The 72,089-nt window shown below is 36.9% G+C and overlaps 2 protein-coding genes and 2 pseudogenes across 2 annotated transcripts; 3 read left to right on the top strand and 1 right to left on the bottom strand.

Annotated features, from left to right (window-relative positions):
* Positions 1 to 50,772: 50,772 nt before the first annotated feature.
* On the bottom strand, positions 50,773 to 51,255 carry LOC149215060 (protein SRC2-like). Its single transcript, XM_089389606.1, has one exon. It carries the CDS (start codon positions 51,253 to 51,255, stop codon positions 50,773 to 50,775), a length of 483 nt encoding a protein of 160 aa, XP_089245732.1.
* Positions 51,256 to 52,819: 1,564 nt separating this feature from the next.
* Positions 52,820 to 56,513, top strand: LOC149215059 (pentatricopeptide repeat-containing protein At1g11290, chloroplastic-like). Its single transcript, XM_089389605.1, has 7 exons — positions 52,820 to 52,947; positions 53,257 to 53,480; positions 53,634 to 54,976; positions 55,130 to 55,194; positions 55,923 to 55,996; positions 56,155 to 56,201; positions 56,454 to 56,513. The coding sequence occupies exons 1-7, from the start codon at positions 52,820 to 52,822 to the stop codon at positions 56,511 to 56,513; spliced, it is 1,941 nt and encodes a 646-aa protein (XP_089245731.1).
* A 179-nt stretch (positions 56,514 to 56,692) lies between these two features.
* LOC149215058 (pentatricopeptide repeat-containing protein At2g13600 pseudogene) lies at positions 56,693 to 58,294 on the top strand (annotated as a pseudogene).
* Positions 58,295 to 61,525: 3,231 nt separating this feature from the next.
* On the top strand, positions 61,526 to 62,104 carry LOC149215057 (pentatricopeptide repeat-containing protein At2g33680 pseudogene; annotated as a pseudogene).
* Positions 62,105 to 72,089: the final 9,985 nt, after the last annotated feature.

Raw genomic sequence — 72,089 nt, 5'->3', positions numbered from 1 at the left:
TTCTTATCACACGGCCAAAAACAAAGCCATGTTTTCTTCTTTAAATGATTGTAACACCAAAAATATATATGTTGGTGATGATAAATCTCTTAGTGTTGTAGGGACTGGAACTATTCATCTAGACAATGGTTAGTTTAATGATGTATTATGTGTTCCAACCTTATCCTACAACCTTCTATGTGTATATCAGATAACTCATTCAGGTGAAGGTAAAATCGTTGAATTTTCACCTCATGATGTTGTAATCAAGGACCTAAGAGATCCTCAAAAGATTTTAGCTACTGGCATTGCTGATGATTCTACAAGGTTGTATAAGTTTCACAACTTTGGGTCATCAAATCTTCCCTCAGTATTTGTTGCTCATAATGATGAAGTGAGCAAACTTTGGCATGAGCGATTTGGTCACTTAAACTATCGCTCCCTTCAGCATCTATGTAAAGAAAATATGGTGACAGGTCTTCCTATGGTATCTTGCAGAGATGGTGTTTGTTCCAGATGTGTACTCGGAAAACATCATCGGGGCAGTTTTGGAAAACGTGCCTCTTGGCACGCCTCAGCCCCTTTACAGCTTGTGCATAGTGATTTATGTGGTCCACTTCCTATTGTTTCATTCTCTGGATGTAAGTATTTCTTAAATTTCATTGATGATTTCTCTAGATGCACTTGGGTATACTTCTTAAAACTCAAGAGTGAAGTATTTAACACATTTTTGGCCTTCAAAGCCTTTGTTGAAAAACAATCTGGACATCAAATTCTTAAGCTAAGATCTGATAATAGCGGAGAATATGTTAAAAACACATTCATCAACTTTTGCACTGAGAATGGAATTCAAATGCAACATATTGTTCCATATACTCCACAAAATAATGGTGTAGCTGAAAGGAAGAATCGCACCTTAAAGGAAATGGCTAATTGTATGCTACAATCTAAAGGACTTGGTCTTAGTTTTTGGGCAGAAGAAATTAACTGTGTAAATTACATAATAAATCGCACTCCTACTAAGGCTTTAAAGAATATCACTCCAGAAGAAGCATGGAGCTCAATCAAACCCGATGTTAGTCACTTTCGTGTTTTTGGAAGTGAAGCGTGGGCCCATATTCCAGATGAAAAGCATAAAGCTTTAGAACCTAAGAGTGAAAAATGTACTTTTGTTGGATATTCTGAAGATGTCAAAGGCTATAGACTTATTCCATTTAAGTCCAAAAATGTTATCATTAGAAGAGATGTAAAATTTGATGAAAATATATTGGCCTGCGAGCCTAGTCCGGCAGATGTGCCACCTCTCCCTACCTCTTCTACTTTTGAAAACATTTCTTCTTCAGATGATGAAAGTGAGGATGACAATCCTCCCCCACCATCTCAGGATCCTCCTTCAACTCCTCAGCTTCCAAAATGGGTTCGCGCTACTCGAGATGCAGCAGGTGATCTTGCTGGTGATCCTACAGATCAGCGACGCACACGTTCTCAGTTTGAGAGAGCCTCTTCTTTACTGGCTCAAGCTCCAGCAAATTGTGATCCTGACACCTTTGCATAAGCTTCAGGTCATCCAGATTGGGAAGTAGCTATGAATGAAGAATATCATTCATTATTAGCAAATGATACATGGGATCTTGTTCCTCTACCAAAGGGACGAAAACTTGTTAGAGGCAAATGGGTTTACAGAACCAAGTATGGACCAGATGGGAAAGTTGATAAACATAAAGCTTGTCTTGTTGCTAAAGGTTTTTCACAGGTTGAAGGCATTGACTACACTGAAACCTTCTACCCTGTTGCCAAAATGAACTCTATCCGCCTTGTTCTTTCCCTTGCTGCCTTGTTCAAATGGGAAGTCCATCAGATGGATGTTAAATCTGCCTTCTTGCATGGGGACTTGCATGAAGAAATCTACATGGAACAACCCATTGGCTTCATAAAAACAGACTCTAGCCTTGTATGTCGGCTTAAGAAATCCATTTATGGTCTCAAAAAAGCTCCTCGAGCTTGGTATGCCAAAATGGATATCTTTCTTTTAGAATCTGGCTTTTCTAGGTGTCATTCTAACAATACTGTCTACACCAAGAAAGTGGGCAAGTCTCTTATCATTCTTGTTCTTTATGTTGATGATCTTATCCTTACCGGTAGTGATCCCAACCTTATAAACCATGTGAAGTATAGCCTTAAAAAGAAATTTGAAATGATAGACTTAGGACACTTACATTATTTTCTTGGTCTTCAAGTCTTGCAATCCAAGGAGGGTATTTCTCTTTCCCAGTCCAAGTATGCTTGTGATATTCTACGTCATTTTCACATGGAAGACTGTAAGCCAGCCCCTTCTCCCTTTCAGTCTGGAGTCAAACTTTCAGTCACTTGTACTTCTCCTGAAGTTGATGCTACCTTATACCGTCAACTTGTAGGAAAACGTTTATATCTAACTCATACTCGTCCTGAACTTTCCTTTGTTGTTGGCCTTGTTGCTTGGTTTATGCAAAACCCACGTGAAAGTCATTTGAAAGCAACTAAAATAATACTTCGTTATGTTCGAGGTACAGTTCAGTTTGGGATTCATTACAGTGCCGAAGCAGCTCCTCTATTGGTTGGTTTCACTGATTCTGATTGGGCTGGTGACCCTGATGATCGGAAGTCTACTGCCGGTTATGTGTTGACTCTTGGTTCAGGACCTATTACATGGGCTTGCAAGAAACAGGGTGCCATTTCTCTTTCGTCAGTAGAAGAAGAGTATCGTGGTGTCGTAGAAGCTAGTAAGGAAGCCTTGTGGCTTCGTGACATCCTATCAGAGTTTGGCTTTGAGCAGCAGCATCCGACTACACTTTGGTGTGATAATCAAAGTGCCATTCAACTATACAAAGATCCAGTCCAACATCAGCGCAGCAAACACATTGAATGCACATGCACTTCATCAAAAATCTCATTCACGACCATGTTCTTGAAGTGCAATATTGTTCAACAGATGATCAAGTTGCAGACATCTTCACAAAGGCTCTCTTAGAGGCGAAGTTCACTAAACTTCGATTTATGGTTGGAGTTCAGGAAGTTGTCACTAAGGGGGGATAGGCTCTAGTGCCTCCTTCCTTCTCCTATTGTGTCATATTTGTAAATCCTCCAATCCTATCCCAAGTTGTTCTTAAGGGGGGATGTTAGGATATTTCGACACATAGGAAATAGTTAAGTACAACTTCGTCTAGTATAGAGATAGGTAAAGTGTGTTTCTTTACCGTTGTACATTTTGTAACTTACAATCTGACGGTCACGATATGTAGTGATCCAAGGGTTCATTCTCTCCTCGGTATTACTGACACTTGATCTGTGGCTTGACACCCGATTGGTCCATGATTTCTATTTAAAGCGCATGGAGGGTCATTTGTAGGGTAATCTGTGCATGAGAGAAGCATATGTAAAATTTTCATTCTTTTATTAATAAATTGCCTGAAGTGGCCGTATTGGCTGAGGTCGTGGACTGTTTCCCTCTTTGATGGTTTTAACCACGTCAAAAATACTGGTGTATTGATCTGCGATCTGGTTGTGAGCGGTGTCCTTTGGTGTTCTGTCTGGGGAACTTACCTTGTAAATTCCTACACATAAATATAACAAAAAAATTACACATTTTGATCACCTTTTGCTAGAAATGACATGTCAAAATCACAATTTTTATAGGGAAAATATAACAAAAAATGGTTAAATAATAGTTTTTTAATGAATTTAATGTCAAATAATAATAATAATCATAGGTTTTTTCAAAAAATAATGATTCACATAAGAATTAAAGTGAAAATCACATAATACAAGTATTGAACATATAACAACATTAACTGAATACTTATTCTTCTCACAAAATGTCAACATCAAAGCATTACAAGTATAACCAATTAATAGTTACAAAAAATGAGCTTGATTTCCAAGAATAACTTAAATTTAATCAATAATATCACATAATCCAAACTCTTCATCTTCTAGAGTTTCATCATTGCCTTTTTTCCACAATATTTTCTACTTCGGTTTCCTCCTTTTCCTCTTCTGATGAATCTTTAATGTCTGCGAATCTCCCAATGTATGCCTTTCCAATAATTCCATATAATGGTGGTTGAGGTTCCTTTTCCTTTTTTGCCACACGTGATTCATTAAAATCCCCTTTCCTCAACCTAATTTCTTGCATTACATCTAGAATAAATTGAAGAGCATTAATTCTTTTATGAATAAATTTGCATTGTACACGGTCTTTTTCAATGGCAATGCAATTTCTTCCCTTTTGTAGGGAACATGCTTGTGTTGTACTTAATTATCAAGCACAAAAGAAATAATGAAGTAAATTAGTATAATCACATATAAATTAAGAAGAAAGATATTGAAATTCAATTTTATATAATAAAACTTACATGAGCCTTAGAATAAATCCAAAACCCAATTTCCTTCATTTGAACATAAGTCTATAAGATAGTTAATCAATGACTGTGGTTTTTTATAAGTGTTAACTATCTCTCCTTTTTATTCTTTATCTTCATATATTAGTTTTTTTACATCAACATCATAATCTAGTACTTGGCAATGATTCTTGGCAATGATTGATATTCATGGTTAATAAGATTTGACTTTTTCCTGTAACACAAAATAGTAAAGTTAAATTAACTTGTACATAAATGAATTTTTTAACATTAATCAAACATGAAATTTCAACGTCTTACAATGTAAGCTGCATCCTCGAGTTTTCTTTCCCCTTGAAGCTTGTCAATAACATTGTCAATTCTATGTCTGAATGAATTGTCACAAATCTCCATAATGGTGATGATGTGATTTCTACAAATCCCACAACCACTTTACTAAGGGTCACTGTCATAGTCAATGTTTGGGATACTGAAACCATGGCGAATATCTGCAATAACTAGGGAATAATTCCTTTTAGGTATGAGTTTAGCAATGTCTTCACAATCACCTTGTATTATTTGATATTGGATAGTTTCAAGCCCGTTCCAAATGAAATGAGTAATATTTGGATGAGGTTCAACATTACTAAGGCACTGTTTTCCCAATATTTCAATCTTAATTTTTTTAAGAAAGATTTTGAAACTATCTCGTGCTCCATTTGCATCCTTCTTCGTCTTTAATAAAAAAACAAATATATGCATAAGTTATAAAATAAAAATAGTATATAGATGAATAAAAATGAATGTATAAATAAACATACCTTTTTAAATGCAAGATAAAAATATTTTGGTGTTGATGTAGAACTTGAATCTAGGTAGTTACGTACAACATCGTCTATACTATCTTCATTCAAAAATTTAACATTTGTTCTTGTATTTCCATGTAAATCTTGTGGCTGAATAGATAAAGTAAAAAAAGTTAATTTAATGATATCTATAACAAATACTACCAACAACAATATGTTATATTTAAAATAAAATTATAATCTACAAGTAAGTAAAAATAATTAAACAAACTTACTTTTGAAATTCCTCACACATTTCGTGTAATGATAATTCCCCACTTCACATGAAATAATTAGGTTTTGAAATGTTTTTCATCATTCACTCCTTGCAATGCTCTCCAAGGTGTGATAGTCATATCTTCTGGAAGCAGCTTCATTTCAGGACTTGATTTACTCATGCTACATATCAATGGTTTAGACCGTTTTACCTTCTGTTTTTTAATGCCAATGTTCTCCAACGTGCTAAAAATATCATTAATAAATTCCCATATCTCTTCAGTTATAAATTCCGACTAGAAAATGTTATCAATGCCTTTAAATGTATCGTAATGTACTTTGTCACCTTTTGAATTGTTTTTTTCCTCAATTTGATAGCCTATTTGGATGCAACATTCCTTCCTAAATTTTAGGCTAAACATATTGACGTACGAAATTCTTCTTTCTTGGGAACTTAAACATGATCAATAAGAAGCACATAATCAACCATATGAGCATATGGATTGTACTTCATCAATGTCTTCAAGTTGTGAACTTGCAGGTGGTGTGGCTTTCTAATTTGATATTTAAATTGTCCTTCACTTGGCTTATAGATTTATCTAACATAAAGTTGAAATGTATGACCACCCTCAATTAAGTTTGTCTTTGTCAAGTTATGTTGAATGACATTTTGTTTTGTTTTAATAATGCCATCTTCTAATCATCTCCTGGTGTAATGAATTCCCTTCTTTCTTTTGAATTTTCACTAGGATCTTCAATGCTAGCCTTCACTTTTTGAGAATTATCAAATTTTATTTTATTCCTTCTCTTTTTTTGTAGATAAGTAACATCCTCATCATCAACTAGAAAATATACATTCTTGGGCATTTTTACTTTTGTTATTTTATGGCTCTTCTCCTTTCTAACATCAGTTCTAATCTCATCTTCAATAATGGAAACATATTCTTCAGCTTCAATTTCAACTTCCTCCTCTTCAAAAGAAACATTTCTAGATTTGCTAGATTTATCCAATATAGGCATTTTTTGTTGATCCCTTGGATGTAGTTTTGTAGCATCATGAAACACCTTTTTTTTCTTGTTTTCCATATCTTTTTCTGACCATGAGTAGAAACTTTTTACAACATTCATAATATATTTCTCTATAAAATAAATGCCTCCCAACATAATTGAAATATTTTCAATAAAAAAATTTCAAACAAAATATCATATGTCAATAAAAACTTTGTAAAAGATATAATGATATAGTACAATAATGCAAAACATATAAATATAAATAACAATACTTATGATATCTTGTGCAATCTCATTTATGATTTGTTTACACATATTTGTAAATTCATCTCTTGTATCATACATTGACAATGCAAACTGATATCTAATATTGTCATGTGACTTGGGTGGTTTTGTAAGTACATAAACAACTTTAGTATCCAGTATCAAACACATGTCTAGAATTTTTCCCGGCACCTCATAACTTCCACTCTCATTAGGGATATCTACATATAAATATATCTGCAGGTGTTTTTCACCTTCTCTGTTTTTCACAAACCATATATGTTATGTATGCTTCACTTCTTGTGATTTATTCCAATAAGAAATAGACTTCTTATCCTTTGAGGGACTTGATATATTTGTAGTTATTGACTGAGGTTTGGTTCATTTAGCAATATCTTTTGATTGTCCACCTCTAGTTTTAGTAGTATTTGGTCCAAAACGATTCACATAAATCTTCCTTGATGCCATTTTCCTGAAAAAAATATACACATATATATAAATCAGTAAATTACAAGAAAACCAATAACTTAAGTAAACAAACAAAACAAAACAAGCTCTAAAGATGAAAAAGGACCAGAAACATGCACATTGACCCCCATGATAAGTTGGATGTTAGATTCATACATGGAACATAAAAAAACATCCGTTCCTAAGAAAAATATTATTTATTTTTTCATTTGTAGCTGGTCCTTTAGTAGGCCCCCTACTAGGGGGTCGTTGTGCCATCGTGTTGTGTCGTGCCTCGCCCTGGGCCTATACACCTTGGGAAAAATGTAAATGGCCCCATGGCTTGCCCGAGGGCTGATTCCCAGAATCGGCCCCTGGGTAGACTGGAGGAGTGATCCAAAAAATCGTCCATGGTAAGTCAGGGGGGCGATTCTTAGAATTCCCCCCTAGGATGATTCCCAAAATAACCCCCCACAGACCAAGGGGCAATTCTAGGAATTGCCCCCTGGCTTGCTAAGGGTCATTCTCAAAGTCGCCCCTTGGGCCGATTCCTAGAATCACCCCTAGTAGGCGAGGGGGTGACTCCAAGAATCGATTCCTAAAATCACCCCCTTAGCCTGCGGGGGCAATTCTGCGAACCGCCCCACTCACCTGCCAAGGATGATTCTAGGATTCAGCCCCGTGGCCTTCCGAGGGCGATTCTAGGATTCGACCCAGTGGGTCGATTTGAAAACAAAAAAGACCAAAAATATGCACACCGACCCCCATGACAAGCTAGATGATAGATTCATACACGGAACAAAAAAATCCATTCCTTACAAAAAAAAAAAATCATTTATCCTCGATCACTTCGTAGGTCCCCTAGTAGGGGCTCGTTGTGCCTTAGTGTCGTGTCGCACCTGGTCATGGGCTTGCCCTCCCTAAAAAAAACACAAAATGGCCCCGTGGCCTACTTGAGGGCCAACTCCCAGAATCCACCCTTGGTAGGTTAGGGGGTTGATTCCAAGAATCTCCCCTCGCATGCTAGGGGGATGATTCTCATAATCACCGCCGAGGACCAATTCTCACAATCGCCCCCTAAGGCTGATTCCTAGAATAACCCCATAGGGTCGATCCCAGAATCAACCCCAGGGCCAATTTCCTGAATCGTCCCCGAGGGCCAATTCCCAAAATCAACCCCGAGGGCTAATTTCTTGAATCGTCCCTGAGGGTCAATTCCCAGAATCACCCCCATAATCCATTCTTGAATCGCTCCCACGGTCGATTCCTAGAATCGCCCCCCTGGGCCAATTCCAAGAATTCACCCCCTAGGTTGATTCCCATAATCGCCCCCAACGCACAAGGGGAGCAATTCCAAAAATCACCCCCGCAGGCTAGGGAGGAAATTCAGAGAATCGCCCCCCGGCCTGCTGGGGGTAATTCTAGGAATTGGCCCACTAGAAGGCCAAGGGTTTGATTCTGGGAATCAGCCCAAGGGGCCAATTCTGAGAAACACCACCGGCAAGCCAGGGGGGCGATTCTAGGAATCATCCCAAGGGGGTGAGTCTGAGAATCGCCCCTAGTAGGCAAGAGGGGTTATTCTCAGAATCTCCCTCCTAGCCTATAGTGATCAATTCTATGAATCGCCCCCTTGGCAGGCAAGGTAGTCAATTCCCAGAATCGGCCCCTTGGCAAGCGAGGGTGCCGATTTTGAGAATCACCCCCTAGCACGTTTTGCCCTAGACGGGTAGGCTCACGGTCACGCGTGCCTACCTATGTGTAGTTTCTGTAGGCGGGCTCACCCTACTAGGGGCTTGCCCACACATGTCATGGCAATGTGACTCACGTTGTTGTGTCGTAGGCAGGCATGTCCACAGTCATGCCGAGCCATGGAGGTGCCCGCCCATGGTATGACATAGTGCTACACACCGTCATGTCATGGGTGGGAACACCCACCCACTTGTAGTCCTATGGGAAGGCATGCCCCTTGGTGGGCATGCCCGCCTGGAGCATGGTGGACTCTAGCATGTCACCATTTTGTGGGCATACCCGCTTGCAGCATGGCAGCGTGCATCATGCCGTCATGATGTAGGCATGCCCACCCATAGCTGAACGCGCTCTCCCATAAGCACAGGTGTTTGGCCGAGCATGCCTGACTGAGCGCTTTCTCGCGATGAGTAAAATGCAAAACGACCTGCTCACTTGCATAGGGGCTGATTCCTAAAATCGTACCTCCACTGACGAGGGGGTTGATTCTTAGAATCAATCCACTGGCCTACGAGGGGTTCGATTCAGAATCACCTCCCTTGCCTCCCAAGGGCGATTCTCAAAGTCACCCCCTATGCTAAATCTCATAATCACCCCCCTAGGCTGATTCTCAGAATCGCCCCCGACATGCCAGGGGATCGATTCTAAGAATCGTCCAAGTGCGACAATTCTCAGAGTTGTCACCAGCAAGCTAAGGGGGTGATTTCCAAAATGTCCCCCGGGGCTTACCGTGGGCTATTGTGAGAATCAACCCCTTAGCTTTCCACGAGGTCGATTATGAGAATTGGCCCCCTAACTAGCCAGGTAATCGCCCCCATCGGCTAATTCTGGGAATCACCCCCTAGGAAAATTCTCACAATCAGTCCCTTGGCTTACCAGGGGGCCAATTCCTAGAATCGCCCCCATCTGTTGATTCTCAAAATTGGCCCCATTTCCTGGCATGGGATCGATTCCAAGAATCGTCCCTGACAGGCCACAAGGGGCGATTCCCAAAATCGCCCTCGGTATGCCAAGGGGGCGATTCTGAGAATCACCCCTCGGCCTGTCGTGGGTGATTCAAGGAATCATCTCCTTGGCAGGTAGGGAGTTTGATTCTGAGAACCACCCCCGGCAAGCCAAGGGGGCGATTCTAAAAATCGCTCTCGGGGGATTCTCAGAGTTAGCCCCCTATCCTACCTGGTGCGATTCCAGGAATCAGCCCCCTAGTAGGTTAGCTGGTATATTCTGAGAGTTGGCTAGGGGAGCGATTCCCTCACCCCCACGGCCTGTTGGGAATGATTATGGGAAAATATCCCCAGGGTACTCTAGCGGGTCGTTTTGCGTTTTGCCCAAGGTAGGCAGGCACATAGCCACGAGGAGGCACACGAACGGCTAAGTCTGTCCGACCACAGACATATGCCTATGGGCAGGCATGCCCAGTGATGGGCCCGCCCACCCTAGACAAAACGAAAAACATACCCCTAGCCTACCTCGGGGCCGATTCGCAAAATTGGCCCCATGGCTTGCGAGGGGGACGATTCTCATAATCGGTCAGGTGGCTTGTGACGAGGGCGATTCTAGGAATCGGCCCCCTCACATGCTAAGATGTTGATTTTGAGAATCGACCCCCTAGCATACTAGGGATCGATTCTATGCATCAACCCCCAAGCAGGCTAGGGATACGTTTTTCCGAGGACAGGTAGGCCCTTGTTTAAGCCTGCCTGCCTATAAGCATGTGCCTATGGATGGGTAGACCCATGGCTAGGAATGCCTGCCAGAGGTGATTCTCATAGTTGCCCCCCTCAGCTTATTCTTGGAATCACCCCCATGGCCTATCGAGGATGATTCTGAGAATCAGTCCCCTATGAGGCCAAGGTATCAATTATGAGAATCATCCAAGGGGAGATTCCCAGAATCGCCCCCATGGCCTCCCGATGGTAATCCTCCGAATCGACCCCTTAGTAGACCTGGGGTGATTCTAAGAATTGGCCCAGGGGGCAATTCTGAGAATTGCCCCCCATCTTGTTGGGGATGATTCTGGTAATCGGGCCCATGGTCTGCGAGGGGTCGACTTGGGAAATCAGTCCCCAGATACTCTAGGGGACGTTTTTGCATTTTTCCCAAGGCAGGAAGGCCCACAGTTGGGAGCACCGGCCCATAGGTAGTTCCTATGGGCAGAAACGCAATCGGTGAGCCTGCTTAGGGGCCCGAGGGCCCTCGGCTATAGGTTGGTGGAGTTACGTGTAGCTTCACCCGCCTAGGACCAAGGGCCCAAGGGGTCATGGCCCTAGGTGGGTAGCGCTGCGTGAACCTAGGTGGGCGGAGCTTCACATAGCTCCTCCCACCTAGGGTCACGACCCCTCGCCCCCTCGTCGGGATCAATCTGATTCCAAGAATCAGATTGAGCCCGCTAAAGGCCTCGCAGAGCACAATTTCTTTTATTTATTTTTTTAATTTGTTTCTAAAATAGTTATCATTTTTTTTGTTTTATTGGTTTTATTTAAAATTTTAATTTAGTTTTTTGTTGTTTTAATTTTGTTTGTATATTAAAATTTTATTTTATTTTTGTAATGTTTTTTCATATTTTCTTTTAATGATTTTTTTTTAAGTTGTTTATTTGTTTTTTGAATTTTTATTTTAATTCTTTTATTAAGTTTATTTTTTCTCTAATTGTCCAATGATGTATTTTTTACTTTGTTTCTTTCAGTTTTTTTCTTTCATCATGTTTTTCAAAATTATGTTTTTGTTTTATATATATATATATATATATAATCACTTACAAGTTAATTTTGTTTTACTTTTTAACATTTTTATGATTGATTTTTTTTTTTTTTTTCCGTTAATTTGTTTTTTTTGTTTGAATACATTTTTATTTTTAATTTATTTTTTTGTCTTTTTAATATGTTTGATTTCTTTTTGTCATTTTTTTAAATTTAGGTTTTTTTAATATATATTTTTATTTACCCTTTATTATTTTGTTTTTTAATGCTTTTTTGTTCTTTTTCATTTTGTTTTTATTTTTAAATTTATGTTTTCATTATTCTTTTGAAATTTTAATGTTTTTCGGAGTCATGATAAAATGTTTTACGCCATTATTTCGAAATGTTGAAAATTTATACTCCAAGAAAAAAAACAAAAACAAAAACAAAAAATGTTTTTTCAACATCAACACTTTTCATTTTCATGGTGTTTTTTACACAAAAGAATATTTCTTTTCACTGCTATTTTTAAAACATGTTGAAAATTTACCTTAGAAAAAAAAAGGATTATTCGAGCATCGACACTTTTCATTTTTGAATTGATTTTTTATGTTTTTTTTTGGTTTTTTTGCTAGAGTTTTCGTTTTGAGTTCAACCCTAAACTCCTTGAACTTATCAAATACTTCATCTTTTGTATTGAGTTAAAGCCATGTCATACTAGAATGGTCATCATTGAATGTCATGTAGTAGAGATGAATTCCAAGTGATTTGTTAGACATAGGCCCACACACATCAGAATGGATGAGGTCTAATGTCTCTTTACCCAGTTTCATGAACTCCAATAACCCTAGCATTATCTAAACTAAAGTAAATAATAAAAAGCAAATTATTTTTTAAATCTCTAACATATAGAATGCAACTTTGATCCATTATCGAGTTTCAATGATGTTGATCTCATGCCTCTTAAGAGAAGCCAATAATCCTTGAGTCTTGACCATCTTGAACAAGTAGTAGATGACCTTCTTGATCCAACTTCGACCAGTGTTGAAACCCATTCTTATGTAGTTCATCATAGAGGGAAAATCCATGCCAACAAGGTGATATTTGACTTTTCGTGACCTTACCTTTGATACCATGTTGGAAAGTCAAAGAAATTATATTAGGGTTTGATTTTTCTTTCTTGATAATTACTTGCGAGTGTGTTGACTTCTTTTACTTCTTTATTATATTATTTTTCATGAAGAAATTACCATATAATGTGTATGAAGTTCACAAAATAAGAGACACATGGAAAAACTCCCCTTAGGGGAAAAACGAGTCAAGATAATTCTTCATTTCAATGGTTCTTTGAGACTCCTTACCCTAAAATAAGACCATACTTTCCCTCCACACCAATCAACCTCCTTCGAGCAACTTCCACTCGGCAGCATCTTTCGACAATAGGCAGCTTCAACAACTAAACCTTAGGATATTTTGATCTCTCAATCCATACCATGAAAGAGAGAGACACCAAAATCCCAAATTTTTGTATCTCCTTAGACTTCCCCTAACTCGCACTCACTTGGTTCCCTCCAAGAGACTTCACACTCTTTCCCAGCTACAAGGGAACTTCACACTTTTTCCGAGCTACAAGAGATTTCAAACTTGTGTGAGAGAATGATGCTCCAAATGAATTAGATGGGATTCCTTTTATAGGCTTCATGTGGGTTCAAATAAGGTCCTTAGGGTGACTTGATCTTCATCTAAGCTGACATGGTGTGGAGGTTACATAATTCATATTTGACTCAATACTTAAATCACTCATAGAAAACCGAATTTCCAAACCAATGTAGGAACACAATGCTAGAATCAATGTAAGTGAATGCACATAAAGACCTCAAGACATTTAATGCTTATCTTTCATATTTGGGCTATTGCACATCGAGTGCTGTAGGAGAAGCATGTCCAACTCCGTGTGGAGGACTCATCACGGTATTTAGAATGGAATCCAACAAAGATTCCATATCCATGTGAGATAGCATACTTGAACGGGTTTCCCAGCATTAGTTTGAGTAATAAGCTGCCCAATACCAAATCTTATGCCCAAATTTCAGACTAGACTTCCAGATGTGATGGTACATCCAACCAACCGTCAACAAAGGATGCAATCAACTATTATAAACACAATAAATGATTCGTATCTCCTTCCAATTCACCAGTATTGGCCCAGAACTCTACTTAGTTAGCACAAGATCAAAAATCGAGCCTCTATATGGTGATATACAGCCTTCAGAAAATTATCAAACTCATTCCAACTTGACTATAACTCGGCCCAAAAAAAAAGACCAGCACTAGCCCAGACTTGGCAATGAGGGGATTCGACCTCTTTCCTCCTTGGAATCACACCAGAACGGTGATAATCAACCAGCTTTAATTGAGGAAAATTATATGATGTCTAATCTTCACGGAATCTTTCTTCTATCTACACGAATGCTCAACCTCCATGGAAGACTCTATTCTTCAACGCATTTCATGTCTTCCTCCAAGCTGATTAAAATTGCATTGTCTATTAACGAACATATAAAGATCACAAACTAGGAGATTATTCAACGCACATACCAGGACTTGACTTCAAGGATTCATTCCAATGCACCGCCTTCAAATACTCAATGTACATAATGATGCTGGAGATTGTTCAACGTAGAAATTACACTTCACTATTCAACTGCTCTTAATTCATGCAGAGATTCAACGGCTCCAATGCAGAGGCATTCAATATAGTGTGCAGAACTCTACACAAAATTTAATTGCGATTTAAAGTGGATATGCAAGTCGTGATAACCATATTTTCAAATAGATATGGGTACCCATAACCCAACCATTGGCATATATTTTCCTTGGCAGATTTAGTATCTCCTCGCAGGGATAACCCTTCCCTTGGCAGACAAGAACTAATGCACAATGATAACGATGCGCACTAATTTACCCATCAAACGAAAAAACAGATAACCCTTACCTTCGCACACAAGAAATACCAATTAAAACAGAAAACTCACACAAATTTCATTAATTTCTTTACTCAATTACATCATGCTTATATAGGAATTCCTAACCACTCATAACTAACTCTGTTCAACTGCTCATAACTAATTCTGTTCAACTACTCCATAACTAAATCTATTTCTGCATTATTCTCACATCCTCCCTTAATGGAGAAATGGATTTTCTACCATACCTAACTGACTTCTAGAACTTGTACTTTGAACATCTGCTGTATTCTCTAGATCGCTCTAACTACTACATTAACAGAGGGTAGTTGGAATTAATACCTTTCTACCACTCCCCCTTAATTCCAACTATATAACAAATATATACTATAGCACGATATACAAGAAACTATATTCTTAATCATGACGACTGAAACTGTAACTTGCCTGCTGGTCTAAGTCTCAGCTAGGCTTACAACAAAACATTTCATTTTTGCCTTCTTATTAAAAGGTCCATGCTTGTTCCTTTTCCATTGCTGGTGCAGTTTCATCTTCACCTTTTTGGGTTTCCTTATGAAATTCCTTTGCTCCTTGCGTACATACTTAACGTCAACAACCTCTTTTGGATTGAGAGGCAATGCAAGATCTCGAACGAGGTAATTTAATTCATGTTCTCCCCACTTTCCATGAGGAACCAACGAAGGAGTCACCAAAATGCAGTCATCTTTGAACATGAGCGGCCTTCGAAGAACATCCATGGTAGTATCCTCCAAAGTAGCAGTCATCTTGAAAGTAGATCCAATAAAACTTCTAACAACCGGGCAAGTTTTAATCTCAGTGATTTCTTCAACAGCGTGATTCTCAACAACATGAGTGATTTCTTCATGAAACTCTTTGTCAATGGACTCAAAAACACTGCTAATCCCAAATGGGTTCATGAGAAAATGATCATTAAAAGGATCATTGTCAAAAAAATCTAAAATAATAGACATATCAGTTAGCTTTATCACACTTCAATCAGCTTTATCACACTTCAAACAAAACGCCTTTTCTACTGCCTCTCTCTGCTCTCCTTGGCCCTCCGGGCTCCTCCAATCAGATCCGCTGTCACAAACGGTGCTCACTAACAGCACTCTCTTGAACAAGACCCACTTACACGATTTTTGCAACAAAACAAAGAAAACCGGGCCGACTGAAAAAGAATATGACCACGGTAGTAGAAACGGTGGAAGCTTGCAAAACACACCAGCAAAGTTCTGGCAGCAAGGTTTCAAGAAAATCAAAGAAACACACGCAGGGAGTCTCCGTCTTCTTCTGGACACACCGGTTCTCACAACAGCAACTGCTACACTACCCGAGTCCTTGACAGGGGTCTTGGCAGCACATACGCACAACTTGACAGGGGTCTTGGCAGCACACCAGCAAGTGGATTCTGGACAGGGCGTTCTTGACAGCGTTCTAGACAACGACGGACAGAGTTCACTGCTTCACGCCTTTGACTCCAAACCGGACGCCTCTCTGAACAACAAAAATATCTCAGACAAAAAAAAAACTCAGTTAACTGTCTCGCGCTCTTCACCGTTTGGCTCTTCACCGACCGTTCCAGACTTGGCTCTTCACCGTTCGGCTCTTCACGGTTTGGCTCTTCAAGTTCACGGCCCACTCTTCAAGTTCACGGCAGACCACTCTTCAAGTTCATGGCCTCAAAGTACCTTTACCCTCTCGGATTCGAAGCAGTTCACGGCCTCATTACCCTCTCGAAATTCTTTCTAGGACCGCGTCAAAGACAGGAAGTTCGAATCAGCCGCACACACTCCACAGCTTCGCAGGTGGCACAAACAAGAAACACCACTCGGCCTTCCTCACCTGCGCTCTCACCCCAGCTCAAACCCTGAGCTCTGATACCAAATTAAAACAGAAAACTCACACAAATTTCATTAATTTCTTTACTCAATTACATCATGCTTATATAGGAATTCCTAACCACTCATAACTAACTCTGTTCAACTGCTCATAACTAATTCTGTTCAACTGCTCCATAACTAAATCTATTTCTGCATTATTCTCACAATACCATGCAATGTTAACGACTTGCGCGAATTTACCCATCAAACGAAAAATGGATTCATTGTTACCACAACGAAGACATTCCTACAAAGGCAAGGAACGATGAAAATTGACAGATCATCGAAGTGACGGGTTTAGCAAAGAGGAGATGGAAAATTCGTTACTGATCAGGTCTGACACGCTAACCAACAAGGTCGACGGAGGATAAATTTCGTAATAAAGTTGGGATTTCATGTGAAACAGACGTGAATTTGGCAAAGGAAAATGATAGAACATAAATTTAACAAATAAGGAGACAAATCTGCTACTATTGAAACACCCAAAATTGTTGGACCACAAAATTAGTGTTCAGTGAAGGCCACACTAACCAATAGGGCTATTGAGGATAAATTTCATAATAAAGTTGGGATTTCATGTGAAACAGACTTGAATTTGGTTGAATTGAAGCTTTTGTGATCCATATCAAGTTTACTAGAGATTTTTCCAAATATATATATATATATATTATTACATACATAGTAAAATAGTAAAAGAATTTTAAATATATTTTATATATATATATATATATATATATATATATATATATATATATATATATATATATATATATATGTATGTATGTATGTATTAATTTATTTAAATAATACATAATTGTTATTGAAATATTTTATTTATGAATTAGTGTTCATATTAAAATGATATTTTTTTTATTAATACATATTTTTAAACACATCACTATTATTTAATTTTGCATTGCATTGAAATATTTTATTTATTAATTACATAAAATTTTATTATTGTTATTAATATTTTTTAAATAAAACATATTAAGTTTATATTAAAAGTTAAGTAAAATAGACATATTTTTGTTGAATTGACCTAAATCACATGATATTTCATTTGTCGAAGTGTTTCGAACCAAGTAATGTGGTTCATCATCAAAACAAGTAGAACAATCAGATCTAGCTATCCATGTTAAATAGTCAGAGAAGAGTATCCAACAACTAAATTCTAGACGAGGTAACGGCTATATTGACTTACAGCGAAATGAAATATCATGTGATTACGCCAAAAAATCTCTCACACATTTTTATTAACTTTCTATTATTCTTTTTTTTTAACATTGAAATATTTTATTATGGCTAAGTTTGCTTATTTATTTTTACATATTCCATACATTCAAAAATGAAAAATAATAATCTTTTTCCATTTAATTATTTAATATAAAGTTACATGAAATTAAGTTATTTTACATTAATATTGAAAATTGTTATTTATAGCTAAGAGTCACATATTCTTGCTCATTATAATATGAACAATGATTATAGATCTCACAATGCTTATGACATTATTGAAATTTTACAATATGCTTAACAAAATTGAAGAAATGTTTATATTTATTTTTATTTTTGTATTATAGTTAACATTATGTTTTATGTATATATATATATATATTTCCCAAAAAAAATTACTCTTAAATTATTCAATTATTACTCACCACCATTATAAATTTTAATATATTTAATCATTATAAATTTGAAAATATTTGTAACGGTACTAATCTCTAAATATGAGAATCCAGCAATACTTATACCTTGACTGATTAAGCCCACGTAACTATGATAATCCCGAAATGCTTCTGTAATTTTCCTAAAACATAAAAATAAATATTAAAATATGTCAATTAATCGCCTTATCTTATTGGTTTGAATGGACACCCTCCATCCTATTCCAATTATTGAGTACATACTCAGCATGGAAACTGTTTAGGACACTGGGCACCATTTGATCGACTAAATCCTTCAACCTCCTACGACCATTGAAGAGGTAACGATTGGGCAAATCGCTCATGCAGAAATCCAACACAACTTTCACGTCTTCGGGACCTGCAACAGTGTCCCTGCCTGGACACTCGTAAATGTATTTAGCCATCACCAACGCATACAGCAGGTGCTTGGCATTGAACGATCGGGCACCCTGTCGCCCATGCAAGAGGGCATGCTTTAAAATCTTTGTGATTTGCGCCATCACCCCACATTCGTTGCTACAAAGTTCCAAAACTGCCGGGAATCCATATCTCACGCAGAACCGACACAGAAGTTTCATAACTTTCTCCAGGACCGCGCACTCTTGGACAAATTCTTCATTCTCAAATCCCTCATATCGACATGCCTCATAAATCCGAGATACAATTGTACGAAGCGCATGAGACAAAGGGTATGAAGTACTTGTGCGATCGTAGTAATTTCGCGAAAGAAGAAAACCCGTAACATCTGCACACAGGGAGAGCTCACTAGTCCGCGATAATGAATCATCCAAGTGGTGTTTGATGAAATCGTAGTAGGCATGGAACAAAGGCATCCGCAAAGGTATCTGCACATCGAAAGAGGCATGGACCAAAAGCATTGAGTGCAAGATGCGCACGATTCTATGCTTGTCACTCCGGCGACTGCCCTCAAAGTAAACCATACGCATGATGCCACACAATGTCGGCGAAAGAAAGTACGGTTCGCGTGGGACAAACGCTAATTATCTCTGGGCACAAATTTTGGGTTTCCCGCCTATCATCTATACCGTGCCAGTTTCTAATCCCATTACCATCAAAATCCCTGCCCAGCACTCCCAGAAGCCTGTCGAATCCTTCCACAGAATGCAACAGGGATATGTTGTCGCTACTATACTCGCAATTGCGGCGAAGAACAATGACACGTTCCCGAAGGGCGCTGGAATCTTGAGGGATACGGATGATATCGTTTGCGATCTAGCGAACCAGTGAATCGACGTAGTCTACGATGTTTATGTTGTCTGCCATTATAATGATACGGGATCTGAGAAAATACGTGTACAGCGGGACGAATTGCTGGCAGGCCAAAAGTGATTGGAATCTCGGTAAAAAAAAATTCTTGAATAGATAAATAAAACATTTAAAATTTTTGAAATTCCAAAATTCCAAAACTTTTCGGAACTTTTCGGAAGAATCTATATGGGAAGTCGGGACGCTTTTCCATTGGAGTTGTCAACCGACTGCACTTATTGTTTCGGTAGTAATTATATTTTTTGCTCGAGAGGAAGAGAAAAATAAATGTTTAAAGACGTCTTCATATGTGAAAGAAGAAATAAATATATTTAAATGCTAAAAAATGTCTTGATAGGTGAAAGAAGGAATAAATATATTTAAACGCTAAAAAAAATTGAAATAAATATATTTAAATGCTAAAAAAATTGTGTTTGGATTATAAAGTTATGATCAGTATTTTGATTGTCAATGGTGATGGGTGTATTGTTAAATGATAAAAAAATTATGTTTGGATTAAAAAGTTATGATTAGTGTTTTGATTGTTGATAGTGATGAGTGTGTTGTTAAGTGATATAAAGTTATTGTTAAATTGTGATGTGTTAGACCAGAGCAACACAATAGATTTATACTTAGAAACATATAAATGGAGAAACAACAAGATTACTTAATCAGAAATAGCGGAATACATAAAACAATCCCCTCGACAACAGAAATCATTTTGCAATACATTACACGCTTGGGCCTTGGCTTGCTTTCCTTGACTAGAGAAATTACAAATTTATAGAGGCAAAAGAAGGATCTGAAATCGTGTGTGTGGTTCTCATGGAAATCTGAAATGATCTAGAAACCACTAGCGGTGTAGGAGGTTCTAGAATCCTCCATCTGATTCTAGTAACTAATGGCAGTGTAGAAAGGATCTCAAATCCTCCGTGAATTTGGCTTCACACTTAACATTCTCCCACTTGAAGCTAAATAAAGTCACACAAGTCCTACCATGCCTCTACATAATTCATGTTTGTTTTGTGGTAGAATCTTAGTGAGCATATAATTCATGTTTGTTTTGTGGTAGAATCTTAGTGAGGATATCTTGGCGGATTGTTAAGATCTAGAAAGATCTGATCTCGAATCCTCCCTGAATTTGGCTTAATAAAAGTCATCAAGTCACACCAAATCTTACCATGCCTCTACATAATTCATGTTTGTTTTGTGGTAGAATCTTAGTGAGCATATCTTTGCGGATTGTTGCAATGGCCTTTTTATCTAGCTTATTCCACTCTTCATTTGTCACTCTTCAATTGTCATCGATGAGGATTTCTTTGTTATGCCCTCAATCGGCAAATACTGATCTTTTAAAAATCAGTATATCCTCCATCATTGTTGTCTCCATTTTCAATCAAATTCACGCACAAAAACTCCACTTAAAACTAAAACTTTAATTATTACTCTTTAAAATTTAGTAATAATGACCTTCCTCCTTTTAAAATACCCTTTCCTACTCCTTTTTAAAATATACTTTCCAAAATTCCAACATATAATTATATATGTTTCATAATAAATAAAAACCTTTTCACATTTCACACATGTTGATAAAAAATTCACGAAATTGATGTAAAAACAACTTATGAACACCACGTTTCAACTCCAATCTCCACGGATCTCCACTTTTTCAAACGTATGACCTTGTTTTTCTTGCAACAACTGCCTTTTAATTCTAGCCTTCCTGAGCTATTTCCTGGACAGATCGTTCAACAGCTCCAAGTGTAACAACCAATGTTTTAACGAACGCTGCGAGAGCAAGGCCATGGGACTAACGAGCTTGCATAGTGGATATTCGAACCATGCTTTGATGCCAGTTGTTACACCAAAGCATACATAATACACAATGGATTTATACTCGGACTAAGGAGCTTGCATAGTGGATATTCCAACCATGCTTTGATAACAGTTGTTAGACCAAAGCATACATAACACACAATGGATTTATACTCATAGACACACAAATGCAGAAACAACAAGATTACTTAATGAGAAATTGCGGAATAGATAAAACAATCACTGGAGAACAGAAATCACTTTGCTTGATTTCCTTGCGAGAGAAATTACAAACAATCACTGGAGAACAAAAATCACTTTGCATTACATTACAGGCTTGAGCCTTGGCTTGCTTTCCTTGGCAAGAGAAATTACAAATTTATAGTGGCAGAAGAAGGATCTAGAATCCTCTGTGTGGTTTGGATGGAGACCTCAAATGATGTAGAAACCACTAGCAGTGTAGGAGGTTCTAGAATACTGCATGTGAGTCTAGAAACTAATGGCGGTGTAGAAAGATCTAGAATCGTGGAGATTTAGAAAGATCTGATCTGGAATCGTCGGTGAATGAATGTATTGTTAAAGATTGGAGATCTAGAAAGATTTGATCTGGAATCTTCGGTGAATGAATATATTGTTAAATGATAAAAAAAAATTGTGTTTGAATTAAAAAGTTATGATTAGTGTTTTAATTGTTGATAGTGATGAGTGTATTGTTAAGTGATGTGAAGTTATTGTTAAATTGCTATGGAGTTTATTGTTAAGTTATTAATTTTTTGAGCAAAAATAACTATATTAAAAATTAATGTGACTTAAATCTGATATCTGCTTAGATACTTTTAAGTAATTATTTCTCAAACCACAAATCAAATTTGATTGGCTTATTATTTTAATCTAAAAACTATTAAAATATTTAATTTAAATATAATTAATAGAATAATATATGATAGAAAAATATTTTTCCTCACTCCTTGCTGGAAGGCTGTTAAATGTTACTATATGTGCTAGCAATATAGTGCTTCCTCAAGCTCAGGTGGTGGTTCATAGCGTAGTTATTTGGGACCTTGGATGTTGTATGTGGTTGTGGTAAACGGTAATTCAATGCAGTGCGAGTGTGAAGAGGTTTCTGCAGTGCGGAACGACCACAGTTTGGCTTTTGTGGGATTTAATTTCTCTACCTCACAAGTACATTCTTATCGTCATTCTTTTGATGATTTTCTTGAATAGTGATATGAGTTTTCTGGTTTCATTCCCTTGGTGGGCATGGTGCTGGGTTTGGTGTTTGCTGCAACCTGTGACAATCACCCTGAGGGGTTTGGTAGTCATACTGAGTGTTTTACGCCCCTGGGGATTCAGTGTCTGAGGATTCAGTGTTCTTAGTGTCTGGTAGTCATCCTGAGTGTTTTACGCCCCTGGGGATTCAGTGGCTGAGGAGTCAGTGTCATGTCTGGGCAAGTGGCCCAGGGTTGAATAACGTTAAGGGATTCACCTTCCATTGCTTGGATTTATAATATGTGAAGAGTGCAAATATTGTTCTAGGAGCACGTCGTTTGACAAAAATCTTGATGTTTCAGAATATTTTTTCTATTGGTGTGGGAAAGGAAGTTCGCTTGGATTTATAATATGTGAAGAGTGCAAATATTGTTCTAGGAGCGCCTCGTTTGACAAAGATCTTGATGTTTCAGACTATTTTTTCTATTGCTGTGGGAAAGGAGGTTGGCTAATCCACTTTGACTCTTATGTGAAAAAGTGTTTGGTGAGAGGAAGAAAAAATAAAATTATAACTAACTCACAATGGCGCTGCTTTTGTTGTGACCATAATCTGCTAAGCTTCACTGGAATATGAGTACTATAATAAGGTTGTAAAGATAGCAAGCCACTCTCAATCGGCTTTTGATAGCTATTCTGCATCTCCAGATGACAAAATTCCTTCTTTGGATGTTGGTAAAAGATGAAGCAGAAGTCAGAATATCTCCATCTATCTTATGTATCTTCAAACCTCAGCAGATTGCTGGCATACACTTCATGTGGGAAAACTGTATTCAATCAGTAAGCAAGATCAGGTCTAGAGACAACAGTGTTGGTTGCATTTTGGCCCACAGTATGGGACATGGGAAGACGTTGCAGGTTATTACTTTTCTATACACTATTACGCAGTCCTTGGATCTAGGTTTGAACACTGCCCTTATCGTAACACCAGTGAATGTACTACATTACTCCAGACAGTTTTGAAAATCGCAACCTTTTGATTTAGACCGTTTACCAGTTTTTATGTTTGAGGATGCTTCCAGGGAGAACACAAAGAGAGAAGGGTTATTAACAAAATGGAGGGAAAAAGGTCGAATTCTACTGATAGGCTATGCAGCATTTCGAAACTTATCTTTAGGAAATATGTGAAAGAAAAGGATGTGGTAGATGATATTTGTGAGGCTTTGCTTACCTCCCTCTAGGAGGATCCAACACTTCAGCGACTAGTAACCGAGGCCAGGGAGCTCCACCAAGCCTATGATGCGATCAAAGGAACCGTGTAGACCATGGATATTATGCAGCGCTTGGCTAAGATAAGGGAGGCCCAGGACCTAAAAATTCAGGTCGACGTCGCCGGACAGAAGGAAGTGGTGATTAAAGCCTCTCTCCAGCCATGGCTAGATGAGGCATTTGTGGTCTTGACCATCATAGAGTGCAAAGTAGCGCATATGTAGACATAATATTCCACCACGAAGCTAGCAAAGATAGAGACTGATGTGTTGGTGACATGCGTGGAATGGATACAGCGAATGATGGATGAGTTTGCTGCCAGTACAAGTGAAGCATAGAGACTACTAACTAACCTCTATGCAAAGATTTCCACACAAGCTAATTGACTCAGGATGAGTCACAATGATTGTGTTGGGGGATTTTTGGGTAGCAGAAGCCCCACGCAATGGTCATGGGGCACAAAGCTTGAAATTTTTGGTAAAAATAAGGTGAAGACTCTGCGATATGTGTGGAGCGCGTTTTATAGTAAGTGGATTCAAAGGGGTAGTTCGCCCAAAAATAATGTAAATAAATGTAAATGAGTTGGCCTGCGCATGGATCGTGGTCCATGGAAATGTATAAAAAGAGTGAGGCTCTATGGGTAAAGGTAGCTATATACTACCTAATCCGAGTTGAGAGATTGGGTAGTATATAGAGGCTCTGCAGCTGTATGTGCAAAGGCCTCGAAGAGTCTGTAGTTCTGTGCATGGACCCCTGCAGCTGAGTGCGGCATGGCGGATCTGGATGTAGTGGTGAGGGAAGTGAATAAAGATAAGTTATTTATGAAATTCTGTTTTAAATATGTATTATCGTGGATCTCGCTACTGGATGGTTAATATAACTGTTTAAGCTGTGTGCATATGCTTATGTTATGAATATATGTGAATCTGTGTCCATTTCACGTGCGCGAACTGGTTAATTTTGATAAATGTTTGCTTAAAGACCCTTCTGAATAGATCTGCTTTATAGTACCTCATTAAGTAATTAGTATTAAGAAGTAGTTCGGGACTGGATCTATGCAGAAATAGAGCAGCGCAAGGCTGTAGAACAGTGCGTGAACCCTTTGGACCACATCTAGACATCCCAACGGTGCATAAACCTAGTTCCAGGATCCTCCCCTGCTACCTCCAGTGAGACCTCAGTCCGCGCTTCACGGGCTGTTACTGAAAGGGCTGATAGCTGCAATATTTGTTTGGCTAACTAATTCTTTAGAACCTAGGTCAGGCCCATATAAGCTAACACTTAGCCCTTAGTTATTTGGTTCTTTATGCGACTGTGGACTAGCCCCCTTATCGAGTCCCCTTTATCGCATGATCACAATCAGAGGTTTCAATATGGAATGATGCCTCGTTTCACCAATCGTCGGTTTCCGATTAGTGATGTCATCACTGCCATGTGTCACTTCTTGAGTGGTGACATGTGTCACTTGGATATTCCCCCATGGGACCCTGAAAATGCTAGATCATCATGCCATGTATCCTTTATACTTCCACGTCATGGTGACGTCAGTGCCACCATGTCTTTATCAGCTCCAATAGTGCTCTGCCATGTTGCCCCTAGAGGAGAGAGAAAGGGTCCACCTTCCCTTGGTTTTTCGCTGCAAACCTTTGTTAAATTATTTTCAGCCCTCCTGGCATTTTAACACCATCGGCGTATTCCTCCCGCAACTTCTTAAGAGTGGTCCATTAGACCTTCCGATCACCAATATTCCTAGACTTTCCAATCTCCGACCACCTTTTGCGTTTATCCCTTGGTCCTTTGGTTCTTTATGTGACCATGGGCTAACACCTTTATCGCATGATCACAATTAGAGGTTTCACTACAAAATGATGCCTTGTTTCACCAATCATTGATTTTCAATTGGTGACATCATAACTACCACTCGTCACTTCCTGAGTGGTGACACATGTCACCCGAATATGCCCCCATAGGACCTTGAAAATGCTAGATCAACATGCCACGTGTCCTCTGTACTGCCACATCATGGTGATGTCAGTGCCACCGTGTCTTTATCAGCTCCAATATTGCTTTGCCACGTGGCCCCCTGGAGGAGAGAGAAAGAGTCCACCTGCCCTCAATTTTTTGTTGCAAACCCTTTTAAATTTCTTTCGACCCTCCTAGCATTTTAAAACCATCGGCATATTCCTCCTGCAACTTCTTAAGAGTGGTCTATTGGGTCTGTCAATAGCTGATATGCCTAGACCCAATGATTGTTTGTTTTACCCCAACCTCTGATTTCCTCGTTGCTTCTTGGACCCACCAATCATTGATTTGTGATATCGACAATTGTTGATGACTTTTTTTACCCCAAACCTTTGATTGCCTTGTCACTGCTAAGACCTCCGATCATCGATTTGTGATTCTTTCCTCCTTTCAAAGGTGACAAAACCCCCATCTTTAATAATCCATATCTTCTTATTTTAGGTTCCATTTGATGAGTTCCATATACCGTTAGAAATCTTATTCTGAGGACTATCCAATAGACAAGGATCAATTTAGCTCTAAGAACTTTTGTGGCTTGGAAGATTGCTTCAAACTTCACTACTCTTTTTCACTTTGGACAATTGATAACACATTTGGGAGTGAGTGACAACATGTATTAAGTTTCACTTTCCTCAGAGGATGATGTTGTTGTTGCAACGTAATTAGCTCTTAAAGATCCTTAGCTAAATCATGGAATTATGAGTCTACAGTGGAGGGCTCTTGATGGAGCGACATGATTTTCAACCATCGAATGGATTGAAATCTATGACCCTAAATAAAATCTTCGAACAAGTGGATGGATTCCAAGGTATTATATTTTGATACCAATTGATCTACCTACATATCTGAGAATTGATCTAGAGAACCACATAAAAATATAGACACATGATAAGAGAATAAAACAACAACTCTGGAAGAAATTTCACAATTTATTATGAGGGAGAGATGAGAATTTTATAAACAATTCAAACATTATTCTTATTTTAAATTTTTAAGTAAAAAAGGTGTTGCATAAAAATCAGATACATTATTAAGTCAAGCAAATACATTGAGATTTTCCCTTCTTTCCTATTTTTATAGATGTTTTCGTCTTTTCTACTCTTAGATGTTTCCAAGGAATAAGTTCACTTTTTCTTAGTTTCCCAATCAGTTAGAGATTGTTGACTTGTGTGTCTTTCTTGGTTACCCAGGTGTAGCATTGGTAAGAAGATCCCATGGTGTGGTTATTGTTTCGCCTTATTCGGGATCTAGGCTCGACTAGTGTTGTAAGATAGCAACAATTAGTTTGTGGTATTCTTTGTGTGATTTACAACAATGCAATTTTTTGTCTCCCCCTGGAGGTGGTTCCTTACCCGATTATTCTAGGCAGCAACATAATGGTGTGCCCAGTCATGCCTTTCTAGTGTGGTTGACCATGCCAAAGGGGAGGGAAGTAGGGTCACGATAGGCAGAAACATCGCATCTCGAGCCCAGAAATAGAGAACACGGACAATGTCAAATAGAAGGAATTGGTTCCTCACCTCGGGAGCGATTGCCAGGAAGAGTTGAGGCCCCATCCTCACTATAAACTATTACAAATTAGTTGAGAGCCATCTAGGCTATCCTGAACATTATGAGAGATCATCGGTATGAATATAAGAATGAACTGGTGGCCTATTTTAATGATATTCAATTGTTTTTAAATGAGACTTTGGTGCCACTTGAGAGTATATGTCGCAACTGATTGACTTTTTTTTACTACTTCCTTTTGTCCAGATCTAGACACAGAGCTAGGTTTTGTAGTAGAGGTTCAATGTTGGGCCATGGAGAGGCGAGAGCGGGGAAGTTCCACTCCCTCCTATAGTTAGGTAATCTCTAATCGATTCAAGGAACGACTGGGGGCCAGAACGGAGGTTTTAGAAGGAGGGAAATAGGAAAATAGAAGCTCACAGGGGCAGGAAGATATGCAGGAAGAAGTCAGACAAGAGAAGCAAATAGAAGGAGAAAATCAGAATGCTAACACCAGAAATCGGAATGGACCATGTAAGCCTAAGGCAACCATCACACCCTGAGTGGTGTTAAGTGATCCAGCACTACAGGCGCATAGGGAACATATGGCGACTTATGTAGTCATTTATAAATTCATGTGGTTATGGCCAACATAGAAGTCTTTACATGCAGGGATAAATAATCATTGGAAACCTAAGGGGGTATAGATTTGCACCTTGGATCCAAGGGTTTCTTGATTGTAGTTTTTACAAACATAGAGGATAAAGACAGGGTGTTTGAAGGAGGGCCATACTTCTATGCTGTTGTTGGCCTCTATATGCGGCCTTGGGTGATTTATTTTGTCCCGGAGCATGAGACATTCACTTCGGTCCTAGTTTGTGTAAGGCTCTATTCCCTACCTCTAGATTATTGGTAGCCATAATATTAAAAGCAATATGAAATAAACTAGGGCATTTTGTAAAAATATCAAAGGCCACAATGCGAGGAAAGTATACCTCCTTTGCCCGTATATGCGTAGAGATGAACCTCTCTAGAGCTCTGCCGAATGAAATAATTCTAGAAGTTTTTGATGAAGAATGGGTGCAAGCGGTGGTCTATGACAATGTTCCTTTCAGATGTCGTAAATGCCATGAAAACGGGCATCTATTTAGAGACTTCCCCTAAAACAAAATGGAAAGAAATACTAAAGCAACCTCAAGGAAAGAAACTAAAAGCTTTAACAAAGTGGGGAGCAAAGGTAAAGGAGGGAGAAAGTACCAAAAGAGAATCAATGAGGGAAAGAAGTTTAATCAGAATAGGTTCAAGGTATTAGAAGAAGAAGAGGAGCACGATAAAGAGAACCAGAGATTGGAGGATAGCCCTGTAGAGAAGGAAAACAGAGAGCGTGGAGGATATACTTGAAAGAAACCAACAAAGGGAGGATTTTCCGAACACTATGGAACTTGATAGGGACCAAGAGATGACCCCAAGCGAGGTGGAAACAAAGTATCATGAACTGCGGGATATTCTTGATAGGGAGCATCTAGATCTGGAAAAGTTCCCGGAGCAGGGAATGTTATATAATTGATCTAAAGATATATGATAATAGAAATAAACCCAAGAAATAATAATATTGAAATAGGTAGAAATGTTTCTTTATTGATCAAACCCTTAAGGTAGGGCAACACCATACATTCACTCCTTAAGGAAGGAGAACAATCCACAAGCCATATGTTTGCTCATACAATATTCCTTCACATCTCTCAATGGGGAGTCTCTAGCCTTTATATAGGCCTCATACATACAATACCATGGGTCATTACCATGGTTCCCTCAATACCATCTATCAAATACCATGGGATTATTACATTATTGCTAACTACTTGTGGTCCCTTACATGATATGGTTTAACCACCTTATTTATTACTATGGTCCATCCCATTATTACATTATTCCCTTGGGTACCTCCCTCTGTACCCCATATTATCCCCCCTATGTATACTACATTCCACCCCCCTTAACATGTTTTCTCCCCGAAACATAAGGAGAACACAAATAATACCACTTGTTATAGCTCTGATACCACTTGTTATATAACTTATTTGAAGATATATGATAATATAAATAAACCCAATAAATAATAATATTTTAATAGATAGAAATGTTTCTTTATTGATCAAACCCTTAAGGTAGGGCAACACCATACATTCACTCCTTAAGGAAGGATAACACTCCACAAGCCATATGCATGTTCATAAAATATTCCTTCACATCTCTCAATGGGGAGTCACTAGCCTTTATATAGGCCTCATACATATGATACCATGGGTCATTACCATGGTTCCCTCAATACCATCTATCTAATACCATGGGCTTATTATATTATTTCTAACTACTTGTGGTCCCTTACATGATACGGGTTAACCACCTTATTTATTACTATGCCCCATCCCATTATTAGATTATTCCCTTGGGTACCTCCCTCTATACCCCATATTATCCCCCATAGGTATATTATAGGGAACTACCAAAGGGATGGATTTGCTACGTCAAGAGGAGTTTAATAGAGTGAAACAACTATTCCTATGGAGAACTTATGCAAAAGGTTCGAGAGTCAAAAGAAACCATGATAGTCAGGACAATGAAGGGGTGAAAACAATGAAGGCAACATGGGGACTAGCTCCTAGGAACCCATGCAGGAAAAGAGGTAGGAAAAAACAGAGTGAGTTGCAAATAGAGTGTGGAAAGTTCATGATTGATTCAGGTAAGATGAAAGACCTAACTAGTTACTCAATTATAAATATTTCTTAATGAAGCTCACAAAATGGAATAGTAGGGGTCTAGGAAGTAAAAGGAAACAAAGAAATCTTAGCAATCGAATGAAAGAAGAAAAACCAGATATGATTTTCATCTAGGAAGCAAAATGTTCAGTAGAAAAAATAAGAGAGATACATAGCAAATGGCTTATCAAATATGAATATCTATAAGTTAAACAGACAAAGCAGCAGGAGGGATTCTCACACCTTGGAACCCTCAGAAACTTGGTATCCTAGATGTTGAAGCCTCCAGGAACTATTTATCAGTGGTCATACAGCCATTGGGGGACAAGGAAGTTTATTTGCTCACAAATGTTTATGGTCCACAAAAGCTGGAAGATAAACTCAAACTTCTAACCTCATTAGAGGAGTTAAGAGGAAGACATCTGGGTATCCCCTGGATTCTAGGAGGGGACTTCAATATAATCATGTCTCTATCGAAAAAAGGGGGAACCAGATCTCTAGGCAGAGATTCTATAGCATTTCATAATTTCATAAACAACATGAAGCTTGTAGATACAGAGACAAGTAATGGCATATTTACCCAGAATAATAAGAGGGGAGGAGCGTCTCAAGTGACCTCTAAACATGATAGCTTCATTATCTCAAAGGACCTCATCCTCACAGGCCATAACTTGGTAAGAATGATACTTCCTTTTGGATTCTCGGACCACTCACCTATTCAACTCGAAGCGTGCTTTATTGGAACCCCAAGAAATAGACCTTTCAGGTTTGAAAACATTTTGCTTACCCATCTTGGCTGCATCAGCAATATTGAAAGATAGTGCACAGAAGATATGAAAGTTCACAGTACTAAAATGTTCCTTCTGCATCAGAGATTGAAACACGTAAAAAAAAAGGCTTAAAGATTGGAATAAGAATGAATTTTAAAATTTATTAGAAGCCAAAAAAGAAGAAGAACGGAAACTACAGGAAATTAACCAAACCCTCATTACAGAGGCTTCACCGAGGTGAGAAAGGAACAATCTGATTATGTTCAACAAGAATGGGAAGGCTTATGCAAGCAAGAGGAGATTTTCTGGAAACAGAAATTGATGGTACAATGGTTAAAAGAAAGAGAAAAAAATACAAGGTTTTTTCATAAATCTACCATGGATCATAGGTCGCAAAATAAGATTTCAAAAATCAAAGATACTCATAGAAATCAGCTCACTACACACCAAGAAATAGAAACTGTTATGGTTCAGCATTTCCAAGGCATAGTCGAGGAGCCTCTCATAGACAGATCTCAATTTATCAAGGACTTCACAAAGCACATTCCTAAGTTAGTGATAAGAGAAGACAATTATAATCTTAACAGGCTAGTGAATGAAGAGGAAATCAGCGAAGTCATCAAAGAAATGCAAAATGGGAAAGCTCCAAGTCTGGATGGTTTCAATGTTGACTTCTTCAAAGCATGCTGGGAAATAGTCAAGCAATATATCCTCGATGTGGTGGAGGACTCAAGGAAAAACAAAACTATTCTGAAGGTGCTCAACACCTCTTTCATAGCCCTAATTCCAAAGCAGGATAATGCTATCACACCAGACAGAATTAGACCCATAGCGTTATGCAACATGGTGTATAAAATTATTTCAAAAGTAATTGCGAACAAACTTAAGCCCCTACTCCCAACTCTCGTGTCTAAGGAGAAAACTAAATATGTGGATGTCAAGCAAATTCTTAATAACATCATTCAAGCTCATGAGGTGGTTCACTCACTTAAGAGTAATAAGCTGGTAGGTATGATCATTCAACTTGACCTAGAAAAGGCTTATGATAAGCTGAGCTGGGCTTACATCAAGGAAGTACTTTTTGGCATTATGATATAGATTTGGCACTATGACATAGGTGTTGTCCTTGATGGCAACTCACTTAGATGACATATCATAATTCAAGACTCACTGAATGAAGAAAGAAAGGTATACGCAGGTTCCCCATTGACTAAGCCATGTGTAGACGCAGGTTCGCAGACCAAAAGGCGTGTATAGCGTACACATGCACTTTCACTGAATGAAAGGCACATACATGTTGGAAAACTTAGTTTTGGTCTGTGGTATTTGGTCCATGGTATTTTGATCCATGGTATTGGTCCAAGGTATCTTGTCTGAAGTGTTGACCCCAGGTATTTGGTCCAAGGTATTGGTTCTAAGTGGTTTTGGACCATGGTATTCAATAAGGCCTAAGACTATAAAAGGAGGAGAATATCATTAGGCAAATGCACTCAATAATTGAATATTTGATGAAGACCAAGATCCAGAATAGATGTTATTAGGTTATGGTGCATAGCTGGATCTGAATCAAGGATGAACCTTAGTGCTTGATGAAGGATAAGATCTATTAATTGGTCAAGATCTTAAGGCTTGAAGAGAAGTATCTTTGTGTGGTTTTTGATCTTGTATCTAAATGACTGTCGCATGTTGTAATCTATAAATATGATGATTTGGGTATAACTGATGTCTAGAATTGTTCTAAAGTTTAAATTATCATTTACATTTCTCTACGCAGGTTCACTTTAGTAAAGGCACGTATAGACGTTGGTTCTGCATATCAAAACAGCATATACGTAGGTTCACCTTGAGATAATGGTGTATCTACACAGGTTCGACACATTTAAGTAGCATATACCTAATAAAATATGCTTTAGCTACTTCTGTTTGTTGTTGCAGTGTTCTAGCTTCTGGCTTGGGTTCTGGTTACTATTACTGTATTCTAGTTACAACATTATGAGAAGTGATTGACTAATTCAGTTTTGGTTGGTGCAAAAGAGATTGGTTGATGTAGATAGAATTGATGGTTGACTGATGTTATTGATGGATCCAATCTGAAAATTTATGAAATGTGTTCCCTACAGGAAAAGAGAAGGTTGTAGCCTTTTGTAGCCCTGCACCTACGTACTAGTAAACACAACAGCTAGTACAACAGCTAGGGGGTTGTAGCTCCCTTCCAGGAGAAGCTGGAGAATGAGAGAAGGTAGTATCCTTCTGCAGGTAGAAGCCTGCATACTGGTATAAGTCTGCACCAATACAAAAATTGTAAAAAGAAGTTTCTTATTAAAAGAAGATAGAGATGATTGCAGCAGGTGGTTTTCACCCACATTGGGTTTCCACCTTATATCTTTTGTTCAAGTGTGTGATTGTCTTTTCTGTTTTACTGCACCTGGTTACTGTTTATATGGTTCTGATGCACAAATTAAAGATCAACATATGATGAATTAACTAAATTATAAGTTTGAAGAGTATATGCTAGATGCCTTACATACGGCTGCGTATATACGCAAGTTTAATTAACAGAAGTAGTGTATATGAATCTGATTATGGAAATGAAATATTATTGACTTGCTAATACTGATTCACCCCCTCCTCTCAGTATTATTTCCAATAGTACTGATAGCATATCGCTTTGACCATAACTGGATAAGATAGGTAATGGCCCTTGTAACCACCCGAGGTTTTTCAATCCGGCTAAATGGCTTACCATCAAAGACCTTTAAGCCCTCGAGAGGACTAAGACAAGGAGATCCACTCTCACCCTTCCTATTTATTCTCATGATGGAAGGGCTAGGCAATGCGATTAAATATGCCAAAGGAGAGGGCAAAATATAACGTCTCAAACTCACTTTAAATGGGGATGCCTTAATTCATCAACAATTTGTGGATGACACCATGCTGTAGGGTATACCCATAGTCAAGGAAGCTCAGGCCTTCAAACAAATTCTGAACGACTTTGCTATGGCTACGGGGATAGAGGTAAGCCTAAGAAAATCAAAGATTTTCTTTTTTAATATTGATATTGCTATTTGGAGAAACCTCACCAGAATTCTAGGCTTCCAAAGAGATATGCTACCCTCAAGATATTTGGGAGTACTCATGATTAAACTGAAGATAATATAATGAAGCTCTTTTGACCAACCAAAAAAATAATATTAATACAATTATAAATATATATTCATTTTTTTTATCTTTTGAATATTCAATAAAATCATTTTAATATTTGTTGTTATCATTTTAATCTATATGTTTTAAAAGTGCAATGAGAAAATGAATATAGATAACATAAGAACTAATTCTTATGAGCTTCAAATTGAAATTTGTCAATGATAAATTTCCAAAATGTCATGGGATGAGAGTCTTATCACCTATGAGATAATAAGAGGGTTGATGATAGTTTGTCCACCTTTTACTCACAATCATTCTAAATTTCAAAAGAGGGTTGATGATAGATTGAGCAATGTTTAATTACAAACATTATAAATTTCAAAATATTTTTCACACTACCAATCTTAATTATTTATTAAATTAATATAACTATGGTAATATGACATTCTCTAATTTTCTTAAAGCATAAAAATAAAATATTAAAAAAACTCAATTAATCTCTTTATATTATATAATATATTTATCTTATCGATTTAAAAGGATGTCAATAATCCTATTTTGTTATTGAGTATATAGTTAGCATGGAAATTCCCGAGGAAACATAAAGAATAAAATAACATAGAAGTTCTAGAAAATATACCACAGTCTTATTATGAGGGAGATGAAAGTTTTATAAGCAATTCAAACTTTGTCCTTATTAATTTAGTCACAAAATATATGAGATGAAAATCAACTACATTATTAGATAAAGAAACTATATTGAGATCTTTCCATATTTACAAGTTTTTAGATGTTTTCTTCTTTTCTAGTTTTAGATGTTTGCAAGAAAGGAGTGTGTTTTTTCCTTGTTTCTCAATTAATTAGATGTTTAAGATTGGTGAGCCTTTCTTGATTTCCCATATAGACTCATTTCCTATTAGGCAACCAATCAACAATCTTTCACAACTTCACCTCCTCAATCCCAACCAACATCCTTCTTATTTTGGGCTGAATAATTTTCTACATAGGTCCATTCTTTATCTCCCACTAGTACTTTGTTTTTAGTTCAATATTTCCTTTATCTCTTACAATCTTATTTTTAAATCATCTTCCACCCATGATATTTATCCTCAGTTATGATAACTCTAGTGGTCAAAACAATAAAGGGATCAGCCCTTTACAAGATAGAAGAGTTTTATTTTTTGTGTTTATGTCCTTTCTTGGACTATTACTGATTCTAACTATTTCCTAACAGTTAGGAGTCTAACTGCTCATTGGTGGATCTTCATGTATTTCCAGAAATAAAAATAAGAAAAAAAAAACAAAATTATTTTATTAATAGTAAATAAATATTTACAATATCATAAAAATTCCCACTTTAACCTTCAACCTCTCATGCATTCTCATATGTTTCAAAATCATGGAAGTTTAAATAAAAATTTATTTCACCTCGGTACTACAAGTACCCTGACCATGCACTATAGATGTTTAACTTGGTCCTACCTCTAAGTACTTCCATCATTTTGTAAATTATCCTAAGCCCTTGGTAGGGTCCCTCCAACCAAGGATGGAGTCATATTTTCTATTTCTTTGTAATTTACTTTCCTTAGCCATGGCTTAGGGTTTCCTACAAAAATTGGTATTCTTCTAGTCTCCATTCAACAACAAGCTTATATATGTATATAAAATTGTTGTTGAGTTTTTGTGCTCCAAACTATAACCATATTTAATTCTTTGTTATGTATCAATTTCTTGTATGTGTATAATGTATTTAACTTAGCTTAAATGCTCAATACTATGGAAATCCATTATACTTGGACTTAAATTAACGCAATTGTTGCATATTTTCTTCCTAGCTATTATGCATTGATATTGTATTTATTTAATTCTAATAATGTGTGTGTTGGTATTTTTTTCTTTGCTTGTATGCATAATAATTGGATTAAAACTAATAATTGTATTCCTTTCAGCATGGTCGTCACCTATACATGCCTTATACATTCATCTTAACTATTTTAGAGCATGGATTTTAGACATCTGTGGGTTGAATCTTTTGAATAATTGACCGGAGAATCCACAGTTTTATCATTTTTGAATCGACGTTTCGAATCCCAAGTGGGATCCATCTTCAGGATGAGAGAATGATGATGACAGAAGAGCAGCGGAGAAGTAATAAATAGTGATGAGGATGAAACATTTAGGAATAACAAACAAGTCGGCTTGAATTAATAATTTTATTATTTTTATTTAATAATCCCTATGACTAGTTTATTTATATGATATTTGTATAACTGGTTCTATAATTTTATATCTTCCAAACTCTTTATCAATGTACTCTTAAGGTATTTCACCATATTACTTGAATGCAATTCACCCTATATCTCCTGTTTACATTTGAACTCTTAATGTCCTTTGATTCTATTACACTTTTTCTTTAGTATATTTGTCTTGGTATTTTCTATTCCTTTAATAATACCATTCTTAAGATATGGATTTTAGATATAGTAATTATCAAATTACTTGTATCCTTATATTTCCATAATAATAATATATTTGTATATCCATAGTTACTTCAATTTGTAACAAACTGATATATATGGTAACTTCTATGGGTTGTTAAACTCAATAATAGAGGTATAACTCCCATAAATTCCTGTTGAGTTCTGATCATTTTACATTATATTGTCATGCATGTATAGTAAAGGCTTATAATATATTGATTGATTCAGTAAGGGATTTTGTATGGTAAGGGCTTCTAATATCATTTTATGTTATACCATCCTACGTGTTTGCTACCATTCTCAATTCCCACCTCCAAACTACTTTCCCCAACCTTTATTAACTATTGATTATACTATATGTCCATCCAAAACCATAACATGGATTCTCTAGAACTCCCATGAGGATGACATCAACTATTAATACAATATACAAAAAAAATATTATATAGTATGTTTTGATACAATTTCTATTGGATAACCTTTATATCTATTTCAAGCAGATGTCTCCTAAATATGGGTAATATATAGAGATGTTTTGATTAGGATTCTTCCACACTATTGAAAGAGGATGGTACCACATCGCTCATGTGTTATTTCCCATACTATTTGTTGGGCCTAAGAATTATCCTTAAAATGCATCCACTTTCACTCCATTCACACATTTTCTCACCTCTATTCCACCACCATGTCACCACATCAGCTTCACTTTCATCATTAAATGGGTTACCATTGGGTTTTCCAAAACATTATTATTTTTTAGTATTTTTAAGTGAATTTATGGTTAAACTTTAGAAAATAATATCCATATACTTATACCTAACAATTAGAATGATTTTGTTGACATGTGTAGGTACAAAGGAGGCTTCTAAGGCACCCTTATGTGGCACTCTATGTTAAAATTCGAATTTGAGGAGATCATGGACCTCATGGAGAAGATCATGGAGGATAGGGTTATGTGTCACCATTGGTTGAGAGATATGCAGATTTGAAGAGGGAATAGTGGATGCACATTTATGAGTTTGTTATCATAAATTTTGTATAGATAGGAGTGTTATCTCCTTCATTTGTAACTTTGGAATTTAGAATTTAGAATTGAGAAGTTAGAATTTAGTACCTTAGGATCTTATAAGTTTGTAATGAGAAATTAGAATTTGGAATCATTGTAATGGAGATTTTAGAACCTCTTGGAATGTAGAACTTGTAATTGCAAATTGAAATTGAAGATAAATAAAATGAAGCTTCTTTGATCTTCTACATTTGACTTCTCTTTTGATGTGTTTGTGAATCCTTGGAAGGGCCCCCATTGTCTAGGAAGTACACTTCTTTTTTGGTAAGCTTTCAGTTTATGTTTGTTTGTAAATTTCATGAGGTTCATATGTTTGAAATATTAACGAATGACCTTTCGTAAGAAAATTAATGTTTCTTTCAATGAATCTGATTTGTTATTTAATGTTTAATTTCATTGGTTTAAATAGTTTGTTGATTAATATGATTAGAAATACTAATGAGCAATCTCCTGTAAGGGAGCTTTAATATTTTTTACACTTGTCACAATTTCTTTAGATTTCATTTTGTTAAATGACTAAATAGTTGTTGGAGATCCCAATGAAAGACCTCATGTAAGGGAGCTTTGGCATTTATTCACCTAGCTTAGTTTAGTTTGTCTCTAAGTCCATATATATTAGATGTTCCTAAAAGTTTTAATTTCCCGGGTTGATAGTAAATGGAACTCCAATTTGCATATGCATTTTAGACCCAACACTATTCCCAAAATAACATTTATTTATCATAAATTTTATTCACATAAATCATTCATCTTAAGTAAATGTAGAAAAATATGATTTGTAAAAGAAATTTCATTGGGGTTATGGGGTTATCACAAGGATGTACCATCCATGAAATGTGGGGAAGTATCCAAAGCTTTAGAAAAATGCTTCCAAGTAAAAAAATAAAAATATTAAAATACAAAATATAAAACAACCACGTAAACCTATCTTAAATTTCACACCTTCCCAATGCACTCATGCACCCTAAACATTCCCTCCTTCCTAATGCACTCATGCACCCTAAAAATTCCTTTGAACCTTCCTTTCAGTGCATGGAATAGTAGAGAATGCTAAAGGATTCCTCCCCTCACCCTTCACTGGTGAAATGGTGCTCCTAAGTTTCCCTCTCTTTTCTTTGGAGCTCATAGCACACCCTTGAAGCATGAAGCTTTCCACATTGTTCCTTCAGGTTCCCCTACTACATTGGACAAAGGAGAGCTCCTATTTATAGTGAATGTCATAGTAAAAATTAACAATGGAGCCTTATTAATCCACTGATGAGTTTTATTATGCCCTTCTAATCAAGCCTTCTTATTTTAACCCTCTCACAGACCTATCATGAGTAGATCATTCCATGAGCCAGGTAATGATAGAATAGATGATTTTAAGACTGATCTTGGCTTGTCATGAATGGTTTTCATTGGCATGAGTACCACCCTAGAATGATAAGGTGATTATTAAGAGAACACATAAAGGAAAAAGCATGAAGAAACACCTACAAAGAATAAGCACTAAGAGAGTTATCATGAACAGATGAAGCAAATCATGAACCAAGATAGAAAGAAAACATTGTATGATGACTTAGAGGATTCCGATATTGATAAAAGAACCTTTGGAAGGTAAATATGAGAAACAAAGTGGATCTTTCATAAATATAAATCATATATCAGATCTACCATCAAGAATGTAAGATGAAGTAGCAAGTAAGACAACTTGGAATTGAAACATCATCATGTGGAATTTAATAATGTATTCTCAAGAAAAGTACAAAATGAAATGTGTGAAAGTTCAAGAGTCATATGTGGAATATGAAAAGTCACTTAGCCATATATGGATAGAAGGTATTTAGGAGAAGTTCAAAAGTCATGTAAAGAAATCCAAAGGTAATTTAGAATTCCAAAGAACATATTAGAAGTTCAAGTGTCATGAGGGTAAACAAAGAGTCGAGGGGAGATAAAATGTCATTCATCTTGTTATAAAATCAACCTCATAACCCAAAGAGAGGGATTTCACAGGCTTAAGCTTTGGAGAGCTAGTCTTGGCTTCTCTACTTGGCATAGGAGAGAAAAGTATTCTTTGGAGAAGAAAGAAGTGACTTAATGTTCCACTATTGGAACTAGTGTCTCGCTATTGTAATTGTGTACTTGGATCTTTCACTTTATAATTGAAGTTCAATGAGCCATCACATTTTCATGTATGTACTGTGAATGTCTTAGGACTATTCTTTGTATGTTTTCTATATATTTCTTGTTCAAATGTACTAAGGAAATTGAACTATTTTGGTGGCCTCGATACTTATATTGTTGAAGGTGTGTTGTACGTGGTTTAACAATCATTGTGTCTATGTGAACAATTTTTTTGGAGAACTAAGGAACCTTTCTTTCCTCGTGTATCTCTCTAAGGATGGTACTATTACTTCCTTCTAGAGACTTTCCTTTTGTCTCCCCCCTCATGAAGGTCTTATTTTACACATTGCAATCATTGTTTCACAATGTCAAATTACCTTCTTATTCAAGGTTTACGTATATAATCTCTTATGTTATATGTTGAAACCAATATGAACCTTTGTGTTATGTTTCTTAGTTCGATACTCCGAATGGGGCTCCTACTCCGAATGGTTTGAGGTCTAATTGTGACTTCACATCAGGGAGACCCCCTATATGTTGGTGATATCCAACATTATCAACACCTAGTAACAATAAATAACATCTATGTCATCCCTTAAATGTATGCACAATTTCTTGGGAAAGAATTTCCACTAGTTTTACCAGCAACTAGGAAGTTACATGATTACCTGTTTAAGGTAGTTGACAAGTTCAACGAGATGTGTCGCCCAATTCCCTCTAAAAATAGTAATTGTGGGAAAAGAAGTATCAAAATTGTTCTTTGGATATATCTAGGTGGACTTTGGGATACCAAGGAGTATCATTTCATATAGGGACATAAGATTTCTTAGTACATTTTGGACTCCATTATAGGAGAATATGGACAGAAAGTTGAAGGTCTCTTCAAAAATCCATCCACAAATAGATGGGTAGAAATTAGTCAATAGAACTTTGGTGTATATTTTAAATGGTTATAATTAGAACCACCTAGAGGTCTATCATATATCTATATGTGTGTGTGTGTGTGTGTGTGTGTGTTAGGTCCCTATAATATCAGTCTATTCCCCTTATTCTTATTGTTAGTATAGCCCCTTATCGTTATTTTTGTGTCCATGTATTCAACATATTGTTATTTTTATTCCCCATAGCAGCTCACTATTGTTATTGTTGTGTCCTTACAATATTATTGTTATGTAGGCTCTCATTATATTGTGACCCCTTAAAATTCCATATATGCCAAGGAGGTCATCCAATAATTCATTTATGTAATGTAAAGGATGTCACCCCCTCGAAGAGGTTATTTCTCAAGTCGTTTATCTATATTTTCTCTATTTTTTGAGTTGGTTGTATAAAATTTGGTATCAGAGCTTTGGATTTAGGGTTTCATTGCTTCAAAAAGATCATCTTTGACTTTTCACTATAATTTTTTATATATGATACTTCAGAAGCTAAAATTTCAGCCCTATGGATTCAAAACATTTTTGAACATTGTGTACAAATTTCAAATCTTCGTTCACTATAATTTTTAAGATATGATCCCGGGAAGTTAGGGTTTTTGCATGCTCTAGAATTTAGTCTCAAATAGGTGACCTCGGGAAAACCGTCATAAAAATTTTTTAGCCGTTAGATTTGAGCTCTGTAAAAAGTAGATAAAATATCATAGGATTTAGTTTTTGTTATAGAAATTTTAGAGCCGCGGGTTGAAACAGTGACATGTGGCATCCCATACAACTTCTCTCTACTGAACTAGTCCATAATCGAGTCGTCATGGGATATCTAGCATTACTTTATATTGAATAATAAAATATTAGTCTAACTTGTATTGTTAGAAATTAGACTCATAGGAATACCACAAAACAAAATTTCAGACCTTGGAGATTGGAAATTATAGAGTTACAACTGCTTCAATATCGAGCTCCTAAAAATCATGAAAAAAGTGTGTTTTTTAAAATTTTGCATAGTTTATTTGAAAAATCAGTTTGAAGTGATTAAAAGGGCATATTTAAGCATATATATTAGTATTTGGTTCTAAAATTCCTCCCAAATAAAATAATTCTACACCCATTAAGCCCTCATCAAGCTATAGTATGACTCATGAAGAGGAAGAATAGTAACATGATATATCAAAATTACAAGACCAAGTACAACAAATTTTTCTCTCTCAAAGAGAAAACAAAGATGAAAGGAAAGGGGACATGGATGGTTTACAATAATAAATAAAATGTGAAATGAATGGATTAAAAGAATAAATAAAAGCATACACAGAATGTTTGAAGGAAGGTTTGACAAAGATATTGCAAGAAGTTCTTGCTAATGGTAAAAGGTATGTTACACAATAATTTGTCCCTCCCTTCATCCCAGTCTTCCTACTGTGTCATGAATCCAAATCATTCATGTTCATGCTCTCTAATGTTGCCAAATGACCCACTTTCCCAAAGTTTCTGCATCATTGCGACTGTTGTAAAAATAAACGCGCTCATGAGCACTCCAAAACAGACCGAATGCGCTACCATCGTGGAAGTACACATGATCCCTGCGATAGTCAGATTACATGAGATAACACGACTGTTGCTTATATTTGATCACGATGACATGACCTTCCCCGTTATGTAGTAGCGATGTCAGCGCTCCAGTATAGTTATGTACCCGCGATGATCCAGTCTGGGCGAGTTTGTTCTAACAGTCGACCTTCCAGATGACTCCAGACCTGGTTGTTGGCCTTGTATATGTCGCCGTCCCTTCTCTAGCATGTCTGTTTCGTCATTTGAGCCACCTTCCTTGGAGATAAGCTCATCTTCCCACCATTCATGGAGACTCCTTCTCCTATTTAAGCCTCCACCATTGCTATGAGCTGCTATTTTGGAATTCTTAGTGTTTGGAGTGTTGCTGATAGTGTTGTGAGCTTGATAGGTAGTTGGTGTGACAAGTGTGGGATTGCTAGAGAGCTTAAGGAAGGTTGTGAATTGTTTTGATCTTGTGTAAACTTGTGAGTGAGAGAGTTTTGTCTTGGGAGATCTATCCTCAAGGGTGAATGCTTGAGGAACTTGCTAGCTGGACCCTCTTGAGAAGGATTTGACGTCAGAACTATGGTTGTATTCTTCTTTGTTTATCAATAATAGATGACTATCAGTATGGTTCCACTCTTATTGTCTTTATAATGGTGATTGAGTTATATCCTTTCTAACTGATATATAGTTGCATCTATTGGATTTTATGCTTGTGTTTGTATCATTCTTTGCATGTGCAGGTGTCTGTTCACGAGGATCGTGGGGATTGTGACGAGCCGGAGCAAAGGAATAGGAGCATCGACTCTTCTACAAGTACTAGCGTTCGAATCTAGGTAGGCCCTCATCATCAGTCTTTAATTTACAATTAGGAACCTGCGTGTTAGCGTTGTTTGATTGTTGCTAGACCCTATTTGGGCTAGTAGGGATCGCCTCTGTAACAATTTGACGACTCCACTGGGGAGCTTACCTTGTTGTTTGATTTGTAAACTTTAGACGAAGCCTGAAGCACGGCCAGATAACCTTCGTAACACTATTGCTCTGCATTAGCAAAGTAGATCAATGCCACTTCAGTCAATCTCCGGTTTGGTTTACTGACTAAACAGCTTGGAACCGGCCTTTGTCCCTTTTTGTTCATTCTTCCCTTGAGTTTTTGTTTTGGTCTCTTTTCAAAATTTGGGGATTAGTTATCTGTTTCTTGGTTTCCTGGTTTGGTCTAGGAGATGGCTCGTTTGTTTAAAGATTCACCGTCTGGAGGTTGAAGCACTCTCTTGTGAGTTTTGTTGAGCGAATCTTGCCTTTTTGCTTTGTGACCTAGTTTTATTATTCCAAGTTTGTTGGATCAAGTTTGCTTGGTTACTCGTTTGCAAAGGTTCGTTTACCGCTTTCTATCGGTTTGATTGAGCCTTCCCCTTTTCTTGCTTTTGGTTGGTTGTTTAAGTGATTGTTGTTGAACCAATCTTGACATTGTTTCGATTTCTTTTCACTACCCGGACATAGATCACAATTGTTTAGGGTCAACTGGTTTTCCACATTTGTTTGTTATCGTTTCTCAAAGTTTGTTTAATGCACTTTGCCATCAACAAAAGAAAAAATCTCTTTGCTTTGTATTAGTTAATGAGAATTAGAAGCTTTTCATTTTGATTAGTGATTAGTGATCTCAAAGAAAAGTTTGTTAATTTCCATTAGCCACATTAGGGAAGTTATTTGTTGTTTTGTGATCATTTCGTTTGCATGAAAGCCCTCAAACCCTCTCGTAACTAGCATTCATCGAATGAAATGACATATTTTGGCATATAGTTTGCATTTCAGGAATTTTCAGAGATTACATACGGTAAGGCCTGAAAACTGAAACCTAATACAAGATCAACCTTCAAATGAATTGAATGAACCTAAAAACGCATTGGAACATAACGCACACTGTTTAGAGGTCTAGGCTAGGGACGTGCTCTGGCGTCGTTAAAACCCAGTCACTTTTGTTTCACTCAAGGTTGGGTGATTCCTCCTTCTGTGACTCGATAGTGGTCTAACACGGATTTGAGCTCCCACGTACCATCGAGTGTATGGGGAGACCCCACTAGGTTATCATCCTTTATCCATAGGAAGCCATGTCTGCCGCCTCACAACCCGTAATGCACCGAACACAGCGTTCGGGAAGATTTACTGCCATACGGAAAGTCCTTGGTTTTCATATGACTGCCAAGGTGTATATACAGTTTTATGGATTTGTTTGGTAAACCCTTTTGCCTAGCTCTCCAGAGTAGTCACTTTCGTTCCTTTTCGGACTCCCTAAAAGAAAAGGTCCATCTAAGCACTTGTCACTTCAGGCTCATTAAACATTCGAAGGCGACTAGAGTCATCTTTTTGTCCTTTTCACAACTCTTAAAAAATGAAAAGGTCAAGTTATGTCCTTGCGTCTTAAAATTTATTCGACCGCGATTAACATTTACCTGGTTAGATCTTGTTTACGTTAGTTTGAGTAGGCTCATATCCATGAGCATGTGGATATCCATGAGCATCTTCTTTATTTAAGAAAAAATTTCCAATCATCTTATTGACCCTCCTTTGTCATAATATGAACCCTGAACAAAAATTTGGGTTCAATTGAAATTTGAAAATAAATTTGAGAGTAAGTTATGACTTTTAATTCAAATCTAGAGGGGTAAGCTGCAGTGATTCATAAGAGAAACAAAGTTTTTTTTTTCTTTAAGTGGAAATCATTATCAAGCACACAGCTCCCCACACAAGAATACAATCAAGCAACAAAAGAAAAGAGGGAAAAAAAACTCAAGGATGCACAAAATGGTAAAAATATCTAATGAATTAGGGACTCATCTAAAGGCAAAAGTTTGTTGAAAATGGAGTAGAAAACCAGCGAAAAAATGAGGTGAAAATGTTAGAAAAAGACAAGCAAGAAGCTTTAAAAGTAAGGATACATCAACAATCTTGGAAAAAATAAAAAAAAAGAATTGTTTTTTGAAAAAATTTCGAGTGCAGAAACGACCTGAAAAGTGCATTGGGTGTAGTTTCTAGGCCAAAAATTGTGCTATGTTACCACTTCTCTTGCTCAACATATTTGGCCCAGATTCTACTGTCTCTTGCTTGGTTGGTACCTGCGACTTATGGAAATATGTATTGCATTGAAATATTTTATTTATTAAGTACAAAAATTTTTATTACTGTTATTAATATCTTTTAAATAAAACATATTAAGTTTATATTAAAAGTTAAGTAAAATAGACATATTTTTGTTGAATTGAGGCTTTTGTGATCCATATCAATTTTATGAGAGATTTTTCGACCTAAATCACATGATATTTCATTTGTCTACATGTTTCGAACCAAGTAATGTGGTTCATCATCAAGACAAGTTGAAGAATCAGATCTAGCTATTCATGTTAAATAGTCAGAGCAACGACTAAATTCTAGACGAAGTAACGACTATATTGACTTACAGGTAAATGAAATATCATGTCATTACGCCAACAAATCTCACACATTTTTATTAACTTTCTATTATTCTTTTTTTTTAACATTGAAATATTTTATTATAGCTAACTTTGCTTATTTATTTTTTACATATTCCATACATTCAAAAATGAAAAAATAATAATCTTTTTCCATTTAATTATTTATGTATATATATTTTATTTTTCTTTTAAAAATGACCTTGAAGTGAAAATTTTTGTATTATAGTTAACATTATGTTTTATGTACATATATTTTATTTTTCTTTTGAAAATGACACCTGTGAAGTGAACATTGAACAAGACTAAATCAAGGATACTCTTCAAATAAGGTTGTTCAAAAATAATTATTAATTTAATCTAATTGTTGAAATATGTTTAATAATTTCATATTAATAATAATTAGATAAATATAAATTTATATGCAATTTTTTATGTTTTTGAATATTTAAAAAAAAAATATTTTAATTGGAAATTAGAATTATTTATCTGTTTTGACTAATTACTAATATGAATAAAAAAAGACTTTTTCTAAGATAATTTCTAAATTTATAAGTTTCAGAGTGAAATTGATAAAGCTCAAAACCCCATGAGAAAGTGATATATCACTCATTTTTAAATATTGGAAATTAGAATTATTTATGTGTTTTGACTAATAACTAATGTGAATAAAAAAATAAATATTTCTAAAATAATCTCTAATTTTCATGAGTTTTAAAATAAAATTGATAATTCTCAAAATTCTATAAAAAAAAATATATTTCCCATAAAAAAACATTTACTCTTAAATTATTCAATTATTACTCACAACCATTATAAATTTTAATATATTTAATCATTATAAATTTGAAAATATTTGTAACGGTACTAATCTCTTTAATTGATTAAAGAGATAAATATGAGAATCCAGCAATACTTATACATTCACTGATTAATCCCGAAATGCTTCTGTAATTTTCCTAAAACATAAAAATAAATATCAAAATATGTCAATTAATCGCTTTATCTTATTGGTTTGAATGGACACCCGCCATCCTATTCCAATTATTGAGTACATACTCAGCATGGAAACTGTTTAGGACACTGGGCACCATTTGATCGACTAAATCCTTCAACCTCCTACGACCATTGAAGAGGTAACGATTGGGCAAATCGCTCATGCAGAAATCCAACACAACTTTCACGTCTTCGGGACCTGCAGCAGTGTCCCCGCCTGGACACTCGTAAATGTATTTAGCCATCACCAACGCATACAGCAGGTGCCTGGCATTGAACGATCGGGCACCCGGTCGCCGATGCAAGAGGGCATGCTTTAAAATCTTTGTGATTTGCGCCATCACCCCACATTCGTTGCTACCAAGTTCCAAAACTGCCGGGAATCCATATCTCATGCAGAACCGACACAGAAGTTTCATAACTTTCTCCAGGACCGCGCACTCTTCGACAAATTCTTCATTCTCAAATCCCTCATATCGGCATGCCTCATAAATCCGAGATACAATTGTACGAAGCGCATGAGACAAAGGGTATGAAGTACGTGTGGGATCGTAGTAATATCGCGAAAGAAGCAAACCCGTAACATCTGCACACAGGGAGAGCTCACTAGTCCGCGATAATGGATCATCCAAGTGGTGTTTGATGATATCGTAGTAGGCATGGAACAAAGGCACCCGCAAAGGTATCTGCACATCGAGAGAGGCATGGACCAAAAGCAATGAGTGCAAGATGCGCACGACTCTATCCTTGTCACTCCGGCGACTGCCCTCAAAGTAAACCATACGCATGATGCCACACAATGTCGGGGAAAGAAAGTACGGTTCGCGTGGGACAAACTCTAAAATCTCCAATAGTTTAATTATCTCTCGGCACAAATTTTGGGTTTCCCGCCTATCATCTATACCGTGCCAGTTTCTAATCCCATTACCATCAAAATCCCTGCCCAGCACTCCCAGAAGCCTGTCGAATCCTTCCACAGAATGCAACAGGGATATGTTGTCGCTACTATACTCGCAATTGCGGCGAAGAACAATGATACGTTCCCGAAGGGCGCTGGAATCTTGAGGGATGCGGATGATATCGTTTGCGATCCAGCGAACCAGTGAATCGACGTAGTCTACGATGTTTATGTTGTCTGCCATTATAATGATACGGGATCTGAGAAAATACGTGTACAGCGGGACGAATTGCTGGCAGGCCAAAAGTGATTGGAATCTCGGTAAAAAAATTCAAAAAATATTTAAATTTTTGAATAGATAAATAAGACACTTAAAATTTTTGAAATTCCAAAATTCCAAAATTTTTCGGAACAATTCCACTGGCTCCAAATCTCGTTTTCCTTTCATAGCTTTAATAAATAACTTTTCAAGAATCTATATGGAAAGTCGGGACGCTTTTCCATTGGAGTTGTCAACCGACTGCACTTATTGTTTCGGGGAGTTGTCTATAATGCGACTTTTTGAGATTCCGGGAATCCGGCGGAAGAAATTGAGATGAAATCATGATTTGTTGCAGTTAAAATGGTTTTTTAACTGCATATTTGGATTCAGCACCCTGAAAAACCCCTGGGACGCTTTCATTGTGCAGAAATTAGCTATCAAACTTGGATTCCAATAAATTACTGCCGGATTTTCACCGGAAAAAATGCCGGAAAGGCTTTCAAAAAGTCGCGTTAAAGACTACTGCATTGTTTCGGTAGTAATTATATTTTTTTGCTCGAGAGGAATAGAAAAATAAATGTTTAAAGACGTCTTCATAGGTGAAAGAAGAAATAAATATATTTAAATGCTAAAAAATGTCTTCATAGGGGAAAGAAGGAATAACTAGCATTTGCACCAGATGTTGCAAAGAAAATGCCGTAAGGCATAAAGTGCGGAAATCCATTATCCATGTAGTGTGTGCATTACTCAACAAGGTGGATCTCTTTAAATTTGTTGCAAACATTTATGTTATTGCATTGCTAATTTATTTAGAATCTACTACTACCTCCTCTTCTTGGAATATTAAATTTCTTATCACCCCATGATGACAATCCCTCTAATTATTGGAATCACAATTTTTTCCACTTTAGTGGGTTTACCGTCAACCTAAAGAAACATGAATTTGAGTCACTCAACTAAAAAGAAATTGCTAAATTGCTATTTATCATGTTTTGAGTAAAAACAATTAATAACTCATATTTACAACCCTTGAAATATTTACAACCTTTTAAGTCTTGTATTTATAACTCATATTTATAACCCTTTAAAATGAAACTAACTATCCATATTTTTATTAATAATAAAAAGAATCTTCTTTATAAAAGTGACACTCACATGCTACTCCTATTGAAAAGGAATCAATACTCTTTGATAAGCAATATTCTTTGATAAGCAAGGAAAGCATTATACTCGACCTCAGGGAACTCAGTGGGCAAAATTATCAATAACTAATTAATATTGATTTGCACCAATTTCTTTTGGTCCAACCAACAATTAAAATCCATCCCCTGCCACTACAACAATAATACACCATATATCACCTTCCCATTAAAACTGAGAATGAGCTGCAAGTAACTGTGAGAACGTGGATGCCTCATAAGCATGGAGTTAAGTTTGATCCCTGAGCTTTGCTACAATCCTCAACTGTAGAAATATTGAAATTTTTAAGAAGACTCTGGCCATTTCATAAGCAGCTGAGTTGACAACAGAGTTTGTCTGTTGTTGAGTCCCAATCATAGAGATGTCTATATGAGTTATGTCAATGTCTAAGTAGAGCTGTTGAATATGGAATGTCGGTGTAAGTCCTCATCTCTGTCCAACTTATGTCAAAGCAAGGATGCTACATAGGAAGAAAGAATTGGTTAATTGGTTGTGGATGATGGCATTTTTGCTAGAAAATGCAATATCCCTTCATTGATTTCAAAACTCCATTGATTCACTTGCACCTATCTTCTCAGGCTTTCATATTGATAAAAACAATGTAGAAAATTTTGGTTGAGTTAGTTTCAAACCATAAAATCTACCCCAACTTCATCTAATGGGCTTGTAATATAGCCTTCTTTCCCACATTTTCTTGATTATAAAATAATGTCAAAGTAAAACGAGAGTTAGAAATATTTTTCAACAATAGTCACTTGCATTAGATTATTATTATCTCGCTTGGTTTTCATCCTTATGGCTTAATATGGACGGACCATTTTCTGCAAGATTAGGAAAGCCTATTGTGTCTTTGAAAGATCGATTTGATTAATGGACATAAGTTAAAAACGCAGTGATCATCCGGTAAACAAATATATATACTCTATATATATCAAAGCAGCAGACTGAAGGCACTGAATTTGCCCATTTCAGACTCATATATGGTATATCTATTCAAATGTTTACATAAACCAATATTTCATCCACAGTGGCTAAGAGTAGTATATATCAAAGACTGAAGGCACTGAAATTGCCCAATTCACTCATATATCTACTCAAATTTCTACACAAACCAATATTTCATTCACAGTGGCTAAGAGTATATATCAAAGTAGCAGACTGAAGGCACTGAACTTGCCCATTTGAGACTTATATATCTATTCAAATTTTTAAACAAACCAATGTGTGATCCACAGTGGCTAAGACTATCTATCAAAGTAGCAGACTGAAGGCACTGAACATGCCCATTGCAAAATTCAGACTCATATCTATTCAAACTTTTACACAAACCAATGTTCATCCACATAGGCTAAGAATATATATCGAAGTAGCAGATTGAAGGCAGTGAACTTGCCCTTTTCAGATTCATATATCTATTCAAACTTTTACATAAACCAGTCTTTCATCCACAGTGGCTCATGATTTTCAAAATTTTTATGTATGCCATAATAAGAACTTCACAAATCAACTAGGAATTGAAGGCACTTGCACAAAGAATATAATAATAGAAAACCAGCGTATTCTTGCACAATAATATTATTAATGATAACACTATGCATAAATTGCTATTGCTTTGTTGTAAGCCACAATAGGATCTTGATCTTCCTTGGCACAGATGTTATTGTCAGATGGACTGAGATGAATTTTTGCAGCCCCATTCTTCAATCCAACTTTATTCCTTTTCAATTTTGGGGCCATGAGAATCTGATAGCAGCCAACAAGTTTCTCCTTCTCCTTCTCAACCATCTCACCACCATATTTTTGCTTTTCTTGAGCTTTGCCCTGTTCCTTGCATGCACTATTGTTGAAGTCTTGACAGTGGGATTGCTATTCTTGGGCATCAACAACATTATTAGGTTCAATGGACAGTAATTTTCTCACAAATGAAGGCCTGGGTTGGATAGGATTCCCCATCAAATCTCTGAAACCCACAGCCCCCCAGTTGCAGGGATGAATCTGTTCATTCTGTGAAGATCTACTCCATCAAGAATCATGGTGCCAAGGTTGAGAATGTCCCGTGGGTGACCAGAAGGACGACGGACCTGCAGTGCCAAGAAACTCATCCCACTGAAATCTGTGCTCCCGTAGCCCTTGAGGAGAGTGGAAAGTAAGACCCTCATAGTGCCTAGCAGGGTATCCCTGAGGCAACCCACGCAATATATCTCCATAATCACAGCAGAGGTTTCACAGTGGAGCAAACTCTCTTCCACTCTCAATATGGCCTTGTCGTTCCAAGTAGGGTTTGCGCCCCCTGTTCTGTCAATTTGCGTCGTCAGTTTTTTCTCGAAATTGATCCATACAACATAGTAGGTCTGCATCATGCCAAAAAGATGCATCTCCTTTAGATCTTGAGCTGAGATGATGTTAAGCTCCAGCTGTGTGTAAGCTTCCCCCATGATGTAGAGTGAATTTACTGCACAAGGAAACGCAATATTCAGAGACCACCCTGATTGAAATTATAGGAGCAGAAACGCCATGAATGAAATCTTTTGAAATCTGAACATTGTATAGAACTGACTTATAAGACAAAACACATCATAGACTCTCTAGCTCATGATGATGAAAGCAGATGGAAATCAGTGCAGAAGGCCACCCCAAATGGTCATGATCGAAGCCAAGAAGCAGAAAAACCCATTCATAGATACAACAATAATGGAACAAACAAAAAAAAAATTGTACCAAATCCATTTGTTGTTTCATTTTAGAATTTTATTGTTGTGATTTCCATTTCAAAACTCCATTACTTCACCCGCACCTATAGTCTCAGGCTCTCATATTCATAAAAACAATGTACAAAATTTTGCTTGAGTTAGTTTTAGATTATAAAATCTACCCATTTCAAAACTCCATTGCTTCACCTGCACCTATCTTCTCAGAATCTCATATTGATAAAAGCAATGTAGAAAATTTTGGTTGTTAGTGTTAGACTATAAAATATACCCATTTCAAAACTCCATTGCTTCACCTGCACCTATCTTCTCAGGCTTTCATATTGATAAAAACAATGTAGAAAATTTCAGTTGAGTTAGTTTCAAACCATAAAATCTACCCCAACTTCATCTAATGGGCTTGTAATATAGCCTTCTTTCCCACATTTTCTTGATTATATAATAATGTCAAAGTAAAACGAGAGTTAGAAATATTTTTCAACAATAGTCACTTCCATTAGCTGATTATTATCTCGCTTGGTATTCATCCTTATGACTTAATATGGACGAACCATTTTCTGCAAGATTAGGAAAGCCTTGTGAATTTTTTAGCTTCAAAGTAATTCTTTCAGATCACTTGCCTATCTATCTGGAGTCTAGACCTCTCAAACGAAGAGGCCTAAAAACATACCATTTTCATTTGAACAGCTGCAGTTTGGCAACCCAGACATAGAAAATAAAATCCAGTATTAGTGAAATGAAGACACTCACATTACATGAACAAAAATGTGAAGTTTCAAAGTAATTCTTTCAGATCACTTGCCTATCTATCTGGAATCTAGACCTCTCAAACGAAGAGGCCTAAAAACATACCATTTTCATTTGAACAAGTGCAGTTTGGCAACCCAGACATAGAAAATAAAATCCAGTATTAGTGAAATGAAGATACTCACATTACATGAACAAAAATGTGAATCCTTTCTAAGAAGCTTCAAAATGTAAAGAAAAAAGCGGAACAACTAGGTTTTTGTAAACATATTCAAAAGAAACATGAACTGGAGATAGAGATGGTTAGTGTTGTAAAAGAAAAGGAATTGATATTGTGGCTTGAAAACGACAGATGCTTCCTTTATACTTTTTAAGTGCCAAGCATAAACCACCTTCCAATCTAAGGAAGGATAACAGTAAGTACAAGGAAGACCACAGATGCTTCCTTTATACTTCAATTGTCAAGCATTAACCAACATTCATAAGGTAGGTGCTTCCATAGACTCTATCTCACCATGTGACCAACCAGCCCAACTTAACAGCCATGACAGCATCAGTAGATCAGTGGCCCCTTGCGGGGCCACACCAACCCAGCTTAACAGCCATGACAGCATCAGCTGATCAATGGCCCCTTGTGGGGCCACACCAGCCCACCTTTGGGCAAACCACTATGTAAGAAAATGAAAACTTGGTAGAAACTGTAGCAGCAAGCCACTTTCACCTACCCATCTTGTCTCTCATGGCTAGTCTTCAAATGAATAGAGGAAAGATTACCGAGTCATGAACTTTTAAATGAGGGCATATTATCAAAAACCTTGAATCTCATGAGAATCTATAAAAGAAAAGAAGAAGTCAGACATGCCTAACTTAGTGGTTGATACAGTGCTTAACCACATTAATCACCCTCGTTCAAATACTGGAAGGCATAAAGCCCTACGTTAGTAAAAAGTTCAGGAATGCGATTCTAGCTGCATATGTCAGGAATAGTAAATTAGAGGACGGCCGAAAGTTGTTCGACAAAATGCCTGAACGAAATGTAGTTTCATGGAATACAATGATAGCAGGATATGCTCAGATTGGACGCATGGAGGATGCAAGCCAATTATTTGAGAAAATGCCCAAACGAGATGCTGTGTCATGGACTTCGATTATTACCGGATATGCCAAGAATGGATGCTTTCAAGAGTCATTGGATCTCTTTTCCTGTATGCATGAGGGGTGTGTTTACCGGAACTAATTTACATTCACCGGTGTTTTGAGTGCATGCGCCAGCCTTGAAGTCTTGCTACCAAGCAAGCAGGTCCATGCTGACAGTATTAAAATGGGTTTTCAATTTGATATTTCTGTGGGTAATGCAGCAATTAACATGTATGCCAAATGTGGAAGCATAGATAATGCACGACAACTGTTTGATACAATGCCTGAACGAGATGTAGTTTCGTGGACTTCAGTGATCACAGGATATGCTCGGAATGAGCATGGTAAAGATGCATTGGAATTCTTTGCCCGAATGCTTAGTACTGGTACAATGCCTAACCAGTCCAACCTAACTTGTGTCCTGGGCATATGCACGAGCCTAGCAGCCCTTGAATATGGCAAGCAAATCCATGCTCACACTGTCAAAACTGGTTTTGTGTCAAATGTAAACGTGGGCAATGTCCTTGTTAGTATGTATGCGAAATGTGGGGAAATTGATGATGCGCGCCTGTTCTTTGAGAGGATGTGTGAAAGCAATGTGCTGTCATGGAATTCTATGATTGTGGGATATGCAGAGAATGGAAGAACATATGAGGCACGACAGCTCTTTGATGAAATGCCTGAAAGATATGTGGAATCTTGGAATGTGATGATTGTGGGATATGCTCGGAATAAAAAAACATTTGATGCCCGGGTACTATCTGAGAAAATGCCCGAGGAAAATGTCATATCATGGACTGTTGTCCTTACAGGATATGTTCAGAATGGACAAGATGAGGAAGAACTGCAGCTTTTTTCTCGAATGGGACAATCTTGTGTGAAACCTAATAACTCCACCTGGGCAGTTGTTTTAAGTTCATGTGCTGGCCTAGCAACCCTGGAACAGGGCAAACAGGTTCATGCTCAAATAATCAAAGTGGGATTCGAGTCAAATGTTTTTGTGAGAAGTGCCATAGTTGATATGTATGCTAAATGTGGGAACCTAGATTATGCACGGCTATCATTTGATAAAATTTACAAACCTGACACGGTCTTATGGACCACAATTATATCAGCATATGCTCAGCATGGACATGGCAGGGAGGCATTACTACTCTTTGAAGAAATGCAACAAGCAGGCTTGACTCCAAATCACGTTACATTTCTTGGTGTTCTGGATGCATGTAGTCATACAAGCCTAGTGGACAAAGGCTGGCACTATTTCTTATCCATGAGTCAGCATCATGGTATTAGACCAAGAGTGGAGCACTATGTCTGCATGGTAGATATTCTTGGTCGTTCAGGGCACTTGGATGAAGCAGAGGACCTTATCAACTCCATCCCTTATGAGCCTGATGCTATTCTGTGGAAGGCCCTGCTTGGTGCTTGCAGAGTCCATGGAAACCTTGATATAGGTAGACGTGCAGCAGAACACCTTTTTGATTTGGAACCTCAAAATGCAGCTGCCTATGTCTTGCTGTCAAATATTTATGCTGCTGCAGGCAAGTGGGATGATGTTGCAAAGGTGAGAAGAATGATGAAAGATAGGGAGATAAAGAAGAATCCTGGATGTAGTTGGATTGAAATCAAGAATGTGGCACACAAATTTATTGTAGGAGATAGATCACACCCAGAGTCAGAAAGAATTTATGCAATTCTGGATCACTTGTCTAAGCAGATGAAGGAGGCAGGATATATGCCTGACACAAAATCTGTACTGCTTGATGTGGAGGAGCAGCGCAAGTAACAGAGTTTCGTTGTCACCACAGTGAGAAGCTGGACGTTGCCTTAGGGCTTGACAATACAGTTCCATGGTTGCTTACTTGTATAGTCACAAACCTTTGAATTTGTTGTGATTGCCACAACAAATTCATCGGGGGTGAAATTGTTGCTCTCGATGCATACTGATTCCATTATCTCAATTGTGGAATTTGATTTTCGGGGGATTATGATTTATCTATGATAATAATTTAAACTTCCCTCATTCATTAATTCTTCATTTATGATGTAATATTTGAGAAATGACAACAGGTTCAAAATTGCAAAATATTATCTGATATATAAACGGTGCCATCAACAACACAAACCTATTTATTTTTAAATCAAGGTACAGGATTTATGTGAGAACACTTCTCAAATGGCATGTCACCTTTAGGACAACTTTTCATGCCATTCTTAGTATAAACATATTAGAAGAGCTTGATTTCTATCACATTAACAGGAAACAATGAAACAGCTGAATATCTTTGATGCCTAGGTATGTCTGCTACTTTTGACAGAAGCTCTTGTATTATTGGGTTCTTCTCTCATAGATTTTTGGATCTCTGTTAAACACCATTGTTTTTCTGCTCATGCATCTTAAGCCTATCTAATATTTCCTATTAACAGAAGAAAGCTTGTGGCTAAACATTTTTGAAAGTGATGAACTTGAACTTTTAAGTTTTTCTAATTTGAGTTTTGGCACATACCAGGAGAAAGTCACAGAACGCAGCATCATATTTTCTGATCTTGTGTCGAGTACTCTATGAACGGAGCTTTCCCAAAGGTAAGAGACAGACATTTTAAAGCAAGTAGGCTGACAAAACAAATATAATGTCCAACTGAATAGATATAAATGGAATTTGAATTTATGCATCACATTAGGGTAAAGTAAACTAAATTTAAAAATGGTACACTTACAATTTTTTTTTTTTGATGTTACAGGGAAGACAAACCTCGCTAGGATGCATCCATCAATAAGAAGCTATATTGTAGGTTGATAAGAGTTCAAAACTTCAAACTTTCAAAACAAGCTAAATTCAAACTTTTGATCAATCTTTCTGTAGGAACACGGTCCATCAATAAGCAGCTATATTGTAGGTTGATAAGAGTTCAAAACTTCAAACTTTCAAAACAAGCTAAATTCAAACTTTTGATCAATCTTTCTATAGGAACATGGTTGACGAACATTGTTAAGATTCACAATCCCTCATTGCTGATTGCTTTTTCTTATCCTTCTGCAGGTTATTGCTTTTTCTTATCCCTCATTGCTTATTGGAATTTATGGTCCATCGTTTGTATAATCCAGAGGAAACAAATGTGAATAGGATAGGGATGCTTTCAAGAGTCATTGGATCTCTTTTCCTGTATGCATGAGGGGTGTGTTTACCGGAACTAATTTACATTCACCGGTGTTTTGAGTGCATGTGCCAGCCTTGAAGTCTTGCTACCAGGCAAGCAGGTCCATGCTGACAGTATTAAAATGGGTTTTCAATTTGATATTTCTGTGGGTAATGCAGCAATTAACATGTATGCCAAATGTGGAAGCATAGATAATGCACGGCAACTGTTTGATACAATGCCTGAACAAGATGTAGTTTCGTGGACTTCAGTGATCGCAGGATATGCCCGGAATGAGCATGGCAAAGATGCATTGGAATTCTTTGCCCGAATGCTTAGTACTGGTACAATGCCTAACCAGTCCAACCTAACTTGTGTCCTAGGCATATGCACGAGCCTAGCAACCCTTGAAGATGGCAAGCAAATCCATGCTCACACTGTCAAAACTGGTTTTGTGTCAAATGTAAACGTGGGCAATGTCCTTGTTAGTATGTATGCGAAATGTGGGGAAATTGATGATGCGCGCCTGTTCTTTGAGAGGATGTGTGAAAGTAATGTGCTGTCATGGAATTCTATGATTGTCGGATATGCAGAGAATGGAAGAACAGATGAGGCACGTCAGCTCTTTGATGAAATGCCTGAAAGATATGTGGAATCTTGGAATGTGATGATTGTGGGATATGCTCGGAATAAAAAAACATTTGATGCCCGGGTACTATTTGAGAAAATGCCCGAGGCAAATGTCATATCATGGACTGCTGTCCTTACAGGATATGTTCAGAATGGACAAGATGAGGAAGCCCTGCAGCTTTTTTCTCGAATGGGACAATCTTGTGTGAAACCTAATAACTCCACCTGGGCAGTTGTTTTAAGTTCATGTGCTGGCCTAGCAACCCTGGAACAGGGCAAACAGGTTCATGCTCAAATAATCAAAGTGGGATTCGAGTCAGATGTTTTTGTGAGAAGTGCCATAGTTGATATGTATGCTAAATGTGGGAACCTAGATTATGCACGGCTATCATTTGATAAAATTTACAAACCTGACACGGTCTTATGGACGACAATTATATCAGCATATGCTCAGCATGGACATGGTAGGGAGGCATTACTACTCTTTGAAGAAATGCAACAAGCAGGCTTGACTCCAAATCACGTTACATTTCTTGGTGTTCTGGCTGCATGTAGTCATACAGGCCTAGTGGACAAAGGCTGGCACTATTTCTTATCCATGAGTCAGCATCATGGTATTAGACCAAGAGTGGAGCACTATGTCTGCATGGTAGATATTCTTGGTCGTTCAGGGCACTTGGATGAAGCAGAGGACCTTATCAACTCCGTCCCTTATGAGCCTGATGCTATTCTGTGGAAGGCCTTGCTTGGTGCTTGCAGAGTCCATGGAAACCTTGATATAGGCAGACGTGCAGCGGAACACCTTTTTGATTTGGAACCTCAAAATGCAGCTACCTATGTCTTGCTGTCAAATATTTATGATGCTGCAGGCAAGTGGGATGATGTTGCAAAGGTGAGAAGAATGATGAAAGATAGGGAGATAAAGAAGAATCCTGGATGTAGTTGGATTGAAATCAAGAATGTGGCGCACAAATTTATTGTAGGAGATAGATCACACCCACAGTCAGAAAGAATTTATGCAATGCTGGATCACTTGTCTAAGCGAATGAAGGAGGCAGGATATATGCCTGACACAAAATATGTACTGCTTGATGTGGAGGAGCAGCGCAAGTAACAGAGTTTCGTTGTCACCACAGTGAGAAGCTGGACGTTGCCTTAGGGCTTGATAATACAGTTCCATGGTTGCTTACTTGTATAGTCACAAACCTTTGAATTTGTTGTGATTGCCACAACAAATTCATCGGGGGTGAAATTGTTGCTCTCGATGCATACTGATTCCATTATCTCAATTGTGGAATTTGATTTTCGGGGGATTATGATTTATCTATGATAATAATTTAAACTCCCCTCATTCATTAATTCTTCATTTATGATGTAATATTGGAGAAATGACAACAGGTTCAAAACTGCAAAATATTATCTTAAACGGTGCCATCAACAACACAGACCTGTTTATTTTTAAATCAAGGTATAGGATTTATGTGAGAACACTTCTCAAATGGCATGTCACCTTTAGGACAACTTTTCATGCCATTCTTAGTATAAACATTTAAGAAGAGCTTGATTTCTATCACATTAACAGGAAACAATGAAACAACTGAATATCTTTGATGCCTAGGTATGTCTGCTACTTCTGACAGAAGCTCTTGTATTATTGGGTTCTTCTCTCATAGATTTTTGGATCTCTGTTAAACACCATTGTTTTTCTGCTCATGCATCTTAAGCCTATCTAATAATTTCTATTAACAGAAGAAAGCTTGTGGCTAAACATTTTTGAAAGTGATGAACTTGAACTTTTAAGTTTTTCTGATTTGAGTTTTGGCACATACCAGGAGAAAGTCACAGAACGCAGCATCATATTTTCTGATCTTGTGTCGAGTACTCAATGAACGGAGCTTTCCCAAAGGTAAGAGACAGACATTTTTTCAAACCTTTCCCATGTTTTCAAGCAATCTCTATATGAATCTACAGACATTCCAGATACATATTTATTAAGGATGTCTATAATTTATGAACCTAACAAAACAAAAAGCCAAAAATGACTTGCCTTGGAAAAGTTTGTTTGAACTCCGATCATAAATCCAGAATGGCTCAATTAGTAACACGAATAAAAAATTAAATAAATTAATATGGTCTGTTTTGACTCTGAGCATAAATCCAAATAAAAAATTAAGTAAATACATTAAAGAAATTCAATGGGGTCTGTTTTGACTCTAGCATAATCCAGTGTTGTTCAATTAATGATACAAATGAAAATATCAAATTATTTAATGTGATTAAACTAAATTTAAAAATGGTACACTTACAAAAAAAAAAAAATTGATGTTACAGGGAAGATTAATTCTTCATTTATGATGTAATATTGGAGAAATGACAACAGGTTCAAAACTGCAAAATATTATCTGATATATAAACGGTGCCATCAACAACACAGACCTGTTTATTTTTAAATCAAGGTACAGGATTTATGTGAGAACACTTCTCAAATGGCATGTCACCTTTAGGACAACTTTTCATGCCATTCTTAGTATAAACATATTAGAAGAGCTTAATTTCTATCACATTAACAGGAAACAATGAAACAGCTGAATATCTTTGATGCCTAGGTATGTCTGCTACTTTCACAAAACGCAGCATCATATTTTCTGATCTTGTGTCGAGTACTCTATGAACGGAGCTTTCCCAAAGGTAAGAGACAGACATTTTTTCAAACCTTTCCCATGTTTTCAAGCAATCTCTATATGAATCTACAGACATTCCAAATACATATTTATTAAGATACATATTTATTAAGGATGTCTATAATTTATGAATCTAACAAAACAAAAAGCCAAAAATGATTTGCCTTGGAAAAGTTTGTTTGAACTCCGATCATAAATCCAGAATGGCTCAATTAGTAACACGAATAAAAAATTAAATAAATTAATATGGTCTGTTTTGACTCTGAGCATAAATCCAAATAAAAAATTAAGTAAATACATTAAAGAAATTTAATGGGGTTTGTTTTGACTCTAGCATAATCCAGTGTTGTTCAATTAATGATACAAATAAAAATATCAAAGAAATTTAATGTGATTAAACGAAATTTAAAAATCGTACACTTACAATTTTTTTTTTGATGTTACAGGGAAGATTAATTCTTCATTTATGATGTAATATTGGAGAAATGACAACAGGTTCAAAACTGCAAAATATTATCTGATATATAAACGGTGCCATCAACAACACAGACCTGTTTATTTTTAAATCAAGGTACAAGATTTATGTGAGAACACTTCTCAAATGGCATGTCACCTTTAGGACAACTTTTCATGCCATTCTTAGTATAAACATATTAGAAGAGCTTGATTTCTATCACATTAACAGGAAACAATGAAACAACTGAATATCTTTGATGCCTAGGTATGTCTGCTACTTCTGACAGAAGCTCTTGTATTATTGGGTTCTTCTCTCATAGATTTTTGGATCTCGGTTAAACACCATTGTTTTTCTGATCATGCATCTTAAGCCTATCTAATAATTTCTATTAACAGAAGAAAGCTTGTGGCTAAACATTTTTGAAAGTGATGAACTTGAACTTTTAAGTTTTTCTGATTTGAGTTTTGGCACATACCAGGAGAAAGTCACAGAACACAGCATCATATTTTCTGATCTTGTGTAAACAATGGTGTTTAACAGAAATCCAAATTCCAACTGAATAGATATAAATGGAATTTGAATTTATGCATCACATTAGGGTAAAGTAAACTAAATTTAAAAATGGTACACTTCCAATTTTTTTTTTTTGATGTTACAGGGAAGACAAACCTCGCTAGGATGCATCCATCAATAAGCAGCTATATTGTAGGTTGATAACAGTTCAAAACTTCAAACTTTCAAAACAAGCTAAATTCAAACTTTTGATCAATCTTTCTGTAGGAACACGGTTTAGGATGCATCCATCAATAAGCAGCTATATTGTAGGTTGATAAGAGTTCAAAACTTCAAACTTTCAAAACAAGCTAAATTCAAACTTTTGATCAATCTTTCTGTAGGAACACGGTTGACGAACATTGTTAAGATTCACAATCCCTCATTGCTGATTTCTTTTTCTTATCCTTCTGCAGGTTATTGCTTTTTCTTATCCCTCATTGCTTATTGGAATTTATGGTCCATCGTTTGTATAATCCAGAGGAAACAAATGTGAATAGGATAGGGATGCTTTCAAGAGTCATTGGATCTCTTTTCCTGTATGCATGAGGGGTGTGTTTACCGGAACTAATTTACATTCACCGGTGTTTTGAGTGCATGTGCCAGCATTGAAGTCTTGCTACCAGGCAAGCAGGTCCATGCTGACAGTATTAAAATGGGTTTTCAATTTGATATTTCTGTGGGTAATGCAGCAATTAACATGTATGCCAAATGTGGAAGCATAGATAATGCACGGCAACTGTTTGATACAATGCCTGAACGAGATGTAGTTTCGTGGACTTCAGTGATCGCAAGATATGCCCGGAATGAGCATGGCAAAGATGCATTGGAATTCTTTTCCCGAATGCTTAGTACTTGTACAATTCCTAACCAGTCCAACCTAACTTGTGTCCTGGGCATATGCACGAGCCTAGCAGCCCTTGAAGATGGCAAGCAAATCCATGCTCACACTGTCAAAACTGGTTTTGTGTCAAATGTAAACGTGGGCAATGTCCTTGTTAGTATGTATGCGAAATGTGGGGAAATTGATGATGCGCACCTGTTCTTTGAGAGGATGTGTGAAAGTAATGTGCTGTCATGGAATTCTATGATTGTGGGATATGCAGAGAATGGAAGAACAGATGAGGCACGACAGTGGACAGTTATTGCAGGATCGCACGAACAGTCGCAGTTAGTGCAGGATCGAACGAACAGTCAATTCAAATCAACGGATAAGAATTACCTAATCGTCTAACACTAAAATCCAATGGCACATGTTTTGACACGAAAGCAATTTGGGGAGTTAATCTCAGAAGGAAACGCCTTACGGCGTAAATATATTTAAATGTTAAAAGAAATTGAAATAAATATATTTAAATGTTAAAAAAATTGTGTTTGGATTATAAAGTTATGATCAGTATTTTGATTGTCAATGGTGATGGGTGTATTGTTAAACGATAAAAAAAATTATGTTTGGATTAAAAAGTTATGATTAGTGTTTTGATTGTTGATAGTGATGAGTGTGTTGTTAAGTGATATGAAGTTACTGTTGTGATGTGTTAGACCAGAGCAACACAACAGATTTATACTTAGAGACATACAAATGGAGAAACAACAAGATTACTTAATCAGAAATAGCGGAATACATAAAACAATCCCATGGACAACAGAAATCACTTTGCAATACATTACAGGCTTGGGCCTTGGCTTGCTTTCCTTGACGAGAGAAATTACAAATTTATAGAGGCAAAAGAAGGATCTGAAATCGTGTGTGTGGTTCTCATGGAAATCTGAAATGATCTAGAAACCACTAGCGGTGTAGGAGGTTCTAGAATCCTCCATGTGATTCTAGTAACTAATGGCAGTGTAGAAAGGATCTCGAATCTTCCGTGAATTTGGCTTCACACTTAACATTCTCCCACTTGAAGCTAAATAAAAGTCATCAAGTCACACAAGTCCTACCATGCCTCTACATAATTCATGTTTGTTTTGTGGTAGAATCTTAGTGAGCATATAATTCATGTTTGTTTTGTGATAGAATCTTAGTGAGCATATCTTAGCGGATTGTTAATATCTAGAAAGATCTGATCTCGAATCCTCCGTGAATTTGGCTTCACACTTAACATTCTCCCACTTGAAGCCAAATAAAAGTCATCAAGTCACACCAAATCTTACCATGCCTCTACATAATTCATGTTTGTTTTGTGGTAGAATCTTAGTGAGCATATCTTTGCGGATTGCAACATCTCGAATCCTCAGTGAATTTGGTCACACTTAACATTCTCCCACTTGAAGCCAAATAAAAGTCATCAAGTCACACCAAATCTTACCATGCCTCTACATAATTCATGTTTTTTTTGTGGTAGAATCTTAGTGAGCATATCTTTGCAGATTGTTGCAATGGCCTTTTTATCTAGCTTATTCCACTCTTCATTTGTCATCGATGAGGGTTTCTTTGTTATGCCCTCAATCGGCAAATACTGATCCTTTAAAATCAGTATATCCTCCATCATTGTTGTCTCCATTTTCAATCAAATTCATGCACAAAAAGTCCACTTAAAAATAAAACTTTAATTATTACTCTTTAAAATTTACTAATAATGACCTTCCTCCCAGGGAAAATTTTAAGAACCCCCCTAAATTTATAAATATAATAAATGGGCGAATCTCCATGGTATATAGGAAAAATGGAAGGCGATTTTATCAATAATATAATATGTATATATAATTTTTGGGCGAATCTCTCACCAGGCATGGCGAATATTTTACTGAATTATAAAATCTTGTAAGATCTTGGCGAGTCTTTCACTAAATAATAAAACTTTGTAAAGTCCTAGTGAATCTTAGCATAGGCTACATGTTGGTTTAATTCCCCCATTTAAATAGGCTACATTCTAGGTGAATACCATGGGTCAATACCATGTGCCATTTTTATTTTTATTAATTCTAATATTAGGGTTAATAATGGTTTTTTGCATGGAATTAATAACAATCTAGTCCATGGTATTTGTCCCATAGTATTTTGGCCATAGGTTTCACCTAAATATAACCCATTTTTTGAGTGTTCGTAAATATAAGGTGACTTATGGAGTAAATATAAAAAAATGTTTTATTTGTTTACCATACCTCTTGTTTATTTATATTTTTATTAATTTACTATACCTCTTTTACAAATATGGTATTTGGCCCATAGGATTCACTTAAATAAAACCTCTTTCTTGAGCCTTCATAAATAGAACGAGGGTTATGGACTAAATATAAAAAGAGGCTTTATTTATTTACGACACGTCTAATTCATTTATATTTTTATTTATTTACCATACCTTTTGAGTAAGTATAAAAAGACGTTTTATTTATTTACCATACCTCCACTTTACTTATATTTTTATTTGTTTACACCCTTACATGTATATAAGGTGACTTATGGAGTAAATATAAAAAATGTTATATTTATTTTCCATACCTCTCATTTATTTATATTTTTATTAATTTACCATACTTCTTTTATAAATATGGTATTTGGCCCATAGGATTCACTTAAATAAAACCTATTCTTGAAAATGGGCGAATGGATTCACTTAAATAAAACCTATTCTTGAAAATGGGCGAATGGAAGGTTGTAAGTCCTAATTTCAAGGGCTAAATTTACCTTTTTTACCCTCTCCCTTAAAATAAGGTGGGCTATTTGAGGTGATTTGTAAAAATGTACTATGATATAAAATATTCGCCCACTAAAAATTTAAAACCCCTTAATTTCGCCAAAGGGCGAACATTCGCCCCTAAAATTATCCTTGCTTCCTCCTTTTAAAATACCCTTTTCAAAAAATTCCTGCTCCTTTTTAAAATATACTTTCCAAAATTCCAACATATAATTATATATGTTTCATAATAATTAAAAACCTTTTCACATTTCACACATGTTGATAAAAATTTCACGAAATTGATGTAAAAACAACTTACAAATACCACGTTTCAACTCCAATCTCCACGGATCTCCACTTTTTCAAACTCCAGCAACACGTTTTAACATAGGTCCATGACCTTGTTTTTCTTGCAACAACCGCCTTTTAATTCTAGCCTTCCCGAGCTATTTCCTGGACAGATCGTTCAACAACTCAAGTGTAACAACCAACGTTTTAACGAATGCTGCGAGAGCAAGGCCATGGGACTAACGAGCTTGCATAGTGGATATTCGAACCATGCTTTGATACCAGTTGTTAGACAAAAGCATACATAATACACAATGGATTTATACTCGGACTAAGGAGCTTGCATAGTGGATATTCCAACCATGCTTTGATACCAGTTGTTAGACCAAAGCATACATAACACACAATGGATTTATACTCAGATACAGAAAAATGCAGAAACAACAAGATTACTTAATGAGATATTGCGGAATAGATAAAACAATCACTCAAGAACAGAAATCACTTTGCATTACATTACAGGCTTGAGCCTTGGCTTGCTTTCCTTGGCGAGAGAAATTACAAACAATCACTGGAGAACAAAAATCACTTTGCATTACATCACAGGCTTGAGCCTTGGCTTGCTTTCCTTGGCAAGAGAAATTACATATTTATAGAGGCAGAAGAAGGATCTAGAATCTTCTGTGTGGTTTGGATGGAGATCTCAAACGATGTAGAAACCACTAGCGGTGTAGGAGGTTCTAGAATACTGCATGTGATTCTAGAAACTAATGGCGGTGTAGAAAGATCTAGAAAGATCTGATCTGGAATCGTCAGTGAATGAATGTATTGTTAAAGATTGGAGATCTAGAAAGATCTGATCTGGAATGGTCGGTGAATGAATATATTGTTAAATGATAAAAAAAAATTGTGTTTGAATTAAAAAGTTATGATTAGTGTTTTAATTGTTGATAGTGATGAGTGTATTGTTAAGTGAAGTGAAGTTATTGTTAAATTGCTATGGGGTTTATTGTTAAGTTATTAATTTTTTGAGCAAAAATAATTATATTAAAAATTAATGTGACTTAAATCTGATATTATCTTCTGCTTAAATACTTTTAAGTAATTATTTCTCAAACCACAAATCAAATTTGATTGGCTTATTATTTTAATCTAAAAACTATTAAAATATTTAATTTAAATATAATTAATAGAATAATATATGATAGAAAAATATTTTTCCTCACTCCTTGTTGGAAGGTTGTTAAATGTTACTATATGTGCTAGCAATATAGTGCTTCCTCAAGCTCAGGTGGTGGTTCATAGCGTAGTTATTTGGGACCTTGGATGCTGTATGTGGTTGTGGGAAACGGTAATTCAATGCAGTGCGAGTGTGAAGAGGTTTCTGCAGTGCGGAACGACCACAGTTTGGCTTTTGTGGGATCTAATTTCTCTACCTCACAAGTACATTCTTATCGTCATTCTTTTGATGATTTTCTTGAATAGTGATATGAGTTTTCTGGTTTCATTCCCTTGGTGGGCATGGTGCTGGGTTTGGTGTTTGCTGCAACCTGTGACAATCACCCTGAGGGGTTTGGTAGTCATACTGAGTGTTTTATGCCCCTGGGGATTCAGTGTCTGAGGATTCAATGTTCTTAGTGTCTGGTAGTCATCATGAGTGTTTTACGCCCCTGGGGATTCAGTGGCTGAGGAGTCAGTGTCATGTCTGGGCAAGTGGCCCAGGGTTGAATAACGTTAAGTGATTCACCTTCCATTGCTTGGATTTATAATATGTGAAGAGTGCAAATATTGTTCTAGGAGCACGTCGTTTGACAAAAATCTTGATGTTTCGGAATATTTTTTCTATTGGTGTGGGAAAGGAGGTTCGCTTGGATTTATAATATGTGAAGTGTGCAAATATTGTTCTAGGAGCGCCTCATTTGACAAAGATCTTGATGTTTCAGACTATTTTTTCTATTGTTGTGGGAAAGGAGGTTCGCTAATCCACTTTGACTCTTATGTGAAAAAGTGTTTGGTGAGAGGAAGAAAAAATAAAATTATAACTAACTCACAATGGCGCTGCTTTTGCTGTGACCATAATCTGCTAAGCTTCACTGGAATATGACTACTATAATAAGGTTGTAAAGATAGCAAGCCACTCTCAATCGGCTTTTGATATCTATTCTGCATCTCCAGATGACAAAATTCCTGCTTTGGATGTTGGTAAAAGATGAAGCAGTGTTGACACCTAATCCGAAATGGATGGGTGAACTGGACAGTCATCTAGAAGATGAACTGATCCGTTTTATTTTTGTATATAAACATGAGTTAGTTAATGAATAAAGTCATCAGTTCTTTTCTCCCGCTCAACCTGGAGTTACCCTGGCCTGACATGGTATCAAAGCTCAGGTCCCAGTCCCTAAAATAGTTGTAACTCCTGTCTTGAGAGCTGCTCAGTCCTGAGCGCTACTCTGACCTTGATTCCTTGGCTCTGCCTCTACCTGGCCTGACTGCCAGAGACTGCGCATTTTTTTTGTATAAATGTTTGCCTGAATTCGCTGCCCCTCTGACCTGAATTCGCTGCCCCTCTGACCTGACAACGCATCTGTGCATCAGTTTTTCTTGAGTACGCTGACATATCAGAGCTGCCCCTCTCTGCGCATGAATCCATGAATGTATCAGTTATGTTTTTGAGAGCTCCCTTGCGCGTTTCAGATGAGAACGATTGACCTTCTCACAGATTCGATTTGATGGTTCTCTCATCCATATTCTTCTGAGAATTTGAGCTTAACATCCTCTGAGGACCTGAGAGAGAAACTTGGGCATTTGCCAGTTCTCCCAAACCCGACAAACCGCAGTCCGTTGCTCATCCGGAGGCCTATCTCATCTCCCTCTTCGAAGACTCAAATCTCTGCACCATTTGCATCTGCAACTTCGCCCCTCATCTCTGATTCAATTGGCGTTGATGCGCTGAGGACTTGCTCTGTGGTTGGCGAAGCGGGGGATGATTTGGCCAGAATGCCCGCAGCACTAAGGGCAAAGTCAAAGCAGTCGGGTGCCGCAGCCACAATCCGTTCAGGCAAACCATAATATGGTGAACCGATTGGAGCCCAACCATTGATGCGTTGAAGGTTTGCTCTACGCTATTTATTTCTTTATCGTTTCTATATTGGCTGCTCCAAAGGTGAGATTTTTGACAAAGATATACCATCCAAATATTGATAAGCTAGGTCGAATATGTCTAGACATTCTAAAGGATAAATGGATCCCTGCTCTTCAAATTCGAACAGGTTTTACTGAGCATCCAAGCATTGTTGAGTGCTCCCAATCCTGATGATCTTCTTTCAGAAAACATTGCCAAACAGTAGAAAGCAAACGAAGTCGAGGCTGTGGTGTGGTGCCTGACGGTGTTTTGAGGCTTATTTCTTTGAATAACACGTTTGTAACGTGCAAGCTGTCATCCAGCAACAGAACAAGTTATTGTATGACTCATATTATAGTATGCAATATTATGCTTATACTTGGAGCGGAGTTTTATATATTGCGCTGTTTTTTTTTAAACAATTTTTGCATTGATATATATTGAAGTGATATATGTTGAAGAGATCCCTTAGCGCCTTTTTTTTTCTCAAAGCACAGTAGTGTGCCAGTGATATAAGAAATGGTGATGCTGATGCAAATGTTAGAAGAAAAATAAAATGCATCAGGCTATGATATAAGGATTTTTTTTTTCAACAGAAGTTTTTTGGGAGAGATATTTTTTTTTACAGAATGCATTCAATCATTTCTATGGTAGGAATAGTTCTCACTGGCAAGGAGAACTATTCAGAATGGTCTCGAATGGTAAAACACACCCTCATCTACAATGAGTTGTGGAAAGGAGTGTGTGTCGGAGAAGAAGACAAAGACCCTGTGCAACCTACATCAGATAAAGAACTTGTCATTTGGGAAAACAAGAACAGCAAAGCCTATGCATTGATCACAGCATCTGTAAATGAGGAAGTAAGTCGTCATATTTCATCCTATTCCACTGCCTTTGAAGCTTTACAAAAGCTGAAAGAACTCTATGATACACATTATGCACTTGAAGTTGTTTAGCTCATGATTAAACTCTTCACCCTTGAACTGAAAAATAATGATCCTCTTGCTCTTGCATCTGAAATAAAGTCTATAATGCATGATATTAAATCCACTAAGGTTGAGCTGGATATCTCTCTTATTGCCTTTCTCAAAGCACTATATCCTACCTACTCTAATTATCTTGAGTCTTTACAAGAAAATGGAAATCTTAAAGATATAACCTTTGACACTCTTGTGAAAAAGTTTGCTGAAAGAGAGAAAGCCTTTGGAAAGAAAACAGTCCCTGAATCTTCTGAAGAGACTGTTTGCCTTGCTCATAAAGAAAAGCATCCTGCTCAAGATTTTACAAGAGGAAGAGGTGGAAAAAGAGGAAGAGGAAGATACTTCAGAGGCAGCGGGGGCAGACATCCTCAAGCAGAAAAGGCAGATCTGCATTGCATTCGCTGCAAACGAAATGGATCACATGATGCTTCTACATGCAAGCTACCATGGGACAAAGTTGAGCAGAGAAGAAATCAGCAGAAAGGTAAAACTGATGACACAGACAAAGGTAAAGCACCTGAATCCGCTCACTATATTGAGGCACAATGTAACATTGGAGTAAATGAAGATTTGTTTAATGCTTCACTTGCTTCTTCGAAAAATGACTGGTTGCTTGATTCAGGAGCAACCTGTCATATGACTCATAGGAAAGATTTCTTTGAAGATTTCACTAACAATGTTGATGGAGCAGTATACTTTGCAGATCAGTCAAAAATCAAGCCATCAGGGCTTGGCACAATCAGGCTTAAACTGCCTGGTCTTCCAGACTTTCTTCTGGATCATGTTCTATATCTCTCACAGCTCAAGAGAAACTTGTTGTCCCTGGTCCACATCCACCAGCAAGGCCACTCCATTCACATGTTTGATGGCAAGCTTGAGGTAAGAAAGGCATCTGACCACTCACTTGTCATGAGGGGTATAGAAGAAGAAAGACTTCTTAAACTGCAAGGAACCTCTGCTCATGCACAACATTTCTCATATATTTCTCATCATGAAGAAGGTGCACTTCCATCAAGTTTATTATGGCATGCTAGATTTGGACATTTAAACTATGATAGTCTCTGCTTGTTGAAGAAAAATGGTGTTGCTGGTTTGCCTACAATTCCTAGAAAACATAAGCAATGTGATGCTTGCATTCTAGGAAAGCATAGCAAACAGTCTTTTCATGATTCACATTCAAGAGCACATAGGAAGCTTGAACTCATTCATTCAGATTTATGTGGTCCAATGCCTATTTCTTGTGCAAATGGAAATAAATATATCATGACATTTATTGATGATTACACCAGAATGTGTTGGGTTTATTTTTTGAAGAACAAATCTGATGCTTTTCAAACATTCAAGAATTTTCATAAATGGATTGAAAATGATGCACAATCTCATATTGGGTCTATTCGCACTGATAATGGAAAAGAATATAAATCAAATGAATTTGAACACTATCTTCGCCAACATGGGATTAAACATCAAACAACTGTGCCTTATAATCCTCAACAGAATGGTGTAGCTGAAAGAATGAACAGAACAATTTTTAATATGGTATGATCCGTGCTTTTCTTCAAAAATGTAAAGACAATGTTTTGGGCTGATGCTGTTCTATGTGCTGCATATATAAAGAATAGATGTCCATCTAGTGCTATAAGAAACAAGACTCCTTATGAATTGTGGTATGGATATGTTCCTTCGGTAAAACATCTCAGGATTTTTGGTTCCACCTTTTATGCTTTAATACCAAAGGTACATAGAAACAAACTTGGTGCTAGAAGTCGTAAGTGTATCTTCCTGGGGTATTCAAACACATCTAAAGCATACCGCCTCTATGATGAAGTAAATAAAAAGTTTGTTTTATCTAGAGATGTCATTTTTCTTGAATCATCCAAATCTGACAGTGTTGTTGAGTGGCAACTTGATCGCTTGGATAGATTCACAAAACCGAAATCATTCCAAGAGTTTGATAATCAGATTCCGCATCTTGAAGGGAGGATTCCTATACTAGATCAACATGTGGAATCTCCTTCTGAAGAACAATCTCCCGTGCATGACACTCCAACAACGGATGATGCTTTAAGTGATGTAATTGATAGAATTGGGAGACTTAATCTTGATTCAGTCCCAACTCAATCAATAGAACAGCCTGGACCATCTCAGAAAGGTCCCCCAAAGTGGCTGACAAAGACACTTGAAAGTGTTCATCCTGATGAAATTGGAAAAACAGGAACTAGAAATACAAACCGACAAGATGGAGGTGATGTAGATAACTCTAATTCACCTGTTGATATGGATGTTACTTATGATTGTGAATTGAACTTGTCTACAGATTTTGAACCAACTTCCTTCAAAGAAGATGCTTCTCATGATGAATGGAAAGAAGCGATGCAGAAGGAGTATGATGCCCTCATAAAGAATGGCACTTGGAATCTGGTTGATCCTCCATTTGGAACCAAACCAATTGGCTGCAAGTGGGTCTACAAGAACAAGTACAAAGCTGATGGCTCACTTGACAACCACAAAGCTAGGCTTGTGGCAAAAGGTTTTGCACAGAAGGAAGGGGTCGATTATGAGGAAACTTTTGCTCCCACAGCAAAATGGGCCACCATCCAGACACTCTTTTCACTAGCTGCTCAGAACGGTTGGAAAGTCCATCAAATGGATGTAAAAACTGCATTCTTGAATGGAGACCTAAAAGAGAATGTTTTTATGTCCCAGCCTGAAGGATTTGCTGTGAAAGGACATGAACACAAAGTATGCAAACTTGTGAAGTCCTTGTATGGCCTCAAACAAGCACCATGAGCCTGGTATGAAAAACTAACTGAGCATCTTCTGAAACTCAACTTCAAACATTTTGATCTTGATGATGCAACTTTATTTGTCAAGAAAGTTGGCAAAACAATTGTATATCTTGTGGTATATGTAGATGGTCTTTTAATGACAGGGAACAATGAAAGCTATATTGCATCCATAAAGGAAGAATTAGGAAAAAATTTTGAAATGACTGATTTGGGCTATGTTCATTACTATCTTGGCATTGAAGTAACCCAACATCCAAAGTCCATATTTCTTTCTCAAAAGAAATACATTGGAGATTTGTTAAACAGATTTGGCATGACAGAGTGCAATCCCCTTTGTACTCCAATGGAACAAAACTTGAAGCTCACATCTATTGAAGGAAAGGAATTTGAGGATGCAACAAAGTATAGACAGCTTGTAGGA

This window comes from Pinus tabuliformis, chromosome 1_1, assembly GCF_031772625.1.
Source record: "Pinus tabuliformis cultivar Carrire ecotype Pingquan chromosome 1_1, CPIR1, whole genome shotgun sequence".
Lineage (NCBI taxonomy): Eukaryota > Viridiplantae > Streptophyta > Pinopsida > Pinales > Pinaceae > Pinus > Pinus tabuliformis.
This window is presented reverse-complemented; position numbering and strand designations above follow the sequence as displayed.

Excerpts from the sequence above, each read along its gene's own strand:
- LOC149215059 (XM_089389605.1), top strand. The coding sequence starts at position 52,820 with ATGACAGCATCAGTAGATCAGTGGCCCCTTGCGGGGCCACACCAACCC. Across the intron at positions 53,481-53,633 it reads GTCATTGGATCTCTTTTCCT|CAATTAACATGTATGCCAAA; the intron begins GTATGCATGAGG and ends TGGGTAATGCAG. Across the intron at positions 56,202-56,453 it reads CATCAATAAGAAGCTATATT|GTTATTGCTTTTTCTTATCC; the intron begins GTAGGTTGATAA and ends ATCCTTCTGCAG.
- LOC149215060 (XM_089389606.1), bottom strand. The coding sequence starts at position 51,255 with ATGGGGGAAGCTTACACACAGCTGGAGCTTAACATCATCTCAGCTCAA.